The 72,089-nt window shown below is 41.0% G+C and overlaps 1 protein-coding gene across 1 annotated transcript; it reads right to left on the reverse strand.

Annotated features, from left to right (window-relative positions):
* Positions 1-29,781: 29,781 nt before the first annotated feature.
* LOC133606338 (caspase activity and apoptosis inhibitor 1) lies at positions 29,782-43,621 on the reverse strand. The gene is made up of 6 exons (XM_061960166.2): positions 43,434-43,621; positions 43,081-43,272; positions 42,217-42,301; positions 42,096-42,135; positions 41,963-42,021; positions 29,782-31,451 (listed from the first exon to the last, which is right to left on the reverse strand). The coding sequence occupies exons 1-6, from the start codon at positions 43,536-43,538 to the stop codon at positions 31,087-31,089; spliced, it is 846 nt and encodes a 281-aa protein (XP_061816150.2). The 5' UTR covers positions 43,539-43,621; the 3' UTR covers positions 29,782-31,086.
* Positions 43,622-72,089: the final 28,468 nt, after the last annotated feature.

Raw genomic sequence — 72,089 nt, forward strand, 5'->3', positions numbered from 1 at the left:
AGGATTAATACTACATTGCAAGTGAAGCTAAAGTGAGCATTTCAATTTTTAAAGTACATTTTTAAAAGCATAGTTAACCAGGGGAAGAGCAGTTTAAAAAAATGTGTTCTTTATTTTTGTCTTGTTATCACGCTACACATGAAGTCTACTACTGGCTAGAGTAATTTTAAAAAAGTTTTCTTTATCTTTCTCAAGCTCCACCGGCCACCTATGAAGTCCATTGGTTCCCCCCAGTGGTTTAAAATGTTTTTATTTTATTTTCCTCATTCTGTTTTGCTTCTGGTGAAGTTCACTGGGAGTTTAAAATAGTTTTTCAAGCTGCTGTGCGTCTCCTGAAATACTATGATGCTCTCCATAGTTTAAAATAGTCTTCTATGTTTTAATGTATTTTAAAATGTCTATTTTTTTATTAGTATTTCAGCCTTTCTACTCTGTCCTATCCATTGCGGTTTCTAAATAACACTGACTTGTTAACTAAAGCCAATATTTTATATGTAAAATGAGTTTCACCTCAACAAATACCATGACAAAAACAGCATGTACGGCGAGGCTGCACATGCTGCACACTCATCTCAATTGTCCCCGCTTAATTATTATTTATCTCCCGTCAAGTGAGGCTAATTAGCATAGCAGACAGGCAGTAATTGCTTCCAAACAACACAGTTCTGTGTTTGTTTACCCCAAAAGGTTTCATTATCAGCGTCACCATTCCCAACCATCTAAAAATCTAACTAAAGTTGTTTTTTTAATCATGCATTGCTGTTTTTAGGCTGCAATTAAAAAATAAACAGGCATTTTTTTTTAAACGTAGAAGAAAACTTGTACATTAAAGTGAGCTGTTTGAGAGCTCAGGCGTTTGGCATCAAGAAATTTTAGGTCTATTTTAGGTCTATCGCCGGATAATCTAGTTTTCTTTTTTCTATTTTAACTCCCCATCAATCATTTACTTTTCTTTTTTTTTTTACTTTTGATTGCCACCCGCTCCAAAGGATACATTTGAAAGGAAATAGCCAGCATAACGACTTCTGCCATCTCCCATAATCTCCTCATCCATCAATTAAATGCTTTCCAGTAAGTAGGCGATGAATATGGCAGAATAAGGCAAGACCTTTGGCTCACCTTGGCAGGAGGGAGAGAAGGGATGTATGGCCTCCATTGTATAAACATTTTTTTTTCAAAACATGCGAAGCTTCGCTTTGGGTAAAAGTGATGCAAAATTTCTGAGGACAGCATTAATATTAAATTTGGTCAAATTATAATATTTTGTTTAACTTCAATGTATATTTAAATGAATAAACACACATAAATTCAACATTTAATCCCTATTCAATAACCCTAAACCCGTGAAGCCAAATACCGCTGGGATTGTGTACAATCAGAAAAATACGGCGGAAATTTTTGGGGAAAATATGCCTCTCAAGTTGCACAAAATTTCAGTGGTTAAAGGTAATGCAAAATGGGACGGCGTGGCGCAGTGGAAGAATGGCCGTGCGCGACCCGAGGGTCCCTGGTTCAATCCCCGCCTAGTACCAACCTCGTCATGTCCGTTGTGTCCTGAGCAAGACACTTCACCCTTGCTCCTGATGGGTGCTGGTTAGCGCCTTGCATGGCAGCTCCCTCCATCAGTGTGTGAATGTGTGTGTGAATGGGTAAATGTGGAAGTAGTGTCAAAGCGCTTTGAGTACCTTGAAGGTAGAAAAGCGCTATACAAGTACAACCCATTTATCATTTATTTAAAATCATGAACAATTAAAAGTGTAATTCTAACAGTGGAACCTCCAAAACTGGATTGCCTCTGATGTTGTATAATTCTTAGAATATGGATGGGAATTTGGGAAAATAAATGAAGTTGTGCCATATTTCAGAGGATGGCAGTTCAATTGCGATATTGTTGTGTGTATTTAAGTTGCACAAAATTCGATCCAATTAGGATATTTTGTTGAAATACTCATTCCAGGCCTTCTTCAAGTCAGGACTTCAGAGCATATCAGGACTGTGAGGGATGTCAGTCTGGGCCCAGCCTTTTATTATGAAATACAAAATGCTTTTAAAGATTTTTTTGTTACCGTTTAAAAAAAAAAATCAATAGTTTGTGGTTTTAAATTCATATTTCGAATAAATTATTTTTTTGGCAAAATGCTTTTTTCTTTGCTTAACCACTTTTTGTTTGATTGCAAAAAAAATGCAGTGCATATACAGTATGAACGACAGAAAAAGAGGCCTATCAGTACACCAGTTTTGGCAAAACTTGTCAGACAAGATAAGAGGATGACGCTGTCAAAAAGTCTTGAAAGAAAAGAAAAATTGATCAAGGAAAAAAAAAAACTCAAAAACGAATGAACAGAAAATGTGTTTTCAGTTTGCCCCAATTAGCACAAAACCAAAGTGTTTGATTTATATTAAAAAGATTGTGTTGAGTAACAAAGCATGACACTGCAACATCAGTATCGACACAACACACTGTTGATGGCAACGCAACTTCAACATTTGAGTCTTTCTTTAAACAAAACACGAGCCACGTGTACATGGACAACATTTATTTAATCTGATCATCATTTGGATTAGAATGTTACTGTGTACATGGACCTTGAAAAAATGATCTGATTATGGCATGCATTTTCATGCGTTGCACCTGAAATCGTAATACTTTACTTGGACATGCGCAGAACCTAACAAATGGAAAGGTGTGTTGTTGTTTGGCGCCATCTTTTAGACGAGCTCACTCACTGCAGATGCTGAAGAAGCATTAGACTTCCATTGTTATAAACACGGCTTTGTGCATTTGTGCTTGTCCAACGTTATCACGTATTTATTTAGAATGGTTTCCTTCTGTTCACTACTTTTGTTTTACCTCTCATTTTGAAATGTAGTTGTTCTGTGCCATTTATGTTGGGATATGTATAACTTGCCACACATCTTCATATTAAGACATTCTGTGTATGTGTCTGAGGTTAGCAGTTAGCATTTGGAGTAGCTGTAATGTCGTAAATAAAACAGATCGATAAGACGACAACCCTTCTTTTATTGTTACATTGACACCTGACACTCCATACCTTACTTTTGTTTTTGCTAGTCTCGTTTAAAAGTAACAAACTCAACATCATATAACACTACCGCAGCAAGAAAATTGCTTCATTCCGAGACTATTACATTTAGTTCCACCAGAATATAGCTGCTATCAGAGACATGAATAATAAGGATAATTCCAACCGGAATTTCAGAAGATGCGTTTTCATGCGCTACAATCCGGATGACTATTGGCATAAACCACCCGTCTCGATCAGAATTAAATTTTGATCCGAACATGTGTGATCGGGTCAGATTATTCCGAACGGCGTGTTTCCATGAAGCATTTTTATTCCGGTTAGGTTTTTAATACATTTAAATGTGTCCATGTGCATATAGCTAATGACACACTAAGAATAAAGTGAAGTGACATGAAAGCTTAAACAATATGAAGATGTATTTCCTAAATTGGACTCCTTCTAAGTTAATTTAAATTTGTTCATTGTTATTATTGATATTGTCATATTTCTGTATGCTGGGAAAAACAGTTACTGTGGAAAAGCCCGATAAATGTTATGCCATTACAAATTATTCCGGACCTCCGACCTTCAACAGAAAGTAAATATGAACCTTTGACGACAAAGTTTAAAAAGATTTATACAGTGGAACCCCAAAAGCTGACACACTTGAGGCTGTGCAATTTAAAAAATATGGACAACATTTTTTTAGAAAAATATGCCTCTAGGTCATACAAAACACAGGGGTTTTGGTACCATTGTGACATTATTATGAGTAAATAATCTCATAATATTTTTTACAATACAGCATCTCAAGTCGGAGAGACCCAGAGGTCATACAATTAGGAAAATACAGTCAAAATCTTAGCAAAAAAAGATGCCTTGAAAGTCATACAATTTTTCTGGGATTAGCGTTGCGATATTGTTGTGAACAAATAAACACGCAATTCTTATACAGTGGAAGCTCTCGCACCAGAACGTCGGCGACAGAAAATATTGCCGAACATTTTGAAAAATATGCAATAACGGTTATGAAAAATGTGTTCCAATTGCAATATCTGATTTAATTGCAATATAAAAATAAGCAAATAAACGTGTAATTGGTATGCAGAGGAAATCGTTAAGCCAGAGCACAACCGCACACAATTCAGAAAATATGGATAACATTTAGGAACATTTGCTATAAAGTAGCACAACATTTGCTCCCAGGGCAAAATTGTATTTTATTTACAACTGGGAATACAGTTTGGATAAAATATGCCTCTAAATTAGCAGAAAACTTGAGACTTGAAAATATCAGAATTTTGTATTAATTAATAAAGTATTTAAGATTCTGACATTAAAGTTACCATATTTAGCTTGAAGCGTTTGTTTTGGTTTTATGTAGTGTTCTTTAAAAAACTCATTACAAACATACTTCTGAGATTGTAGGCTCACGTTCAATACTACAATACAGTATTTCAATGTTTGTACGTTTTACGATTAGAAGTAGATAACGTCTTAACCCCAACATTATTTCAAAATCCATAATTCAATCTTGGGATATTGTGCCTAATGATGTAATTAACTGAGATATACTGTTTAACGTAGTCCAAATAACTTCAGTACCATAATACAATACATTTTATGAGTTGGTTTGATATGTTGGTTTGATTATCAAAGTTGCGACAAAACAGGACTAATACCATTGGACGATGTTGATTGGAACAATTACTGAATAAGCATGTACGATGCAAATGTTTTGGTATAACAGTAAAATTATCAAATAACATCAGTAGGGAATCAGCAATTAACCCGAGAAAAAAATAAATAAACTGGAGGCCAGTGATTCTCAAACTGTGGTGGTGTGCAGGCTCAATCGAGTTGTACGCCAAAGAATCACTTACATATTCAAACACAGTGTTACTGTTCAAACTGTGTGTAATGTTGCAGTGGCCAAAAATATTAAATATACTTGTTAAATAAAACCTCTGCCTTCTTTTTAATGAATATTCAGGCCTAGTACGCTCCTGTATTTTAATGTAGGTCATTATGGTGGTACTTGCAAAGCCAAGTGTTTTCTGAGGTAGTTCTTGGAGAAAACAATATGAGAACCACTGCTGAAGACGAATAAGCACTATTCCATCAGGGATTTTGCGCATAATTTTTCTTCTACTGAAAGCTTAAATAGAGCTCTATAAAGCTCTATACTCTCGACAGGGTCCTTGAGGGTGCACGTTTTTTTCCACCCAAACAGTCTAGATGTGTTTTGTGGTCTTGGAAAAGGCATTCAACCATGTCCCTCAGAAAGTCCTGTGGGTAGTTCTCAAAACGTAACTGGTATGGGGCCACCTGATTGTCGCGGTTCGTTCCCTGTATGATCAGTGTCAGATGTTGGTCGGCATTGCTGGCAGTAAGTCGGACCCGTTTACAGTGAGGGTTGGACTCCAGGGTTGCCCTTTGTCACCAATTCTGTTCGTAACAAAATTTGTAGGTGCAGTCAGGGCGTTGAGGGGATCTGGTTTGGTGGCTGCAGGATTAGGTCTCTGCTTTTCATGGATAATGTGGTCCTGTTGGCTTCATCTGGCCAGGATCTTCAGCTCTCACTGGAACGGTTCGCAGCGACTAGGATGAGAATCAGTACTGCCAAGTCTGAGTCCATGGTTCTCGACCAAAAAAGGATAAGGTGCCATCTGTGGTTTGGGGAGGAGATCTTGCCCTAAGTGGAGGAGTTCAAGTACCTCGGAGTCTTGTTCACGAGTGAGGGAAGAGTGGATCGTGAGATCTACAGACAGATCGGTGCAGCGTCTGCAGTGATGCGGACCCTGTATTGACCCATCGTGGTGAACAAGGAGCTGAGCCGGAAGGCAAAGCTCTCAATATTCCGGTTGAGCTACGTTCCTATCCTCACCTTTGGTCATGAGCTTTGTGTTATGACCGAACGGAAATTAGTTTCCTCTGTTGGGTGGCGAGGGTCTCCCTTAGAGATAGGGTGAGAAGCTCTGTCATTTGGGAGGAGCTCAGAGTAAAGACACTGCTCCTAAACACGCCTGCCTGGGGGCGTGTTTAGGGCACGTCCGACCGGTAGGAGGCCATGGGGAAGACCAAAGATACTTTGGGGTGACTATTTCTCCCTGGTGGCCTGGGAAAGCCTCGGGATCCCCCCGGAAGAGCCAGACAAAGTGGCTGGGGAGAGGGAAGTCTGGGCTTCTTTGCTTAGGCTGCTGCCCCCGCGACCCTACCTCGAATAAGCGGAAGAAGATGGATGGATGGATAGATGAAAGCTTAAATACTCTTTCCATCCATCCATCCATTTTCTACCGCTTGTTCCTTTCGGGGTCGCTGGAGCCTATCAGCTGCATTCGGGCGGTAGGCGGGGTACACCCTGGACAAGTCGCCACCTCATCACATTCAACCTTATTTGTAGTTATTTTTGTTGTTGTTATTATTATTATTAGTAGTAGTACTACATAAAAGCGTTTTAAGGTCGGCCAACTCCAAAGTACCACTAGCCTGCAGCCATCCTGATGTTTGGACATAAAAACGATGCTGTCACATTGGATTGAGGCTCAGCAACACCTGAGCGCGAGTACTCGTCTGTGTAATGTGGTGAAAGACCCTCGAGGAAGTCTTCAACTGTACTGTGGCCTTTTTATCGGAGAAAATAGAGTAATATAGAAAGAGTAGTACTTTTGGGTATATTCTACGCTAATTGTAATTGGTTTTGGTGTAAACATGCCAACAGAACTGGCAACTTATCAGCAATGTATCACAAACACATAACTACAGGAAGTAAACATCATATATTTAGTACGTGGTTAGCAGGTCATCTGATTGGCAGATATATGGTTTTAAGTGTTTACTAGTTTCCTGTGCTCATCCTAAATAAAAAAATATTACGGTTGATTTTCTTGCGAACAGTAAGAGAAGAAAACATTACATACTAGCATGGTTTGTTGAGATGCATTTAGATACACCTGTGAACACAGATCAAGTTTATTATTATATTATTATTATTATTTGTCTATTACCTGAACGCTTCTATGTTTGCTCCCTCTCTTTGTTTATAATGTATATTTTCTGCTGGATCTACTCTTTATTTTATGCTGCCCCTTTTTTTGCTACAGCTGTTACATATACTGTAATATTGTACATGGTAATTGGGATTTGTTATACATTGCATATATTATATGATAATATAATATATCAGCATATATTTATATACTGTATATATACTATGTAAGTATCACATATATGTTATATTTATATTGCTACTATGGTACATTTTTAGTCTACTTTATAACTTTTGTTTTCACCCTCTTTTTGTGCCCTTGTGTGCATTATCGTTTCCATCCTTATCCTTTCCATTCTTTGTAACTGAGCTACTGTGTGGAACAATTTCCCTTGTGGATCATTAAAGTTTGTCTAAGTCTAAGTCTAATTTAGGAAATGTAAACATTTTAAAATGAACATACGTTGAGCCATGGTTGCAATGGAGAAAATACAGAATTCAAGCATAATTTTCACGGTACACTCTAGTGTACGTTAGACATACTTTTTCTTATAACAGTTTATATACAAACGCTCCCTTCAACGGCAAATTGTGATCTGAATAATTCAGATTTTACAATTTCTACAAAATTATTATGTCCATTAATCCATCAATTCTGTAATGAAAAAATATAAGACCCGTACATTTAGTATCGATATGTTTATACTGTACATCACTGGCATAACTTAATACTGTACCAAGTGATTTACATAAAAAAATACAAAAACATAAACTAAGTGATTGCTGTATGCAAAGCTTTATAGCCTGGAATTTACACTGAGCCATGAATTAACGTCGTCGATTCATCGAAAGGGAACGACATTGATCATATGCCATCATTTAACGTGGTTAAATTCATGGGTGGGCATAATTCCCCCCTTGAGTCTGTCCAGCAACCTCGGCGACTCGTATAAATCAAAATGTCGGCTGTGGTTTTCAGGATGAATCAGCAGTTGGGATTGATTAAATTCCATCTTGATTTCATAAAACATTTAGACATAGCAATTAAACAGGTGTCTGACTTCATCAATCATGCTGTCACTGGGAGAGGGGATAACGTGCATATCTTGGCGACTGCTCTCCATGTGTTGGTTTGTTGGCAACCTGCTAGCATACAGCACAATAAAATTTAAATGGACTTTGATGTTGGAGCTGCAACACTATTAGGCGATTTATAGTTATACTGAAGGAAACATTTATCAAATGTTGATGTGTCAGTACCGTAGCGTGATGCGTTAAAGTCCTGGTACTTTGTTTTGAGACAAAGTATATACATGTATGTTATACTCTTAATAAAAAGGTTGATTTTGTCTTTTCTCTTCTACTTTTCAGAGTTGTCTTAGCATAGCTGACGAGTCTGTTTCGACTATCAATCTCGCAGTCGACTGAAGTTAGAAATCTCCTGGTTTATTATATTTTTTTGTGTATAAAAATGTTGTAATGTTTTCCCGAATATTGAAAGGATGACAAGGAGGTGGTAGATCAACAATCACTTTATTAAACCAACTACAGCCCTCTCTCTGAAAGGGGAACGGCACTTATTTTTTGGAATGTTGCCTATCATTCACAATCGTTATGAAAAACATGAAAAGGGATGTTTTTTTTTCTTTTTTCTTTCTAAACATAAAATAAATGCAATCAAAAATCTGCTTACAATTCTGCCTATAAAGCCCTTAAAAAAACATCTAAATACCTCAATTGAGGTTTACTGTATATACATATTGTAAGTATATATGTAATGTAGTAACGGGCACGTTTATAATAATATATAATATTTACATATTTTGATCATTTTAAGCATATTCGGTGCATTAATTTCAAAAACGCATCCATTCATCCATCCATTTTCTACCGCTTATTCCCTTTGGGGTTGCGAGGGGCGCTTGAGCCTATCTCAGCTACAGCTACAATCGGGCGGAAGGCGGGGTACACCTTGGACAAGTCGCCACCTCATCGCAGGGCCAACACAGATAGACAGACAACATTCACACTCACATCCACACACTAGGGCCAATTTAGTGTTGCCAATCAACCTATCCCCAGGTGCATGTCTTTGGAGGTGGGAGGAAGCCGGAGTACCCGGAGGGAACCCACGCAGTCACGGGGAGAACATGCAAACTCCACACAGAAAGATCCCGAGCCCGGGATTGCTTTTTTTTTTTTCTTCATTACTGATTATTACTCACTACACCAAGCGTCTTTTCGTGTCGTTCTCGCCATTTCTGGGTCCTAAATGGCTGTCAAAGTGTATCAACTTGTTGGAATACCTAATCTGACTTCTTCTGTCCAGGTGAGATGCATGATTTATGATCTAAAATAAACTTCTAAGAAGCGAGGAAGCACCTTGTCGACCATGTCGAAATTGTTCACCGGATTGTGATCAAGGCGCCACTATAAATAGTTTGTCTGTGCACAATATCACTAATACTTGGTTAATATGCAAGTCACAAAATGTAAATGGAGTATTGTTGGCACTTTTTGAATAGTTATTTATTGGATTTAATGGGCGAAATAGACAGGGTTCGTACACCTTTTCCATGGCCAAATTCAAGCACTTTTTAAGGACTTTCAAGATAAATTTTCCAGCTTTTCCAGTACCCTTCAAAAGGCGAAAACCAGTGTGAATCAATCCATAGCCTTGTTGTTTGAGGTCACCAAATGCTGTCTGTAGGAAAAATATGGAAAATCTGCTAAAACCTAATTCTAACATTGAACCAGCAGTTATCATTAACTGAATGGGGCATAGAAAATGAAGCAGTGTTTCTGTAGACTATTCAATGTCATTGGTGTTTGCAAACGTGTCTCCATTTGTGTTGATTTTCAAATGTCTTGTTCTTTTTCTTACTTGCAGCTAGGGTTGCAAAGGGGTGGAAAGTTTCCAGTAAATTTCCGGAAATTTACCACGGGATGTTAAGCTCGGTAAGTTTGGAAATATTGACAATGTTTTGATTATTCAAAGTCCATGGGAATTAATGGGAATATATGGGAATTAATGGGGAATTACAATAATTGCATATTATTGGGTACTTGTCTATATACTGCTGCATCTTTGTGGCATTTTTGACATAGCTCTTTGCACAGCATTTGCAAATGTACACAGCCTTTCCGCCTACATTGGTTGGGGTGAAATGTCTCCACACATCAGATGGTGTACGTGGCATTATTCTGTTTGTATTTATTTATTCTTGTAAAACACTAATGCAATGCCACACACAGATATACTGTAAATAGTCAGCTAAACAATTGGAGTAGTCTTTAAAAATATTTTACTGATGAACAAATGAATAGAAATGGCCTAGATGAATAAATGAACACTCAATCAGCATGCTGAATCAAACTATAACCTACATTCTTGGATGACAACAGAATGGCTAGCAGAACAGAAGGCAGAGGAAACTACATGTTTTGATTTAGTATTTGCTAGTTGAACTTTACAGATCACAAAAAAGGTAAATTCGGATCGCTAACGTTAGCATAAATGAATGAGATTTAACATAGAGAAAATTAGCATCACAGCTAACGAAGAAATATTTTCGGTTCATTATGAGACTGTGGTGGTACATAAACCTAGCTAGCTAGAGATATTGGCCCCAAAATCATTTAACAAGTACAGGAACAGCTAGCCAGCTTGAGTGGAAGTATGCTGGAGTAGTCTACAGTCATACAGTAACAAGCAATTACACCTCTATTAAACTTAAAATATATTTACCCCAGTAATATCATCAAAACTTACCTGACTGGATGAAGTCCTTGGGCTCAAATACTAGTGTGGCCTCAATAGCCCTGCTGTAGTGTGTAGCATATTGGGAATTATCTGTGCATGTGATGGAAGAATGCACTGCACATGTGATGGAGGAATGCACAGTGCAGGGTTGAAATTCTACTGAATTTGCATTAAATCAGGTTGTTTTAGCTAATAATCATGCTGCAAGATCTAGCATGTTGCATTCAATGTTTATTCCCATTATTTTTCCATTAATTCCCGTTAATTTCCATACATTCCCGTTAATTCCCATGGAAAGTTTCCAACTTTGAATATTCCCGGAATTTTGCAACCCTACTTGCAGCACTCGATGACATCAAACAGCACGGATTGATTCACACTGTATTTGTGCTTGTAAACTGCATAATGTGATATAAATACACGCACCCTCAAAATGTCAATTTCACTCATTTATTAACAAAACTATTTCACATTAATATAAGGATAATAAATTAAAGAAAAATATTTTGTTTGTTTTACAACACCTCAGTCACTTTTCATTAAGCATATCTAGCCTTATAACTGTGGCTATGATAACAAATCGATTTTTAGTCAATAATTTATCATTGGCAAAAGCTCGCTTTTTTCCTTTTATAGCTCGTAATAACTGTCTGTAATTAACATGTAATCTAGCGCGGATCTCACAGTTTAGGTCTAGCATGTACCAAAAGGTTAGAAAACAAAACTTTAGTTAACTTGTAGGGCTAGTAATCTCTGTGGCTTACCTTTCATATGACTCGAGAGAGCCGACTCTCCTATTGCGAAAAGCTGGATTTCCTTTTTGCATATGTTGCAGCAGGCTACACTTGGGTTTGGTCCACGTTTTATCCAAAGTTTGTATTTGTCATTTTCCATCCAATGTTCATTAAAACGACAAATTCCCGGCATGATGGACCGATGCACCACTGTCCTCTTGGGGGCGACACAGAGCCACATGACAACAACCTAATGTAAGGGCTCATGCAGAGCCAACAGATCAAGCGTGTAGCTTTCATTTTTAAGAAAACGTATTTTATTTTTTTCCATTTTATAATTAGCCTATTGAGTCAGACTGCCGAGAAATATGATGAACATTTCCAAGCATTTACAAGCACTTCACCCAAAATTCAAGCATTTTTCAAACCTTGAAAACACAACATTAAAATCCAAGCATTTTCAAGGTTTTCAAGCATCCGTACGAACCCTGAATAAAGGACCTCCTATAGGCTCCGCTGTAAGCGGGGTTTTATTTACAAGTTAGAATGCATTGTCATGTCTTTCATCATGATTGAGAACAATAGGCAAAATTCCAAAAAAAGTGAAGTTCCCCTTTAAGGCCTCTCTCACTTGACTTGACTTGCAGACCCCTCCGGCCACACCCTCACGCTTTTCCTTGTTCCCCGCGCTCACCCAAAAAACAGTCATGAGACAATAACAGACCCTCAGACTGTCAGAAAATTGAGTCTTCAAGCAGTAACACGCACACGGATATTTAAAAAATTCACATTTCTGACACACTAATGTAAAAAAAAAAAAAAAAGTAAATTTACGCAAGTGGAATTAAAAAAAAAAAGGTCAGCCCATATGAAAAACCCATTCACCAGCTTTAATGCACATTTTGTCCAAGCTAAAAAAATAATAGATTCGATGTTATGTTTTTAATACATGAACAGTCTTGCAGAAGATGTGAGACAGGCCTCAACCTTGACAATGTTCAAAATAAGGCTGAAAACACTTCTTTTTAACTCTGCATCCATCCATCCATCCATTCATTTTCTACCGCTTGTCCCTCTCGGGGTCAGGAGCCTATCCCAGCTGCATTCAGATGATAACTATAAGTATTTTATCTGGATTTTTTGAAATTCAAAATGTTTATTTATGATTTTATTTTATTTCTATGCAACTGTAAAGCACTTTGAATTGCCTTGTGTACGATTTGTACTCTATAACTATGAAATTGATTAACTAAAGAGTTTAAACAATGCACTTGTATGTGCATATGGTGTATACCAGGGGTCCTTAACTAAAATTCAAATAGGTCCAGATTTAGATTTAGGCTTCCAGGAATACATTAAAAAGAGACATGATTACAATGTTTAAAATCTCACACAATAGTGAATGATGGAATGCTAAAATGGTATTGAAGACTACTTAAAAGAACAGAATGGTTTTTACTAAATGCATGGTTTTTACTAAACAAGACACCCAAACTGTACATGAACTAAGGATGTGGAATTTACAATAAGGGTTAGGGTTAATCATTATGAACGTTAAAACATTGAATATTAAAAGTATGTGAATGTCCGTCGTTTACTTCCCAGACAAGAAGACCATCACCATATCTTAGCAATCAAGAAATAACGGGACCACCACGGAAAAATATGAACGCAAAGGGTAAAAAAAAACATGAAATGCCTGATAAAATATCCCTTCTCTGCAGAACTCTGTTGCAAAAAGCTTGCTTCTGTGTCTCTACAGTCCACACATACAAGAGCGCTTGCGGCCTGCTCTGGAAAAAACTACTGACCCCAACTCTCGTCTGCCTGGAGCTGCTGTGACGCGGTCCCTGTGACAACCATAATGACACATATATCATAGAAAGCGTGCATTTTCTTGCTCCAGAAACCACTGGAATAATTTCGAGAGTCCAAGCCTCACGGTTATTTGGAAATAGTAATGTAAATCACATTGCTTCGATGTTACATGTTTAAAAAATAATTCAGAAATGTCCATTGGGACATAGTTTGTTCTATTGGCATTTATATGTATATTCCGATGCTTTGTTTTAAGACAATACCGTGTACTGTATCTTGGTATCGATATATTGTTTAGAGATGATACTTCATACAACGATGTCTAAGCATATTCTCACTCATCCATGTCATTTTATTCTCAGGGCATTCCATCGATTGCAACTGGAATGTTTAGTTTGTCTAAGAAGACGTTTCGCCTCTCATCCTCTGACCAATCTAAGTCTATAAGCATGAACTGATGGAGCCTTCCTGGGTGAGAGGCAAAACATCTTCTTAGACAAACTGAACAGCCCAGTTGCAATCACTCGAATGCCCTGAGAATCTATATAGAACGGTATTGATACTTTGTTTTGAGACAGTGATGAAAAATATCACAATAGTTATCAATATCCATCACTAACAAAATATAAATGCACTAAAAAGATGATAAAATACAAATCTGCAGCTAGCTAAATGCCCCTAATGTTAATCACGGGGTGAACTTCAAATTAGGATTTAATGGCTTTAATTGCAGCTAAATGGCTTGTTTTGAACGATGTATTCAAACAAGATTTATTTCTTAATAAGAGCTAATTCGGCATAAAACTAAGCATTGAACTGATAGTTTTTCATTTACTTTGCATGCTACCGTGCATGGATTTTTTTTAAAAGGTGCTATTAGACCATTTCCTACGACCCTCTTACTTTTCAGCCATTTGACTGTCACTGACACGGAGCACTTCCCGTCCTGCTGCGTGATCATTCTCTTTGACACCGATATCAATTCATTGGTAATGGCGCTAATATTTCCTGTCAGGAAAAAAGGTATCAAGGACAATGATAGTGAAAGAGAAGGACGAATAGTGAGAGGATGGCCAGATAACCTCTATGGCATATATCACAGGATAGCAGAAGCACTACTGATTGGTAAGGGTTTTATTTTGTTTTTGTTTTATAGCATTATTACAGAGTTTACGCTTGTAAGTATGTTACATTAAATTGTGTACAAAAAATCAAAAGTGAGTTAGTTTAGATGCAAATAAAAATGTGTATGTTTTGCTTTGCCTGCACTATACTACTGTGACTGCACACAAAACAGCGAGACAGCAGTGCTACACTGACAATAAATAATAAATAAATGATAAATGGGTTGTACTTGTATAGCGCTTTTCTACCTTCAAGGTACTCAAAGCGCTTTGACACTACTTCCACATTTACCCATTCACACACACATTCACACACACATTCACACACTGATGGAGGGAGCTGCCATGCAAGGCGCTACCAGCACCCATCAGGAGCAAGGGTGAAGTGTCTTGCTCAGGACACAACGGACATGACGAGGTTGGTACTAGGTGGGGATTGAACCAGGGACCCTCGGGTCGCGCACGGCCACTCTTCCACTGCGCCACGCCGTCCCGACAATAATACTGCATCTGCTAATATAAGCATGCTAACACGTCAGGTACAGTCTGAGGTAAGGTAAACATTACGGGCCAGTTATTTCATTAGCCTTCACAATGGAAACGGTAAAAAATGTGTAGAAATATATTTAGTACTAACTGCAATGTACTTCTGCGACAACTAACAAAACATTCTTAACAGTGTGTAGCATGGGTTCAATAGTTCAGGACTTTTCTTGATTGAAATAGCAAAACCGTTTATAGTGTTGCCAATTCTTCAGTAAGGAAAGTCGCTATTGACTGTCCAAAACGGAATAAAGTTGTTGGAGAAAAAAAAAAAGAGTTTAAATAAAATGCTAAAACTTTAAGTTAAACTTTCTTACCTGGATTCGTAGCTAGTTTTTGTTTTTGTTTTTATGTAAATAAATAAAAATATTAGAGAATCAAACTGTGACATTATTCTCATCTCTTGAATGGCTCATTAACATGAACAATGAAATTCGGACATTGCAGTGAGTTATTTTAGCGTGACATAACAGTGAAGAAGCATTTACATTTATATCTTACTCTAGAAACCAAGGCGAAAACAGCAGCAGCTTTGCACTCTGACCGCCTGTGAGTGATTTGGAACGAGGGAGGGGCTCATAGCAGCACCCGCTGCTGCATGTTGAAGACAGTAACTGCAACTTGCTTGGCACAAGAAAAGTCTCCAAAAACACCTGAAAAAGTCGCTACATTTGTCGCTAGTAGCTGTTTACAAAACAAATCGGCATATGAATTTGGAAAGTTGCCAGATTTTGCCAAAAAGTCACCAAGTTGGCAACACTGCATGTTTAGCCCAATTTGCACTGTCACCCTACTGCAACCGTTCATGAACACACACTGAAAGTAGGATAGGGCTGCTCAGACATGCGTTAGCTTATAAAGCAACAAATGCATAGCAGCATGTCAAGCGCTACCAGCACCATACTACAGCGGCCTCCAACAAAACACGCACAATTCTAAATTAACGTTCATGGCACCAATTAATATAGAAATGGACACCCTACAATGGAAAATGTGCATCATGTGTCACAGCGTGTTTCGCGCTACTTGCATTGTACAACTGTAACCGCTAACAAAGACATGCTGAATAAATGGCACGATACTGTTCAGATGTATTGTGACATTTTGCGATGGAAAATGCAAAAAATGCATAGAAGCATACAGTATTTCAAACTGCTAACAAAGTCAGGGTCAACAGTGGGAGGCACGGGTCAGAACACTTTTCAATGGAAACAGCAAAGAATGCGTAATAGCATGTAGAGCTACTACTATGAGTGCCAACAAAATCATACAGTACTAGTTTGCAATGTTTACCATCATTTATCATTAAATATGAGTATTTTTAGATCAAATGTATTATAACAGTTTTTTCTAGGTTTTTAGAATTGCATTTGGAATTGCCCCCAGTTTGCCCACTCCATAGCTCTAACACCATCATTACACCGCCGCCCACATCCCCATTAACATGTCACTACGGAAATTGCCTTGATAATATAGTATTTACTCCAGGAAGCCTTTTTTGAGTACAAAGAAATACAGACACCTCAGTTAATTGCGTAGTTTATGTATCGTAATAATAACAGGACTGGCTTTTAAGGTCAAACATGCGTCTGTCCTTTGAATATTTCATGCACTCAAAATTAAAAAAAAACATCCAATTTTAATGTAGCTGGAAGTCATTCAAATATCCTTTGCAATGTGAGCACTTTGGTGAAAATAACCAAAGGTTATAACAGTGACTCCATCTCCCTTATGTTATTGAACACAACTATATTTTCCTCAGTTTGTGATGTTTATTTACATCGTAAATGTTTTTCCAACAAAAGATAAAATGGTAAAATGATCAAAATTACGCTAAAGGTTATCTTTTTAAATGTACAGAAATTATCTTAACATGTTTTCTGCTGTATTACATTCAGCGCTAGTTGTTTTCCTCCCGTAAAGAAATGTATAAAGACAATGCATGTTATGGTGTTACTGTAAATATTTTACTTGGATATACCGAAACAAGATAGTTATCGTATCATTCTGAATTGTAATTATCAATGCTAGTGTGTTTATATCGTATATAGCGCCAGAGAATCGCAATGCACAATCAAAAGTTGTTAGCCAAAAGCACAACAAATGTAATGAGTCAGTGTTATAAAACGCTATGTCATTTATTTTGCTATAAGAGAATATGGTGGTTATCGTGCGGTAGTAGGTATACTATGTAGTTATAGCGTGTTTAGGATCTGAGAGTCCAATCCAAAATTGTTCACCAACTGTTCAACAAATATTAAGTGTCTTTAAGGGCTACAGCATTTATAAATACAATTAATTAAACTCAATAAATGGCAATAAATTCAAGGAGCACACAATATAAAACACTTTAATCTACAAGACAAAAATTCATCCTTTTTTTTTTTTGTAGTGCACAACTTTTCGAAGTAGGGTTAGAAGTATGAAACTGATAAAGCATGTTCACATGCGCCCCACCGGCATCACACAAAGCCCCTCCACCCCGACTATTTGAGAAATACTGCGTTAATTTAAGCGATCGAGTAATAGCCTCTGATTAATCATAATTATTACAAATTCTAAAATGTGATTCATCTGATATAAAAGAATAATCATTTGACAGCCCTAGTAATAACGTAATTTATTTTAAAACATGGCACTGGTTGTAGCCCTTTTTTATATTTTATCATATTTTTACTACTGTTACTACTACTAATGATGGTAACAGTAATTATATCGCAGTCTGTAATCAACTGTTTTTGCAATCCATGACCACCTTTGTTGTAATTAAAAGTCCAAAGAGGTACTTGTTTGCACGCTACATTTGTTGACTTCCCCCACTAGCTAACTATCTAACTTCTGAAAGCGCTACATCGGCTGACACGATGATGGATGGGTTCTTCCATATCGGCTTGTTGATCTATCGTCACGCCTTGCTTTGTCCTTGCTGTCAGAGTGGATATTGGCATTTGCCACTCAAGGGGTGCTCCCAGTCCCATAACTGCTGATTAGTCAAATGAAGCCTTGGCTTGTGGAATAATTAATGCAGACGGTTGGACAGCAGCGGGGGCTTTGACACCCTGTGAGGAGGGAGGTCGCAGCCTGATCAATGTTAATGTTAGCCTGGGTTAACCTCGCATTTACATCTGACATTACGGGTGAAGTATTTAATTGTTTTTTAATTTGTTTATTTATAGCTTGTTGGAACAAGGTAGCCTACGCTTTGTTTTGTCCATAGAGACAAAAGGTGTGGCCTTGCATTTTGTAACACTGAGGCTAACTAAAAGACGCAATGCAGTCCTTTGATTTGTCAACAAACGTCTATGTGAATAAGAAACGGTTTAAACAAACAAAACCAAAACGCAAAATCTAAAGAAGTAAGCTGGATCAACCAACCAGGTTTTGTGAAAATAAAGGCTAGTGCGTATATTGGTGTAGTTCTACTAATGGCCTCACCAACCAACCAAAACAAAACAAACACTTAATACAAAATATGGAAGTTAGTTGTGTTCTCTATAGTTTTCGCACAACTAAAAAACAAATCAACCGACCAAAAAAGTAGATATTCTGACATACCTTTTTACCCCACATTGGCACCACTGGTGGGGGCTTCAGCTAATGCTATGCACAGACTAAATAAATAATCATTATATAATTAGTTTGTATGGTAGAAAATACAAGCAGTAGAAAATTGATGTATGGATGGAATATTAAGGCAATCATTGTGCTAATACAAACCTTTTAACCCTAAACATTTGCTGAAATTGAATTTGAATACAATTGTTAGCGTTTCACAAACGCCCCAGGCCAGATATTCAAAGCTAAACCGTGATTGTAAGCACAGGCATCAAAAATAGTGATACTTTGTATAGTAAAGTCTTCTTGAAGGCTGCAAAAAACAACCATTTGACATGCAGAATGCAGTGTAACCTTCAGAGTCTATGTTTAAGCGTGGCTCCTCGTAACAAATTAAATCAGCGATACAAGCTCAATATATATGATTTATCGACTTTGACAAATGAAATCACTGTCACATCTTTCTTGCCTAAAAACCTTACGATGCTTGAGAGCAAATGCAATTTCCAATTCATTCATTTCCAATCCTACTCAAAAAATGTTTCCCCAATACTCTGCTTGACCCTAATCACATACACTTGCCAGACTTCTGTGTGTTATGTTGTACTAGTTAGCGCCGACGGCAGTGGAAGCTAAAAATACGCTGACAGAAACAACATTAGGGGTATTTAAGTTTCCTAAATGATGCAACTGTCGGTGTACGTGCAAGGAACCTAAAACCTTCTTGGATGTAGTCTGCGCCGGCTTTTAAAAAAAAGAAAGAAAAAAAAGGGACCGACACAATCCTGCAGATGACCAAAAAACACTTTCTTCACTGCAATAAAAGTCAGTTTGAGGATCTTTGACGAGTAGTACCTGCTTAAAAGCCGAAGAGCACTCATTCATTGACTAAATACAGCATCTAGTGTTATTAGGAAGAAGCTAGACAAACATTATCCAGTATTGCTCCGATCACTGAATATTTTATGAGGCCCTCTGCCAGTAAATGCCTCAAGGTTTTGTAGAAAAGACATCTACAGTAATCCCAATTAAGGCTTGTGTGCCAGAGATTGATCTCCCTGTAAGATAGCTGTGTTTCTTCCCTCCATGGCATCATATCTGTTGACTTTTCAACAGGAATCAATATGAAATAAATTTGATGGCTTTTCAAGTCAGTGTGACCTTGGTTTCAAGTCTATCAAATTGCAAAATTTAGTTATTTGTCCCTCTAAAATAGGCAAACAATGAATGTGATGCTCTTTTTAAATGACACGATATGCAATTGTTGGTCACTGGTATCAGTAGATTAGGTTCTGACCATTTGTATACACCTTGTATTGTCGATTATGCTGTAAATAGTCTCTTCGTTTGCTCGTTCATTTTTGGAATATTGCTGAGCTTGGTCAAAGGATTTCAAACAAAAAAACTTAGTGATGGACAATGTGTATTGTTTCAATTGTTGTTGAAATCAAGTTCTAGTTGTGTTGTTTCTTCCTTTGTTTATAGAATAACATATATTAGATGCCAAAGCATTGAAATGTTGGTCAATATACTATACTATAAGCTATATAAGCTTTGTGGTGTGCGGTGACAAAGCACACCACAAAAAACATTAGATGACAACCGAACTACATCAGCACATTGTTTTCGCTCTATCAACTTGCATTTAGCCATTTACATATTTCAAAGGGAGGCAAAGTGTTCAAAAACAAGAGACTCACAACAGAAGACACTCCTCAGCTCTGGATTGTCCTGGGCACTATCACTAGTCATGACTGCCGCTCCCTAAAGCCTGGTGCACGTCTGCCAAGATCACCACTTTCATGCCAAATGTCTTACCCTTTTGTCCACTTTTAGGAACAATACCCAGGCTTGTGCAGCTATACTGCAATGCCTAATGTACACTTCTTGTTCCTCACTTGTGTACCGTGTGGGAAAATTAGTACATAGCTGTATTGAACTGTTGCGGGTTCAGTCAAAATATGTATAATAAGGCAACCAATGATGGCTCAGTTGTACAAGTGAAAGCATTGCACAAATATATACAGTGCAAAAACGAGTGACAAAAGTAAACCAAAAAAAAAAGTATTTACAAAAGGCAGGAATGACAAAAATCACAAATCACTTTTGGAATACCGACAAGACATTTTCGAAACCCGTATGTTTGGTAGCGCCTGCAAAGTTTGTATTAAAAGTATTAGAAGGACATGTGTGTTGCTGGCCTTGCTTTTTCTTTTTCTATTCCAGCTCTCCACAACCCACCAGTTTAACTACCCCGACTGAATGAAAAGCCTCCCTTAAAAAGTCCAAGACCCCCCTCGAGCACACCACTGACAGGACAAAAAGGGTGATCAAACCAAACTTGTACCCTTCAATGTACATATCTACGTAACAATTCACAATATCTCATAAACATAAACCAGTATATAAAGTTAATGTGTTAATTTAACGACAGTCTTTTTTTTTATGGGCGATTATTGCACAGGCGTCCTTTGACCCTCAGGCTGTTTCGTAGCGATGAAGCAACTTTCTAATTGTGTGGCACAGTCAATCGTCACAATGTGCGCATTTGGGGAACAAGTCACCCACATGAAACAATTGAACATCAAAGAGATTCCCCTAAAATGACCGTCTTCTGTGCTGTGTCTCAAAACAGGGTTTATGGTCTCTTTTTTCTTTAAAGACAACACAGTTACAGGACAAACCTCTCTCGAAATGCTCCGAAAAACTTCAAGCTTCACTTCAAGCAAATTCAAATGACTTAGTTTTTCAACAAAATGGCATCTCGAGGTTCGAAATTATCTGAATGAAAGCGTGCCTCAGCGGTGGATTGGTAGAAGAAGTGCTAAAGAACTCGCTCTCTGTGCTTGGCCTTGCAGATCCCCGGACCTAACCGTGTGACTTTTTTCTGTAGGTGTAAGTTAAAGACAAAGCTTGTGTTCCACCGTTGCCAGCAAATATCGATGACTGAAAGATCGACTAACAGCAGCAATCAACACGGTGGATCACGACATCCTGGGGCGCGTTTGGGAGGAATTCTCATATCGTCTTGATGTTGTCCGCGCTGCCGGTGGTGGCCATATTGAGCAGTTGTAAAGCATGAAATAAATACTCAAAGTTATGTACAACACATGTGTTGTTATTGTTTTTCATTTTTTAAATATCAAGTGATAATTTTGCTGTATTATTTTTGATAAAGCAACCTAATAACGAGTCCAAATTAAGACCACTTGGTCTGGTACATTGGTCACATGACTTCCGAAAAGCTCGTCACAATGCTCACACTGCGTCATCAAGACATGCCACGTCCTTTTGGCTGGACTCCATGTGACGCGATGATGACAGCACACTGCTTATTGAGTCTATTGTGTGTGCGCTTGTGTATGTGTGTGATTTTTGTGTGCACCAGACTACACTACATTAGAAAGTTAGAATGCCCAAATAACCAATGGGGGAGATCGTGTTTTTGACAGCACACTTGCTCCTGCTGTCAGCGTGCCATGTTGTCGGTGTTCTGAAAAATGTGCTGCTTCAATAAAATTGCAACTAGTTGCGTAATCTAATAAAAATTAACATAAGTAATGGACGGATTTTGATGAGATTTTCAGAAAATGTCCGAAACAGGTCCTGGAACAGGTGCTTTAGTAGTTATTATTATTCATGTATGAGCTTGTCAAACACTTATTGTTGACATTCATTCTGTCACCATAAAGTATAGACAAACAACCCGCCATGCATTTTAGGTTGATCAAGGTTTATACCGTTTTTGTTTCTTTCTCGGTATGTAAGAAAAATGCAAAAAATAATCACAATATGTCAACGTTTTTTTTACCTTAATTGCTATGGTTATTTTGTTCAAGGAAACCTTTAGTGTTGATGCGCATGCTCAGTAGCGCTGGGTAGCAAATGTTAACGGGGAGCACGTTGTCTCAGAACACTGGTGTGTCCTCGCTCTCCTTGCCAGAGAGAGAGAGAGAGGGGCATGGCGTTTTTCAGGTGACAACGCGAGAAGAGCGCACCATGACACGAACCAAAGTATGTTTACTGAAAAATCACAATAAGAATACCATGTAAGGTTAGACCTTTACTATTGTCATTTAGTTAGTGAGTTGGTTACATATTTGCATGTTAATGTTTTTATTTATTGCGTTAATTTCGTTTAAGTGTTTGTAATTTTGTGCAAGACGAGAGTTATTGTTTCTATTGTCGAATATTTAGTGAGTTAGTTCATGCGTTTGTCGTTTTTAGAAGTACGCCCAACCTACACAATTCATTTCCAAGAAAATTGTAAAGGACAAGGGGTAATGTTTATATTATCAGTGAATTACTGATACAGTTCGTCCGATGGTGAATTTGTGTGTTCGTTTTTATAATGATGCTCTGCCGACACAGAGCATTTGCATGAAACTTAGTGGAGGATGAGATGTATTACCATTAATACTATTGTCAGTTAGTGAGTTTGTTCGCATGCTCTTTATTTCATTTGGTTGTTCTTCATTAGCTAGTGAATATTTTTGTTTGTTTGCAGGTACAGTAGTATTTTTTTCACAGTAATGCAAATAGGACAAGTAAGTTCCATGCAATTTAGTAGAAGTTTTTGACATAGGTTAGTAAGTCCTTTTGTACAGTCATACTTTAGGCTTGTTGTTAGCTAGTGTTGCTGCCTTCTAAAATAATGGCAGTTTATTGCCATCTACTGCCTTATGTTATGTTCAAAGTCTTTAAAAACATTTTAATATCCATGGCTTATTCATCTACGGAGATCCTCAACTGTTACTATGCTCATACTTGGCAACATCTCCCAGGTTTTGCATCAATATTTCAGAGCACAATGGCAAGTTTGTCCTTAAACAAAAAAATAAAGTAGACAATTTGTCCCCATTCATAGCCCATTAAGGGATTTTAATGAGGGGTGGAAGCAGGGACACCAACACCTACTTGCCTTTGATGCGTTGTACTGCTGCCCCATTAATTCCTGATGAGCAGTATTCCGGGACACTTTGTGTGGGTGTGTGTGTGTGTGTGTGTGTGTGTTTGTGTGAGACCCTTGTGGTCATCTATAGCGTGGAGTCACCATGGGGGCACTGCTCGAGGGGGGCAGGGGCACGGGCCAGGTACCAGCTGCAGCCCAAGACGACCATAATGGCCTTCCATCACATGCTTTGTCAGTTTAAGTTGTTCTGTAATTGCCTTCAATGCCCAAAGTTTCAGAGAGAATTGCTGTTTGAGTTGACTTGTTTGGAGACATTCGGTGCTAAAAAAAAATAGGTTTCAGGGATTTTTAAGTCACCACCACTTCAAGTCAATCAAATTGTAAAATTGATGTTATAATGTCATAAATGAATACAGGCCTTAGGCCAGGCCAAGTGAGAACAGGAGAATGTTGCTTTAAAAGAGCAATAAGAAGTACATTTTCTATAATCCAAAGGGGTGGATATCAACAACATTGATAGATGCATTCTCATGTCATCATCATCATCATCATAAGGTGGCTTTATTGAAACATAGAGGCAAGCTGAAAGGCACAAGTGTCAACATCAATGAACACAACACAATGCAGACATCGCCAAGAAAGCTTGTGACTTAAAAATGACCTACTAAGCAAAACCAACTTTTCTCTCCTATTGGTACCTGCTTTTATGTATTTAGGATCTGCGTAAGTCCCAAAAATTTGAAATCAAACCATGGAGGCATGGCGGAGATTTTTATAAAACAATCTCGTTCTGCATACTTCCTCCAAACATGATGTTTGGAATTTTCCTCATTTGCAATGTTTTTCCCTTTGTTGACATCAGCAGCAATCCCCACATATGGTAAAATATTTTACCCGAAGAGCTTTGCGCAAATCCGCCATTGTAGTCAGTAAGTTATTTTACTCAATCCCCTTGTTGGTGGGTAGACTGGCTCGTACATGCAAATGCATCCTCCCCTGTTGCCATTTCTAATACAAAGTAGTGTATAGTTCAAACTTATATCCGCCAGTAGACTTCCTATGGAAGCACAAAAAACTACAACATGGTTGACGGGGAGCAGACACACTCAAATTTTTGTGGAAATAGATTAACCATATCATTGATAGAAAACAAGCCAAGCTTAAAGGGGAACTGCATTCTTTTTAGGAATTTTGTCTATCCTTCACTACCATTATGAAAGACATGACAGATGTATTTTTTTTTATGCATTCTAAATATTAAAAGTGATCAATAGTCGGCTGGCGCTGGACATTGAGTCAGATTGGACCATCTTACGTGCCTCTATTGTCGAAGCAGCCGATCGGAGGTGTGGCCGTAAGGTGGTTGGTGCCTGTCGTGGCAGTAATACCAGAACTCGCTGGTGGACAATAGCAGTGAGGGATGCCGTCAAGCTGAATAAGGAGTCCTATCGGGTCTTTTTGACCCATGGGGCTCAGTGGTCAGGTACCGTCTGGCTAAGCGACTTGTGGCTTTGGCGCTCGCAGAGGCAGAAATTCAGATATGGGAGGAGTTTGGGGAAGTCATGAAAAACGTCTTCCAGGCAGCTTCGATGCGATTCTGGACCACAATCCGTCGCCTCAGGAGGGGGAAGAAGTGCACTGTCAACGCCGTGTATGGTGGGGATAGTGTGCTGCTGACCTCGACTCGGGATGTTGTGGATCGGTGGAGGGAATACTTCGAAGATCTCCTCAATCCCACCTACAAATCTTCTTATGAGGAAGCAGTGCCTGAGGAATCGCTGGGGGGCCTCCCATTTCTGGATCTGACGTTGCCGAGGTAGTTGGAAAAACCCATCGGTGGCAGGGGACCGGGGGTGGATGAGATCGACCTGGAATCCTAAAGGCTCTGGATGCTGTGGGGCTATCTTGGTTGATGAGACCCTGCAGCATGGCATGGACATTGGGGGCGGTGCCTCTGGATTGGCAGAACGGGGTGGTGGTTCCTCTCTTTAAGGAGGGGAATCGGAGGGTGTGCTCCAACTATCGTGGGGTCACAATTCAGCCTTCCTGGAAAGGTCTATTCAGAAGTACTGGAAAGGCTGGCAGGTGCTATTACTCCAATAAAACTAACCTTTTTTTCATGAGGCTATTCAATTACAACTCAGTGATTCAGTCAATGGTCACTCATCACACTTGAACATTTGAGAATACACAGCTTGAAGTGTGCATGGTACAATCATCTTCGGCTGCCATTACTCCACAGTCCCCACTTTGCCGTACCGCTCCATTTTCCCACTGCCCACAGTTGGATAAATCGCAAGGAAGTAATAACAGGAGCCGGGAAAAGATAAACAATATTAAAATTAGCTCAAACAGTCACATTATCTTTGTGCAAAAAGGGCATTTACCTTTTAAAATTGCCAAAATCTACACCTCTAAGCGATCAACGTGAAGTGACCCTTTCTTGCCATACAGTATGAATAAAAACAAGCTCTCTTTTTGTGTGCTCTCCCCCCTGCAAGGCATACAGTTCTCAACTCAATTTCATGCTTCAACGCCCTCCCAGACAATTTAGGAGAGGCTGATGCCGACAGCAGAAAGTCAACAGACAATGCTTTTATTTATTTCTTTTTGGGCTTGACTATGTGCGACAGAGTGCTCTACACGTGCGGCTACGAAGCGCTGTCGAAAGTGGGGTCAGGAGAATGTGGGAGGTTTTCACAGCAGATTATATACAAAATGGCGAAAACAACATGAAATCGTTCACTAAGTTTTACAGAAATCTGTTATGTAAAACTAATAAACCAAACTAGGCTATTGAAATAAATCGTTTTATTTGCATAATCGTTACAAAAAAAAAAAAAAAAACATTTTTCAAAACAAAACTTCTTGCCCTAAACATAATTTAAAGTAAACAGTTTGTAGTACAACAGAGCTATTCAACTGGCAGCCCGGAGGCCAAATCCGGCTCGAGAGTGATACCAAACCGGCCCCCGAATTCAGTTCAAAACATGGGGGACTTTTTTGCAGTAAATTCCTAAAAACACTAGAAAGCTTCACTTGTATAGAGAAGCTTGTAGCAGTCTAAGCACATTGACAGATCCTTGCATTGACATTTTAACCATCTAAAGGCCAGCGTCCCTTCCATTTAACATAACAGGTCCCCCCTGGCTCTCACTCCCGGACACCTGCCGGACACTTCATGCCCCATCCAGGGGGGCACACCCTACAGTTTGAGAAACTCTGAACTAACTAATTTAACAACAATCAAAAAAAAACTTCTTCTCCATAAGGCACTTAATTTATGTAAAACTAACTAAACAACCAAATGAACAAAACCTAGAGAGAAAAAAACACACATGCTATCTAAACAACAAAGGTAATCATTTGTCTAGTTTTTCTACAAATTCTAAAATGGGTTACAAGGGGACAGGCTAGCACCTGATGCTAAATGAAGACGGGAAATTACCCAGAGGGGTGGTTCAGGTCACTTATCAAGCCCTTTGGGTAATTGTCTCAGACATATCAAATACACCAAATTGACACATTAGCAGCTATGACAGTCCATTACATTTGGCAGGTGGTAATGTGATGGGAATGAAGCTGGCATTTCTGACTCCAAAGGTTGTACTTAATGCAAAAAAGACTTTGATGGGTCACGGTCAACGCAGAGGTTGCAGCTTCTGTGAATAGCAAAAAGGTTCTATGCTATGCTAAAGAAGAAAGGTGATAGTTGAGTTTTATCCAACACCTTAAGGTCTTTTTTTATTATAATTTCCCAGGCATAGAATCTCTATGGATGCTCCCCCAGAGAGTGGCATCAAGCCATCATTGCATTACCATGAAAACGCTCCATTGGGGTAGCCCATTTGGCAGAAAGATACCCATTCCAATGAGATTCCACCAGAGTCCATCCTTTGTGGAGATATTCCTTAATTTACATTCATAGGATCAATACAATTAACTTTGGACCTCGGAGGTTACACAAGACCTTTTATTTAAAAAGTTGACTGAAAATTAGCACTTTGTAGCCCCTTTAGAGTCTGTGTGGGAAAATCCTTGAGTATATATTGGATGACTTATTGTCTGAGCACAGAGGCATCTGATGAGTGATCTCGGTCCAGAAGTCACCCAAACAATGTAACCAAATACTGGCCTGGACTGTCACTATGGAGCATTGAGGCACCAAGTCGACATAAAAGAAAAAAAAAACATTATAAATCTTAACTATTCCTTCGTATAACAGGTGGTCACCACCCAGAGGGCACCCGCAGAACACTCGCATGAGACCAAATAATTCCTCAATATTTAGGCACATATTTATAAAGATCCAAAGTACTGACATAACGGAACCAGTGACATTACACCAAGACCAAAATTCAAACAAATTTGGGTTAATTGTATCTTTTGACAACTAAATTTGACAGAGAGTGATAAAACTCTTCACTTGGACACCTCACGACCCAGAGGATGTCCAAGAAACACACGGATGTGACCAGATTACTGTCTGGAAAGGCACTAGGGATCATGCTCTGGCATGTACAGTATGTGCATATTTGGCGACGCAAAGAACTTGGTATTCCTACGGAAAATCCTCAGGTCCTCAATGGACCACTTTGTTTGAATATTTTCCTTTGCCAATCAAGCTTTCCGTAGAGTGATACAAATCATAGTTAGCTCTCCGCGAGAAAGGGTGGCGGGTTGCAGGTGCTTCCAACTCAGATGACCTCTACAACACATTTGGATATGACCAGATTCCAACCTGCGTTGTCTCTTGGGATCTTCCCCTGGCATTTAAACATACTCGGCGTGGAAATGTGCTTCTTTTGCACAAGGTGGTGCATCTTGACTTTTGAAAAATATAAAAAACTTACCATCCTTCACACATCTGATTGCTCTTTATGACAGGTCGTTAGTTCTCAGCTCTGACTTGGTTAATTTATCAACACTGGACCACTCGACACATGATGTATCTTTTACGTTTGTAAGTGACTTATTACTTTCCTGTGACCTTTAATTGTGCAAGGTGGAACAAAACTGTAATTGTTGAGGCTTACAGGGGAATGTTCTGATTAATACTTGAGTCCCTTCAACATATCATGCTTAATCGCTCAGAAATACATTTATTAGTGTGCAAAACCGTTTAGCCCACACCTGACAAATAGTTAATTTCCTAAGATCATTAACGCCACTTGCGACGGTGATTCATTCACTATGCAAACATCATTTCACAAGTTTGGTGTAAAGTATGCAAATTACCTCCACTGGCCACCCAAAGAATGGATTGTGTAGACACAGAGGCAAATCTGGAAGTACCATTATGGCATACATAATGGGAACAAGGGTTTCAAATGGTTTGCCCATTATAAAATCAAACACATAGTCACCATAATTACATATAGTATGACTAGAACTAAAACCGGTGGTTTCGGTAAACCACTTGATGGTGTTCACAGATGAGAGGAAACAACAAAAGAAAAAAAGATTCCAAATTGCATGACTTATACCTACATTTGCACAAAAAAAAAGACATGAACAGCAATAAACCTTGTTGCAAAATTGGCTATTTAATAGAAAATCAAATCTCTTTGGTATATAAAAACAAAACTGATAAGAAAACGTTGCTGCCAGAAAATAAATGTCGCTTAGTCGCTGCTATTTATTGCCTGTCAGCAAATTGTTAGTTCCATTCAATTTCCTGATGGACAAAAACGACATTTCTTAGAGCAAATAAAAAGGGACTCAATTAATATATTTTAGGATTGTAGTTTTATATTACTGTATTTAAAGTGTTGATCTTAAATAAGTAATATATATATTTGAAGATTGGTATTAATGTATTATGTTTATATATTGTTTACTTATTCTATTATTCCTTTGTTGAGAGAATTCATCTAAAAAATACAAATTAATAGAGCTGGCTGTTAAAGTTAAAAAATTAAATAAAAACGAAATGAGCTAAAAGGTAAAATAAACTACACTTCTTTAAAGTTGAATTTGAGCAATTCACCACAAAAAAGTATAGTAATAGTGTCGAATGTATGATGTATTGTATAGAGCTATGCGTCATGCTTCTATTTCGTCATAATAGCAGTAAAATGACAAAAACTGCACATACAGTAGAACTATTTTGCATCCATCCCCCAGAAATCAATTAACTGCATATATAATAACACATTTAACCCTACAGGGACCTGGAATACGCCTTTTAAATGCAAATCCCCTCCAGGGAAAAATGCATCTGCACGCAATTGCTTCAAAGTTATTGCAGAACACAGAGAAACGCTGCAATGTTTTAAGGCAGAGTAACAACGCCACCTCGTGGAGAGAGAAAAACACACTATTTGCACTAGATGGCGTTTAGTTTTTTATTTACAACATCTCATTTAAAAAAAAACATCCATTCATCCATTTTCTAACGCTTGTCCCTTTTTGGAGCCTATCCCAGCTGCACTCGGATGGGAGGAAACTAAAAAACATGAAGGTGTAAACCTGAGGGCCAAGAGCTTACAATGGTCCATTTTTGGGTGATTAGATATGAAACATTTAGATAAGATATCAAAACAAATACAGTGCATATGGAAAGTATTCGCAGCCCTTCACCTTTTCCACATTTTGATATGTTACAGCCTCATTCCAACATGGTATAATGTGAAAAAAAAAGTTTGCAAATGTATTAAAACTAAGAAGTCTCATGTACGTAAGCATTGACAGCCTTTGCTCAATACTTTGTTGATGGACCTTTGGCAGCAATTTAAGCCTCAAGTCTTTTTGAATACGATGCCACAAGCTTGGCACAACCTTCTTTGAGCAGTTTTGCACATTCCTCTATGCAGCACCTTTAAAGCTCCATCAGGTTTTCATCCAGGATGTCTCTGTACATTGCTGCATTCTCATTTCCCTTTATCCAGCTCCTGCTTCTGAAAACCATCCCCACAGCATGATGCTGCCACCACCTTACTTTACTGTAGGGATGGTATTGGCCTGTTGATGAGCGGTGCCTGGTTTCCTCCAAACATGACGCCTGGCATTCACGCCAAAGAGTTCAATCTTTGTCTCATCAGACCACAGCATTTTCTTTCTCATGGCCGGAGTCTTTCGGGATCATTTTGGCAACGGTTTTACTAAGAAATGGTGTCTGTCTGGCCACTATATCATAAAGGCCTGATTGGTGAATTGCTGCAGAGATGGTTGTCCTTCTGGAAGGTTCTCCTCTCTCCACAGAGGAATGTTGTAGCTCTGACAGAGTGACCATAGGGTTCTTGGTCACCTCCGTGACTAGACTAACATGAATGCAGCAATGTACAGAGACATCCTGGATGAAAACCTACATTTCCCATCCAACCTGATGGAGCTTGAGAGGAATGTGCGAAACTGCCCAAGAATAGGTGTGCCAAGCTTGTGGCATCGTATTAAAAAAAACTTGAAACTGTAATTGCTGCCAAATGTGCTTCAATAAAGTATTGAGCAAAGGCTGTCAATATTTATGTAAATTAGATTTCTCAGTTAAAAAAAAAAAAAAAAACGTTTCACTTTGTCTGTAGAACTTTTCGGACAAAAAATAATTTATTCCATTTTGGAAATGTGGAAAAAGTGAAGCGCTATGAATACTTTCCGTATGTACTGTACTATAGCATTTTATCCCTAGCTAGCTGCTTTCCCATTGCTTGCTTTCATCAATGCCTTTATAGCGCGCGCCCTCATCTCCAATTCAAGAAGTTCCAGCTGCCGAAGTGATGGCGTACATGTCGCAGCGCTAACAGAGGCGGCAGCACGGTCCGGAGCGTCATGGACGGACAAAGCTGGGCTCGCCTTTTTAGCTTCTTTGTCCTTGGACGCTAATATCTCACTGACGCTTCGGTCGATGTCGCTTTGAATGGCCTCAGCTTTCGGCACACACTGCTCTTCGACATTTTTGTCCCCGGGCTGCTCATCTTTGGGGGCATCGATGTCACTAGTGTCGGCATTGATGCTTAGGACGTCGCTGTCCTCACTGGAGGCAACAGCCTCTGAAAAAAAAAATATTCTGGGTAATGCTCAATACAAACATGCAGCATTACAGTATTTTAATACAGTTTAATAAAGATTTTCTAACTGATTTTCCCATTAAAATTAATGGAAATGTTCTGTTTCAGGTTTAAAATCGCGACCATCATGCAACATTAACAGACAATTGTTAACAGTAATTAGTAAGTGTAAAAAGATGTTAACCACAACAACTATTTACATACAAAACATGAACATATGAAACATTTTTGGAATGACAAAAACATTACACAAATGTAAAAATGACTGGCAAAACAATTAAACACATACAACTCAGCCTCTTTTTACGACTAACAAATAAGGAGTTGCATTGCTAGTCAGAAATTGTCAGAAAATGTAAAAAGTTAAAAATTGCTATAAGTATAAAGAAAAACAATACAAAATGTACGCATACTACATAGCGTTTTATGATGACTAACAGATAATGGGTTGTGTTGCTACATGGCAGCGCTCATTTTGTTGATTAATAACTGACATCATAGTGTTTGTCAAAAACCTGTTTACTACCTGACAACAAAGGAGAAAACTAATAAAACCAATTTCACCTTGACAACGAATTTGATGAAAGGAACTGACCGTTTCATCAACAAATAAAAACGAGACGAAAATATTGACAAAGGAAATCCAATCGGTTTTAATGTAGAAATGTATCAAATATGAGGGATGTCGCGTCTTTGTGAAGTAGGGCTGTTGGATTTTCCACTGCAAAAACAATACCCCATGTTGCAATATTTTAACAGGTTACACCTTGCAATGTCTATGCCTGGAGAAAGAGAAGCGTAGACATATGGACACATTTCATATATGGCGATATAAAAAACAAGACACTGTTATTATATTCATATGTTATGTTTACTGTCATTTTTATTGCTGAGAAACAGTAGAGTTGCATTGATCCCAAGTGCAGTGCAGATTTGATTTGTTACTTTATTCTGTTGTTGTACTGTGTCATATTAAACATATATATTATTATTGTGAAATTGACTTGATATTTTCATTGAGAGCAGGTCTACTTTTATCTTCTTTATTATTGAGATGCTTTGCAGGTCGTGTAAAAAAAGGTGGTTTTAAGGAAACTTAAAAAATGCCTTATACTTTATACTTTAGTTGACAAAATCTCCTGTCATTTTAGTTAAAAGGAGCCATATGTAAACAATTCATGTCAAGTCATCATTAAATGGCCCTGATACGAAAAAGGCATTAATAAATCATGTTCTTTTCGAATACCTCTATAACTGATAACAGTATTTCAGCCTGGATATGCTCATTTCAAAATTAGATTTACAGCCCCGAAGTCTTGTTATTGTTGTCATTTCGATGCCCTGCCCTCCACCGTTTGACCAATTACAAAGTCCATGAGTGTATCACATCCAGGTTGCCAGTTACGCACCGCCATCTTCGTTTGGCTACTGCCACTGGTAGAGTTACTAAACATGTCAGACCTAAATAAATCTAAAAGGGGTCGGTACGATTCTCAACTTAGCCAGGAACAAAACGAGGATTTGTATCGGGGATGCATTTGAAAGATGGAGACGATTGAAGGCGAGAAGATTTTTTTAATCTGACGCCAAACTTGCTAATTTCCTCCTTGATAGGTAAGTCAGGCATTTACGTTTTTGTATTACTTGTAATAAATGGAAATTTCCTATGTAAACTATATTGTCCAATACAGTCTATGATCTTATCTAACAAAGCTAGTATGTTCGTGCAAGGAATGCTTAGGAGCGAAGCACCATCATATTAGTGTAATGCTTACTTAGCATGCTTGTCCGGTCAATGACACATCGACATATAGGCTAACGGGGGGAATATATGCCCGTTAGCCTGTATGTCGATGTGTCATCCAACTGACTGGTGGCAAAATCTCTATTCAACAAATAAAACCTATGTGGATATGGGTAGCATCAGTGCCTATTTCGTTCTCAATATGCTGATACGCTGAGGAAATAGGTTCCAACATTAGCACGGCTAAATGCGGTTTCTGGTACTGTATGTGCATCAGGCACAAATGGGGTGGTATTTGCTTGGCACAATATCATGCTTTACATGTAATGATTTTCTACTTTGTGTATTGACATGGTAGTAGGCTATATGATTTATGCGTAACCTGGTTTATGCGTAAGGTGGGTTAGCTCAGTGGTCCCCAACCTTTTTGTAGCTGCGGACCGGTCAACGCTTGAAAATTTGTCCCACGGACCGGGGAGGGGGGTGGGGGGGTTTGTGTTATGGTATTTTTAAAATGTATTTATTTATTTTTTTGTCATAAATAAATACAATCATGTGTGCTTACGGACTGTATCCTTGCAGACTGTATTGATCTATATTGATATATAATGTATACATTGTGTTTTTTATGTTGATTTAATAAAATAAAAAATAAAAAAACATTTTATTTTTTTTATTTCTTGTGCGGCCCGGTACCAATCGGTCCGCGCCAGGTTGGATGCAACACGGAGTTATGCTGAACCAAATGTGGCGGTAACTTTACTGTTGGCCTTGGCTTGCCATCAAAGTAGGCCTATGCGATATATAATATATTATATATTATTATCCATCCATCCATCCATTTTCTACTGCTTGTCCGGATACAATATATTTCGATGGTGGTCCGTGCGGTCAAACTAGACATTTCAGCAGGGTGATGCAAACAATCTGTCCCAACTAAAATATTGCTGCGTAATTTTACAAATACATTTGGCTAATCAACATCAGTAAAATGTGACATAATTACTTAGTAAACCATCTTGCAAGAAGCATAAACAAAAGAAACCTACAGCATAGGACTTGTCGATTGCCATTTGAATTTCCTTGGAGTAGGAGTCGGATTAAGCTGCGTATCTGGCAACCTCAGTCATGGAGAGTGGGAGGGCACTACAGAATTTCGACCGTGATTGCAGTCAGGCCACATTACTACTTATGGCTCCTTAAAGTAAAATATTGTGAAATGTAGTTGATTAAAACCAGAATAAAACTAAAATGCATTTGAGTGAAAAACTAAATAAAAAATGGTTACACTGCCACAGTGCAAGGTTATTTGTCACAAGTGTAAAAGGAAGTTAACCAATATTGGCAAACAAAAACAAAACGAACCCAACCTAACGACAAACATGCAATAAATTGTGTTGTTTTAGTGCAATGTTAAAGTGTAAAGGTTGCAAAAACTAGGGGTAAATGATAATTATTGGGCTGATATTAGGAATTAAGACGTCACACTGATACAACAAATAACATAAAAAAATAGCTCAGATAAAAAAAAATCCTCTAATGATGCTAGTTTAGCCATACTTTGCTGTGTGTAAGGGGAACAAATCAAGTACTCCAACTCGGTAGGAGGTCCTAAAATTGCCCTGAGCTCGCAGTGTTAACAAACATGGCATCGATTGTGCGGGACTTATTTATTACTTCAGAGGAAGACAGCCCATGTGTTGCTAAGGGATGAAACATCCATCCATCCATCCATTTTCTACCGCTTATTCCCTTTGGGGTCACGGGGGCGCTGGAGCCTATCTCAGCTACAATCGGGCGGAAGGCGGGGTACACCCTGGACAAGTCGCCACCTCATCACAGGGCCAACACAGATAGACAGACAACATTCACACTCACATTCACACACTAGGGCCAATTTAGTGTTACCAATCAACCTATCCCCAGGTGCATGTCTTTGGAGGTGGGAGGAAGCCGGAGTACCCGGAGAGAACCCACGCAGTCACGGGGAGAACATGCAAACTCCACACAGAAAGATCCCGAGCCCGGGATTGAACCTAGGACTACTCAGGACCTTCGTATTGTGAGGCAGACGCACTAACCCCTCTTCCACCGTGATGTCCAGGGATGAAACAGTACTCGGTAAAATACCAAACAGTTTGGTCCACCCTGCACGGGGACAATACGGCATATGGACCATGGATGGTGTTGTGTGTATGTGTATGTGTGCGCGCGCGTGCCTGTCCAGGGTTGTGAAAAGCCCTCCTCAGGAAATAATGCCCAGTTTCCTCCCCCAAATGCCAAAATCTCCTCACATAGTTACAAGTGTTGCCCAGAAAAAAATATATACAATACTGTACAACATTTTGAAGTTGCAACTTAATTCAAATGCATATCGGGAAAGAAGAACAACTTCTCACTGCTGAAGCTCACCTTATGTTGCTTGGGAAAATTCTGCCCTCAATGAGGACTTGCAGGCACAGAATGTCTATATGATCGAAAGGGGCTGTTTGCAACAGTTACACAGATGCCTCGAGGGCGCTAACTTTTTAATGTATTTTAAGCGTTATACCCCGCCCTCTTACAGCTTCTAGGGCTTAATGACATAACTACGTATGTATGTAACACATGCACGCGTATTAGCTTTAGGTGTTGTTAGCCAATAATACCTATTTGGATAGTTGGCATTAGCGGTCATTGAATATATATCTACCATAACAACAACATGACTGCAAATTGTTTGTTGCTTTTTTTAGACTGTTTTTGCATGTGTGCACAAGCTCCCTGCACGTACGTGTTGACGACACAGAATGAGTACCTAGGCGCCGTAAACACAAATCATCTTTTGACTGGTAAAAAATGTTTACATGTTTGCTTTCACTGTTACATGTTAACTGTTTCCCTGTTATGCTGACAACACCCAACTCAACATGCCCCTAAAGCTGATCAACACGCCGGATTGTAGTCAACTGGAGGCGTGTTTTAATGAAATTAGTCCGCTAACTTTTTGCAACTCAACGCTAAGAAAACTGAAATGCTGATTATCGGTCCTGCTAGACACCGTCTTTTTTGCTCTGCCCCCCTCTCCTTCGTGGAGAGGGGGGGCACAGATTCGGTGACCACAGATGACACGCTAGCTGTCCAACGTCGGGACCCAGGGTGGACCACTCATCTGTGCATCAATTGGGGACGACTCTGCGCTGCTGACCTGTCTCCACTAGAGATGCGCGGTTTGCGGACACAACCGCGTAGTCCGCGGATTATCCGCGGATCGGGCGGATGAAATTAAAAAAAACTAAGATTTTATCCGCTCGCGGGTCGGGTCGGGCGGATTAATTTTATTTATTTTTTTTTTTTTTGCGGGTGGCAGTTAAACCAATTCGGTACATAGTTAAATGTTGTTACCCACATACGAAAAACGAGCAGGCACCTGCTGCATATGCCACAACAGAAGAAAAAAAAAGAAAAGAGATGGACACTTTTACGGAGCGGAGAAGGGACGCCTCGCCGGGGTCCGGGACCGAGGCCCCTTCCCCCGAGAGGGCCCCACCGGGAGCCGTAGCTGAGGCGATCCGCGAGAAGGGCCCGACGCACGTCCAGGGTCACTACCGCGCCCACCGCACCGACACCCCGCCTCGTCCGCTTTCGCCGCGGCCGGCGTCACGCGCAGCAGGTAAGCAGCTTACCTGCCCGCCACCCCCGTGGCCGGGGGCTCGTAACATGGGTCACTCCGCGCGCTCCGCCCGCGCAGCTTACCTGCTTGCCACCCCTGTTGCCGGGGGCGCGTAACAGGGGTCACTCCGCGCGTAGTGCGCTCATGAAAGGGGTGGGGCTCACCCTGGTTGATATAGAGAGCAGGACGGTGGCCATGGAAGTTGGAACCCGCTAAGGAGTGTGTAACAACCCACCTGCCGAATCAACTAGCCCTGAAAATGGATGGCGCTGGAGCGTGGGCCCATATCTGGCCGTCGCCGGCAGCGAGACGCGCTTGGAGGTGCGCTCAGCGCGGCTCCCATATGATTGCGCACTGGTGTGCGTCTGGGTCGTGACAGCGTGGCACGCGAATGTCTGTGCATTGGATCAGTCTCCTTTCTTTAACAGGCAAAAGCTTTATAACCTCACCATACCTGCCAACTTTTAAATCAGAAAAACCTAGTAGCCAGGGTCCAAGGGCCGCAGGCCCCGGTAGGTCCAGGACAAAGTCCTGGTGGAGGGTTCAGGGCTTCGCCCCCCGACGCAAAATGACTATTAGCATTCAGACAGGTTAAAATGTTGCTAAAACCATCACTTTTCTATCAGTCACAGTGACTTTTCAAAACAAAAATATTACAGCAAAAATCATATGGGTTGATTGACATGTTTATTCTGTAAGCTAACTTCAATAGTTTGAAATTATTTTGACAGTTAATGCCAGTTATCCTGTCAACCTTTCACAAGACTTCAATTTGTTAATTGAAAGTATAAATAGTATAAACACTTTTTACAGTATGTCGTGCTGTGAAAGACAGCCGACAGGATTGTGCATGCATGGTGCAGGAGAACAAAGGACTTCTTTCATTTAAGGTTTGTGATAAACCATCAAACTCATTCGTTAAAAGGACTCTATAGTAATATAAAGCGAATTTTTCTGGACATTATCATGCAAGAAAAGTTTATTTTTGGGATCGCGATCACCGCGTAATGATTTTTAAAGGTTGCATTACATTATTAACTGTCCCATGTGATCAGCCAGTGCGATTGGAAGTCCATGCTCAATTATTGCCTCCGTAAATAAAACTTCGGCATTTATCACATCCAAAGAATCTGTTTGGGCGACGAAAAACGTGGAAAGTTTTCCACTTGTATCGCTAGCAACGGCATTAGACTTGTGTTTTTTTGTCCCAACGTGGTCTTTAACATCGCTAATTCCTCCGTGTCCGATCGAAAAATCTTGTCTGCACAAGGTGCAATTCGCGTAGTTTTCACCCTTTTTTTAAATTTTTTTATTAATATTAGATATATAACAACGGGCGGATTGTGGGCGGATGCAGTTCTGATCAAACGTTACATCGGGTGGATGGCGGATGGTTGACGACTTTCTGACGCGGTTGCGGATGAAATAATTGCCTATCCGCGCATCTCTAGTCTCCACTCAAGAAGATCTCCTGCTGACCCCACTATGGACTGGACTCTTACACTATTATGTTAGATCCACTATGGACTGGACTCTCACACTATTATGTTAGATCCACTATGGACTGGACTCACACTATTATGTTAGATCCACTATGGACTGGACTCTCACACTATTATGTTAGATCCACTATGGACTGGACTCTCACACTATTATGCTAGATCCACTATGGACTGGACTCTTACACTATTATGTTAGATCCACTATGGACTGGACTCTCACACTATTATGTTAGATCCACTATGGACTGGACTCACACTATTATGTTAGATCCACTATGGACTGGACTCTCACACTATTATGTTAGATCCACTATGGACTGGACTCTCACACTATTATGCTAGATCCACTATGGACTGGACTCTTACACTATCATATTAGATCCACTATGGACTGGACTCTCACACTATTATGTTAGATCCACTATGGACTGGACTCTCACACTATTATGTTAGATCCACTATGGACTGGACTCTCACACTATTATGTTAGATCCACTTTGGACTGGACTCTCACACTATTATGTTAGATCCACTATGGACTGGACTCTCACACTATTATGTTAGATCCACTATGGACTGGACTCTCACACTATTGTGTTAGATCCACTATGGACTGGACTCTTACACTATTATATTAGATCCACTATGGACTGGACTCTCATACTATTATGTTAGATGCACTATGGACTGGACTCTCACACTATTATGTTAGATCCAGTATGGACTGGACTCTCACACTATTATGTTAGATCCACTATGGACTGGACTCTCACACTATTATGCTAGATCCACTATGGACTGGACTCTTACACTATCATATTAGATCCACTATGGACTGGACTCTCACACTATTATGTTAGATCCACTATGGACTGGACTCTCACACTATTATGTTAGATCCACTTTGGACTGGACTCTCACACTATTATGTTAGATCCACTATGGACTGGACTCTCACACTATTATGTTAGATCCACTATGGACTGGACTCTCACACTATTGTGTTAGATCCACTATGGACTGGACTCTTACACTATTATATTAGATCCACTATGGACTGGACTCTCATACTATTATGTTAGATGCACTATGGACTGGACTCTCACACTATTATGTTAGATCCACAATGGACTGGACTCTCACACTATTATGTTAGATCCACTATGGACTGGACGCTCACACTATTATGTTAGATCCACTATGGACTGGACTCTCACACTATTATGTTAGATCTACTATGGACTGGACTCTCACTATTATGCTAGATCCACTCGACGTCCATTGCACCGGTCGCCCAGGGGGGGTCCCCACATCTGCGGTCCCCTCCAAAGTTTCTCATTGTCATCCAATTGGGTTGAGTTTTTTCTTGCCCTGATGTGGGATCTGAACCGAGGATGTCGTTGTGGCTTGTGCAGCCCTTTAAGACATTTGTGATTTAGGGCTGCACTTTGATTGATTGATAAATTTAATAATTGTGAAAAATATAGACAATGTGTTCTGTTAAATGGGAACTTCACTTTTCTTGGAATGTTTTCTAACATCCACAATCCCTATGTACAGCAAAAAAACACGTCTTCTTTTCATGCATTGTATTTCTTTAAAAAAATGATCAAATCCACCTTTGAGTCTTTCTTACCTCCATGTGTGCACAAACTACAGTGAAATTCAAATGTTTTAAAATGACATATATATGGTTGGTATCAATCTTAAGAAACAGGAAGTTATTGGTATGGGTTTAAAAGAAGTAATATTGTGCATTACAAGCTAAAAAAATATGCATGTCTTGCGGTCTTTCGTGACAAAGTGTTACACAACTGTAAAAAAAATGTTTGCACACAAAAACACGACATAAGGGATCGCATGCTACTTTATAAAATGTTTAGAAGCCATATATATATATATATATATATATATATATATATATATATATATATATATGTATATATATATATATATATATATTAGAGATGCGCGGTTTGCGGGCACAACCGCGGAGTCCGCGGATTATCCGCGGATCGGGCGGATGAAATTAAAAAAAATTAGATTTTATCCGCGGGTCGGTCGGGTGGTTGAAATAAAAAACAATTTGATTTTAAATAGATTCAGGCGGGTGGCAGTTAAACCAATTCGGAAATATATATACATAGTTAAATGTTGTTACCCACATACGAAAAACGAGCAGGCACCTGCTGCATATGCCACAACAGAAAAAAAAAGAAAAAGAGATGGACACTTTTACGGAGCGGAGAAGGCACCACCGCGCCGACACCCCGCCTCGTCCGCCTTCGCTGCGGCCAGTGTCACGCGCAGTAGGTAAGCAGCTTACCTGCCCGCCACCCCCGTGGCCGGGGGCTCGTAACAGGGGTCACTCCGCGCGCTCGGCCCGCGCAGCTTACCTGCCCGCCACCCCTGTTGCCGGGGGCGCGTAACAGGGGTCACTCCGCGCGCAGTGCGCTCACGAAAGGGGTGGGGCTCACCCTGGTTGATATAGACAGCAGCTAGGACGGTGGCCATGGAAGTCGGAACCCGCTAAGGAGTGTGTAACAACCCACCTGCCGAATCAACTAGCCCTGAAAATGGATGGCGCTGGAGCGTCGGGCCCATATACCCGGCCGTCGCTGGCAGCGAGACGCGCTTGGAGGTGCGCTCAGCGCGGCTCCCATATGATTGCGCACTGGTGTGCGTCTGGGTCGTGACAGCGTGGCACGCGAATGTCTGTGCTGCATTGGATCAGTCTCCTTTCTTTAACAGGCAAAAGCTTTATAAACTCACTAATGCCTTGCATCGTCTATATTAGATATATAACAACGGGCGGGTGCGGGCGGATGCGGTTCTGATCAAATGTTAGATCGGGTGGATTGCGGATGGTTGACGACTTTCTGATGCGGTTGCGGATGAAATAATTGCCTATCCGCGCATCTCTAATATATATGTATATATATATATATATATATATATATACACACACATACACACACACACATACATACATACATACATACATACAAAGTATATATATAAAGTTAACCACTATTTGGTCTACAATGTTAAAATATGACGTAGTCACATTGGCACATGAACATTTTTAACGGTTACAAACTATTCGGAAAATAGGATTTTAATGACGAAAGTGCAACGTAACTCGTCGCTCACTTCTATTAGCAATGAAAACAGTTTGTGTAAAACCAAATCACATTGTTGCTTTACAACATTCTTCAAGTGTAAAAAGAAGTCAAGTACTGCAGGCATAAAACGCAAAAAACACTAGGTTAACATAACAAATCGCATTGTGAGTTTACAACATGTCATTAAGTGTAAAAAGAAGTAAGCCACTCTACCTTATGAACTTTGACAAAGAGTAGCGACGCGTACTCCAACTTCCTGCTTTGAACGCGATAACATCCAACGTATATTCTTCTTCTTCCTTTCTCGTGCTTGTCTTCTCTGTTGTCGAGGCTGCTTCTCAAGTGCCGCGGAAAAAAATCCAACGAAAACGCAAACCGCGCGCAAAATAAAAAGTACATTTCCGGTCATTTTGCTGTGAATTACTTTTAGTACAATTACTTACAAGTTTATTTGACATGCGTAAACTTACCTTGTTTGGTGATGTCACATTTTGTCGAGTCTTTCACGCACGACGCAATGTCTTCTTGTCTGAACAAAACAAAACTATCATTTAAAATTGTTGCCATAAAAAAAAAAAGCTAACCTTTGTTTAAGGAACTTACTGGCTTTCTGAGGGTTGATTTTCTTTAGTCAATTGCTCCGCTGAATACAACAAAAATGTAAAGCTATTAGTGTAAAGCATGTGAAAAGCTTAAAAACAAACAAACATTGAAATAGTCATACCAGATAGGATCTGCATGATGTTTCGCTCCGAAATTCTTTCAAGTTGATCCCAACACAGTTTTCGGATTTCCTCTAAGTTACAATCCTGCGGGTCAAAGTAACAAATGCAGAGAAGCTAATGGGATAGTTTTTTTTTTAAATGTCCTTAATTTGTCCAAAATAAATGAAGCTTGAATATGATATTAACTATTAAATCTATTCATAAAATAAAACAAAGTTATGATCAGATATTTTAGTTAAAAAGATATATAACTTCTTAATATTAACTCATACACAAACATATATTGCAAAACATATAGTTATTTTGTAAAATTATTAATTTAATTTACAAGTCCATTAGAACTGATTATATATTTAAACTAAAAACAGAAATGTAATTTTAAATTTAAAAAACGGTGACATGATAGTGTTTCTTGATTTTATACAAAGTTTCAGCAAATTTCCGCAAAAGTACAATCATACATTAAATGATAATATTCAAAATTAACTAATTCAAATTGAATAAAAATTAGATAAAAGCATGTTGTTGTTTTTTTAGTTTTGATTATTGCCACTTAAAGAGCCTTGATTAGGCGAAAATCATGGCATGAAAGTGGAACAACATTTACATAATGAAGGTCAAAACTGAAAGTCGATTATTTCACATTTACATAACATAATAGCATTTACATTTTTATACAAACGATTTTACTTCAATATTATACCTCATCATAAATACTGATATACATTCAAGTACAGTACAGAGCTAGCAAGCGCAGCATATGCAGCGTTCAGTGTCCCTCGTATTTTAGACAGCTCTTCATCGAAGCCCTTTCCTTTGCCTCTTTACACAACATTTTACAATAATATCATTGTTAATTTCACCTTGAATTCCTCAGGAATCATCCTGCGTAGTTTCTTCTCCCCTAACACGCGGAAGCATTGCTCCAACATCTCCTTTTTGTCGCTCGTATAAGCGGTGATGGGCTGAAATGGCACCGTGAGATCCAGTCCCCCTTCCTCGATGTCACTGCCGACCCTGTCCAGCTCTGATTCGGCGAGCTCCTCCTTCGAGTCCTGGGTGAACAAACGTGTCCTGCCATGAATTTTACATGTCAAACTAAAACTGCTTTCTAAGAGTTTTAAGGCAAACCTAAATAACTTCTGAGACGTAAGCTACAGATGGTCCCCAAACGCAACACGACACTAAGCTTCTATGAACGCTTCAGAAATCTCACCTCTACGTTACATTCAGCGCTTCTACGTTTACTCCCACGATGCCGTTCAACGGACGAAGCGTGTTTCCGCTTCTTTTCGCCGCTACTTGACTTCTTTTTAAGCATTTTAGGGCGACAGAGAACTCACAATACATCGGTCACGCTGGGGTGAGCGTCGCGGAATGGTAACGTCATCAGGCAGCGGCTGTTTCTCCTTCGTCAATAAATAAAATGCTGCCCTCTAACTACGATATGGTGGTACTTCTACTAGGTGTTTTTTTTCCCCAGTTGTTGAAGTAATATAACTTATAAATTGTTGAAGTAATATAACTTATAAATATTTGAAATAGTATTTTTCAGAAAAATATTGGAAATTGACGCATTTAATGATGTGAAATCTATTTTAAAAATAAATAATAATATTGATAATAATCAAGTGGAGCTCTTTTGACATCCGTTTAAGCTTCCTAATCCTTTAAGATCTTACTTTTTTACCACCCAGACATCATATACTGTGTGTGGTTCTCATCACCAAGTACCACCTGAGGAAACACTTGGCTCTCCATGTACCACCATATTGACCAACAGTAAAATACAGTAGCGTAGTAGGCCTAAGTATTAACTAAAAACAAGCCAGCGTTCTATTTGACAATTATATTTAATATTTTTTGCCATTGTAACATTACACACAGTGAACAGTAACACTGTTTGAATATAGGCAAATGAAATACTGCACTTAAATAATGAATCAAATACAATTTATTGCAAATAAAAGTTAAATAAACATTGTACTAAAATATCAAAATGCTGTTTTTAGTAATTTAAAATATACTTAAAATTTAAATTAAGTACAAGCAGTAGAAAATGGATGGGATGGATGTGTCTTAATTGTATATTTTGGCGTCGACTACAGCCTACAGTAGTCAGATTGTAACGACTTCCATTGAAGGCTGATTAACCTTTGATAATGGCTCAAGTCACATCATTACAATATTTAATTAAGTGATTCTTTGAGATACCACTAGATGGAGCCCACGTCCCACAGTTTGAAGGTCACTGCTGTATTGCATATTTTTTTTATCTGGCAGCAAGGCTCTCGCCCGCCTTGCAAGAGGGACAAGCGGTAAAAAGTGGATGGATGGATAGAGAAGATGAAACTTTCAAGGTGGTTTCGGCATACGCCAGTCATAAATCACTCTTATTGCCGTTCCCGCCTTTGTCTGAAATAAGGCCCAGAAGCCTCGGCGATATAGTCCGGCCCGGGCGCCATGGCGACAGCTGTCTCCACATAATGCAGGTTGTTACCCTGATGGCATCCATAGCATTATGTGCTGCATCGGGTGGGCGGTTGCGCATCGATCACCATCACAACAGTCTGTTTTCTTTTGCAACATCTGCTCTCCTGTGCACCCTGTTAAGAAGGCAATGATGGAGCTGGCACTGCTGTTGTATCAGAGAGGAATGCAGAACACACAAACTGTAATGTTGTCTTTTATTGAAGCGGAGGAATTGTAGTGCATAGGCCACATTCAAGGCAAAAAATGGTAGGTAGAAGTGAAACACGGCAGGAAACAGCCAACTACAGAAAGGAAAATACCAAATTTTGCAATATTTTGCCACAATAGTATTACTGGTGGCTAACCAACAATATTTTGTATCACCTAATTGCTATACTAGACTCAAAAACAATATTTTACCAACAAAATACGACAATATTTCCCCCTAATAACACACTCTATTAGCTTCCGGTATTTTGTTTCATTTCCTCTCCAGCTGTCCATCCACTATTTTAGTTTTTTTCATTAAATACATTTGTACCTGCACTTTGCCCGCCGCCTCTGCATCCTGGGGTCCAGACCAACAACACCCACATCGAAACATAACACAAAAATGCATTTTATGGCTACGGAAACGTAAATGTGTGCTATTTTTTGGCACAGTGGAGTGATTGGTGATGAAAAAAACAGTATTTTACTACCAAAGTATCAACTGTACTTGTTTCACTGACACTGTAGTTTGTAATTTTGGCATTAAATCAAATAACTCCTAAACAAAATACGTTTTAGCATACACAGATGTTGATGACATTTAACAGTAAAAGTATGCAATATGCAGTTGACAAAATATGGCATTTTTCCAAATATCAAGTCGACAGGCAGCCGCTAAGCATGACTGACACGGCCCCGTCTGACATATTACTGTCATTCTAAACTGTCACACATGTTATTTAAAGTCCCATAAGCCCCTTGATTTAACCGTGACTAATATTCCGACTGCTTCTTCCGTCCCTTCCCATCACTGAAAGACTCCCCGAGACCAAATCGGCTCCTATGGGCGGCAAATGAAAAGAACGAGGTCACTAGTAACTTAAGAGTTTTGATTGACGCCCTCAGAGAGGTGTTTATTCTCAGGGCGCTCAGAAAAGTGATTGTGGTTTTCAATTGTTATGCATTATTCTGAGAGGTGTGCCTAATATCCCGGCAACACAGTAGAAGTGCACCGCGTGCTCCAAAGATGGCGCTGTTTTCATGCTTTAACTGGTTTTATAGCATCAAAAGAAAGGTGATGGTGTAATGTTGGCATGTAAGGCTAGTGCTAACATAACTTAAGCTGGTACCTGGCTTGTCCAACGCTCCTATATTGATTATTAACGGTTTCATACTTGTCATTAATCATTACCATCAAAATGATAAATAAACTGCCTTTTGAAGTAGAAGTGTTACATACTATTGCTTTAATTATAAAAGCTTAAAATTGCTCCTGGCTGGTCCAACGCTCAAACAAACTCCAACATGGCAACAAAGGTGTTTTTAATCATTATTACTGCCAAAAGAATGAGGAAACTGCTTTGTAGAATAGAATTGTTACAAATATTGCTGTAATTATATCATCTTTGTATAACCTTAAGATTTGTCCTGGCTGGTCCAAGACTCATACAAACTCTAAATTAGAGATGTTCATGGCAACATGCATTGTTCTCCTCTAACATTATATATAACAGTATTTTAGAGTGGAATTTTTTTTACATATAATGCTTTATTTATATATATTTGTTTAACTTTAAGATTGGCTCCGGATGGTCCAACACTCATACAATGTCCAAATTAGGGATTTCCATGGCAACAAACATGTTATTCTACTATATCATATTATTTAGAAGTATATTAAGGTAGAATTGTTACAGTACGTACAATTGCTTTAATTGTATAATTTTTGTATAACCTTAGGGTTGGTCTTGGCTGGTCCAACACTCATTCAAACTCCAATTTAGGGATTTCCATGGCAACAAAGTTATTATATTATACAACAGGATTTTAGAGTGGAATTTTTTTTACATATAATGCTTTATTTATATATATTTGTTTAACTTTAAGATTGGCCCCGGATGGTCCATCACTCATACAAACTCCAAATTAGGGATTTCCACGGCAACAAACATGTTATTCTACTATATCATATTAAATAGAAGTGTATTAAGGTAGTGAAGTGAAGTGAATTATATTTATATAGCGCTTTTCTCTAGTGACTCAAAGCGCTTTACATAGTGAAAACCCAATATCTAAGTTACATTTAAACCAGTGTGGGTGGCACTGGGAGCAGGTGGGTAAAGTGTCTTGCCCAAGGACACAACGGCAGTGACTAGGATGGCGGAAGCGGGGATCGAACCTGCAACCCTCAAGTTGATGGCACGGCCACTCTACCAACCGAGCTATGTAGAATTGTTACAGTACATACAAATACTTTAACTGTATAATGTTTTATTAACCTTAGGGTTGGTCTTGGCTGGTCCAACACTCATTCAAACTCCAATTTAGGGATTTCCATGGCAACAAACGTATCATATTATATAACAGTATTTTAGAGTGGAATTTTTTACATATACTGCTTTATTTATATATATTTGTTTAACTTGAAGATTGGCCTTGGCTGGTTGGTCTTAGTCTTGGCTGGTCCAACACTCATTCAAACTCCAATTTAGAGATTTCCATGGCAACAAAGATATCATATTATGTAGCAGTATTGCTACATACTATTGCTTTAATTGTATAATTTTTGTATAACCTTAAGATTGGTCTTGGCTGGTCCAACACTCATACAAACTCCAAATTAGGGTTTTCAAATGTTATTATCCTATATCATCATATACTGTAGCAGAGCTTTAAAGTGGAATTGTTGCATATCTTTGCTTTAACCAAGTGTACAGTATATATGTATCCAAGACCAAAAGTATGGATGAAAGGTTTCCAAGGCCAAGGTGAGCGACCCGGGCCATGCCCCAGTGTCCTACAACACTTGGCACGTTTCGCTCATTAGCCAGTCCAAGGGTCCAGACCTGCCATCTGTCCTGAGGCCGAAGGTCACGCAGCGCCCACAGCATGCTCTTTACGTAGCGAGGCAGCAGAAGGTGACATTGCCAACGTTGGTTTTGTTGGCACGTCTCTCCTAACAACTCAATTCTATTGTATTCTGAAGAAGCCCGTTCTAAAAGAACAATGAAGTTCATCCTGCAATGACATGTGATCTACACAAATATTGATAGTTAAACAACAGTCAGCAATTTACTTTGACAAAAGGAAACCCAATAAAAAACTCACCAACTCCAGATTTGCTCATTATATTTTGTTACAAAAATGCCTTGCGTTGACATAAAAACTTACGTTTTGCCTAAAAATTATACTACCTGCACAAAAGCACTTGTTGAAATGTGTTTTCTTTAAAATGGTCAAAGTGGTACATCACTGATTTCAGGTATTTGTTTCTGTGCAATGTTTAAAAACACAAAAGTTTACCACAAAATTGCTAAGTTTTTCCATTGAAAACCACATTTTGTTATACCTACTGTGCCACAAAAACACTACACGTACTCAAAAAAACATTTTGTCCATAAAATTTATATTTTTGTAACATTTTGCTATATTTTACCACATTAAAACTACAAAACCCAAAACCAGTGAAGTTGGCACGTTGTGTAAATCGTAAATAATAACAGAATATAATGATTTGCAAATCCTTTTTAATCTATATTCAATTGAATAGACCGCAAAGACAAGATTCTTAACGTTCAAACTGGTAAACGTTGTTATTGTTTGCAAATATTAGCTCATTTGGAATTTGATGCCTGCAGCATGTTTAAAAAAAAGCTGGCACAAGTGGCAAAAAAGACTGAGAATGTTGAGGAATGCTCATCAAATAAATATTTGGACCATCCCACAGGTGAACAGGCTAATTGGGAACAGGTGGGTGCCATGATTTGGGTATAAAAGCAGCTTCCATGAAATGCTCAGTCATTCACAAAAAAGGATGGGGCGAGGGTCACCACTTTGTCAACAAATGCCTGGGCAAATTGTTTGAGAACAACATTTCTCAACCATCTAAAATCCATAATATCATCAAAAGGTTCAGAGAATCTGGAGAAATCACTGCACGTTAGCAGCAAGGCTGAAAACCAACATTGAATGCCTGTGACCTTCGATCCCTCAGGCGGTACTGCATCAAAAACCCACATCAGTGTGTAAAGGATATCACCACATGGGCTCAGTAACACTTCAGAAAACCACTGTCAGTAACTACAGTTCATTGCTACATCTGTAAGTGCAAGTTAAAACTCTACTATGCGAAGCAAAAGCCATTTATCAACAACACCCAGAAATGCCGCCGGCTTCGCTGGGCCCGACCTCATCTATGATGGACTGATGCAATGTGGAAAAGTGTTCCGTGGTCTGACGAGTCCACTTTTCAAATTGTTTTTGGATACTGTGGACAGTGTGTCCTCTGGACCAAAGAGGAAAAGAACCATCCGGATTGTTCTAAGCGCAAAGTTCAAAAGCCAGCGTCTGTGATGGTATGGGGGTGTATTAGTGCCCAATGCATGGGTAACTTACACATCTGTGAAGGCACCATTAATGCTGAAATGTACATACAGGTTTTGGAGCAACATATGTTGCCATCCAAGCAACGTTATCATGGACGCCCCTGCTTATTTCAGCAAGACAACGCCAAGCCACGTGTTAAAACAGCGTGGCTTCATAGTAAAAGAGTGCGGGTACTAGACTGGCCTGCCTGTAGTCCAGACCTGTCTCCCATTGAAAATGTGTGGCGCATTATGAAGCCTAAAATACCACAACGGAGACCCCGGACTGTTGAACAACTTAAGCTGTACATCAAGCAAGAATGGGAAAGAATTCCACCTGAAAAGATTCAAAAATTGGTCTCCTCAGTTCCCAAACGTTTACTGAGTGTTGTTAAAAGGAAAGGCCATGTAACACAATGGTAAAAATGCCCCTGTGCCAACTTTGTTGCAATGTGTTGCTGACATAAAATTCTAAGTTAATGATTATTTGCAAAAAAAAATAAAGTTTCTCAGTTCGAACATTAAATATTTTGTCTTTACAGTCTATTCAATTGAATATAGGTTGAAAAGGATTTGCAAATCATTGTATTCTGTTTTTATTTACAAATTACACAACGTGCCAACTTCACTGGTTTTGGGTTTTGTATATGTGGCTCTAAAACCCTGCCAAAGAAAACCCAATAGGTTTCCTGGCTGGTCTAACACTCTTGTGATTAGGGTATCCATGGCAACAAACAGCAAAAGACCGACCAAAGTATGCAATAAAGATATTTTTAGCATCAACACTCACATTAATTAAGACAGCTTAAGAAAATGAAATGGAAAAAAAAAAGTACTCTGGCTTGTCCAAAAACTCTTATAGACTACCAATGTCGGTAATTAGGGGTCTCCATGGCAACATACAGCATGTTATTAAAAATGATTACCTTCAAAATGAATAATAAACTGTATTTGAAGGTGGAACTACTACATACATATTTACTTACATACGCCTAGCGCCCAACTTTGGGAACAGGCAAGACCTCTCCAGTCATCCCGGTCCAGCTGTGCCCATGTAAGGCCAGACCTCTTCACATCTGCATCCAGGTCACGGCGCCAGCTGTTCCTTGGTGTGCGCTGCCTCCTTTAATTTTGTTTTTGCTGTGTTGGATGCAGGCTTGCAAAGGGTATGGCCAACCCAACTCCAGCGTCTTCTGAGGATCTTTACCTGCACAGGCTGCTGCCACAGCTCTAAATTACCGATGGTGTTCGGACAGCGTACTCTTAGGATTCGTCTGAGACAGGTGTTGACTGGATTTTCTTCGTGAAGATGACCGCTGTTCTCCAGGTCTTTACGCCGTAGAGAAGCACAGGCTTTATTTAATTCTGCCTTCTTCGTTTTCCTCTCATGGATCCTTTCTCAGGTTCATAATAATGTGTGAATTGAATTGTGTGTATGTACAGTAGGAAGGGGATTCATATGGTGGCATTCATTGCCGTTTACCTGACACATGAAAAGTGACGAATTGGGGGGTTGCACTATCCACTTTAGCCTCCAGAGGGCAGTAGATGTTGAATATCTTAAAATGTGTTTTGTGGCAATTCCAACTTTAACCACAACGGCAGTTGCTATGTAGAGTGGCGCTTTCCATCATTTTCAGAAGACTGCATTGCAAAATGATTAATCCGCCCTCTTCCTCTCACGGGAGAACCACCCAGGAATGGGTCATTATAAATCCCTTTTCTACTGTGTAGTCTGTCCAGGCTGGTCCAACAAGTGACCCTTACCCAAAAAAAGACAATATAGTTGTCAACGCATGCCGCTGCGCATTCCTCAGGAACACCGTGGAGCATGCCTCGAGACCCACCCAAGGGCGCTCTTCTCCTGCAATCTACACAACTGACGCTGATGAGGCTCCACGCTTCTTAAGCCAGCGCAACCTGCGTTCCGGGGCCAGAACGTAGCTACCTGTGCCTGTACAGTAAGCTTACACGTCTCTAGCTCTATGTGCATTAACTCGCTCTCTGTGTTTCCCCTCCTTTGTGCTCATCGTCTTGTGTCCTGTGTCACCATCTAGCAGCGTTCCTCCGTTTCCTGGTTTCAAGATGTGTGTCTCGTCTCCCCGAATTCGCTCTGGTTCCCTGGCTGCCTTCCTGGATGTTGACGCCTCGCTCCTGCCCCTGACCTCCTGCCTGTCCCTGGACCGCTGAGGTTGCCTTGTCCTCCCTGGACTTCCGCATCTGGTGACGCTCAGATAATCGCTACACACATAGTCACACCGTATACATTTTGGTTTAACCGCGCACTTCATAAATAAATGATAAATGGGTTATACTTGTATAGCGCTTTTCTACCTTCAAGGTACTCAAAGCGCTTTGACACTATTTCCACATTCACCCATTCACACACACATTCACACACTGATGGCGGTAGCTGCCATGCAAGGCGCTAACCAGCAGCCATCAGGAGCAAGGGGTGAAGTGTCTTTCCCAAGGACACAACGGATGTGACTAGGATGGTAGAAGGTGGGGATTGAACCCCAGTAACCAGCAACCCTCCGATTGCTGGCACGGCCACTCTACCAACTTCGTCACGCCGTCCCCATATACTGTATATATATATATATATATATATATATGTATATATATACTGTGCCGTCTCCTTCTCCACCGTACCGTAACAGTACGTTCTGGCCAGACGGCACAATAGACCTTAGTCCCTGCCCCTTTCTTAACCCCCACGGTTCCCTACCTTTCGGCCATGCGCCCTAAACGCAATGAATTGACCTGGCCAGGCGGAGTAGCTCTCTCCAAACGTGACAAACAGAAAATTTTTCAACAGTTGAGGGCAGTTCCGCTGCCACTGTGGTATTCCTCAGAGGACGAAGAGTATGAAGGCATACCATGCGGCCGAGGGATTGGATGCATGCACCCCCTGGTGTCCAATCCTCACGACGCAGACTGCGGGTATGTACCCGGTACGTCGCGTGCGTTAGACGCGACGGTAGCGTAGATCCTCCGCTATTTGTTCGATGAGCTGGAGAGTATGATGTGGGGTCCCGAGGGTTCCCTGGTCCCCATCGACTCCGTCTGGCCCGGGGGACATGCCGCACCACCGTGCCGGTCGCGTCGGCAAGGACGAAGACAATTCAGAAAGGCTTCGAGTCACTGCCAGGACGCTCCGCCCCAGTGACTCAAGCTCCACCCCCAGTGACTCTTGCTCCGCCCCCAGGGACTCTTGCTCCGCCCCCAGGGACCTTTGCTCGACAGTCTCCCGTGGGAAGGAGAGAAAGACTGTTTAAACAATCTAGAGAGGAGGAGGAATCTACCCGCCTCCTGGCCTCCAGCCTCCCACCCTTTGTGACTGTTCCGCATTTGGCAGGAAGCGTCTGGCATCTGCTTTCTGAGGGGGGGATGGTGTTGACGGCTGTGCTGGTGGGGTGGCACAGCTGCGACCAGCAAAACGACTACCTCTTGCTAGACCACCACTACCTGGTCTTTGGCAGGCCAAGCCGCAACCTGCAGCCAGACCACCACCACCTGCTCCAAGACTGCTTCCCGTACTCGCTCCAAGGCTGGTCCCCTCGCCAGCACCCACTCCAAGGTGGGTCCCCGTGCCAGCACCCAATCCAAGGCGGGTCCCCGCGCCAGCACCCGCTCCAAGGCGGGTTCCCTGCGCCAGCAACCAGGCGGGTCCTCGTGCCAGCACCCAGGCGGGTTCCCGTGCCAGCACCTCGGCCAGCTCCTGCTTCAGCACCTCGGCCACCTCCTTAGCCTGCTGCTCCGTCTCTGGCGCCGACGACATCATCCTCCTCGTCTCTTGCTCCGACGACATCGTCTTTCTCGTCTCTTGCTCCGACAACATAGTCTTCCTCGTCTCTGGCTCCGACGACATCGTCCTCCTCATCTTTGGCAGGCCTTTCCACGGCACCGTCATCCTCCTCGTCTTCGGCGGATCGTCCCACGGCGCCGCCCTTGCGACCTCCGGCTGGCCGGCCGCACAGGCGGACATCAGCACACTCTGTGGCCAGTGCATGGACGCTTTTTGCACCAACAGCAGCGATGCCCAGGACGTAGGCGTGGAACTCTTAGGCTTCTGTGGTTCTGGCGCCACTCGCGTCTGCCTTCCCGACGGCCAGGGAGGTGGCCGTTCCATGGTCGCCCGCCTTGCCTGCTGCAGCGGCATTCTACTCGCCGTCCCCACCAGACTCGTCCCCGGTGGATACGGGGACACTTGGGTTGGCGACCCACCACCAGTTCCCGCCCTCCCTTGACTCTTGATCTTGGTCTCTGTTTTTTGTTGTTGTTTCGTTTCTTAAGACATCTGGATTATATCCATAAGGAAGCGGGTACTGTCACGGCGCAAGTGCATGCCGCTGTGCATTCTTTAGTGTGCGCCGCTAAGCGCATCTCTGGGCACGCCCATGTGCATGCCTCTCCTGCCGCCTCACACTCTGCTATCAAAAAAAGCTGAATTTACCAGCAAGCCACAAGAAGAAAATCGTCATTGCTCCCTTTTTCTTAAATTGTTTTTTTTTTTATCATTGCCATCAACAATTTGGTAAAAAAAATAATTAAAAAAAATTGTAATGACCAGTTGGCGAAAATGCCACATTTTAATATATTTTCACAAAGCAATTCAATAATTAACAACAACAATTCCTGTACTTTGCCACAGAAGTGTCTTTTGTTTCCATGGATATGTCACATTTTGCAGTTGTTTTTTAAAAATCACAAAATACTAGCAATTGTTTGATATTTATTTAGCCACAAAATGCACTAAATATCAGAAAACATTACATCAGTTTACTATTTTCTGCCACCAAATACATTTGCCTCGAACAACACAATGATACATTGCTCTAAAAATATCATATTTGACACTATTAATTGAATAATTTACCACATAGATAGATGCCTTCTAAGTCACCTTCTCCTACTTCACCATTGATTGATTGATTGATTGAGACTTTTATTAGTAGGTTGCACAGTGAAGTATATATTCCGTACAATTGACCACTAAATGGTAACACCCGAATAAATTTTTCAACGGTTTAAGTCGGGGTCCACTTAAATTGATTCATGACACAGATATATACTATCAGATATATACTATCATCATAATACATTTGTCTGTGTACTGTAAATACATACTTTATGTATTCATTGATTGATCAGTAAGTAATACTGTTACTTAGATGAATAGAGTTTGCATTACAAACTGTTCAATATAAAAACAAAGTGTAATTTTGTCTTTTGAACAAGAACAGTAGGTGATGCACAAAGTCGCCACTAGAGAGCAGTAAAGCAACAGGGGATCAATCATATGAATAGAGTTTGCATTACAAACTGTTCAATATAAAAACAAAGTGTAATTTTGTCTTTTGAACAAGAACAGTAGGTGATGCACAAAGTCGCCACTAGAGAGCAGTAAAGCAACAGGGGATCAATCATCACAATTACAAGAACGTGTATGGCAGATTGCTATAGCAACCAGAATCAGCATCATTCTCCACATATATCTTTGTGACATTACAAGAAATGCAGATTTTGCCTCCCTGAAATGTAAATCTTGTTCAAGATACACAGTATTTTGCTACAAACATTGCTTATAAACACAATATTTTTGTTTGTATTAATACAATACGACAAATGTTTCAAAAACACCACAGTTTGCCTCCAAAATAACTTGTTTTACTTTAAAATAATTCCACATTTACAGTAGCTATTCTGTAAAATAAAGACACCTATAGTAGGCCCATAAACACTATAGTGTATTGCCACAAACAATTCTGTACACTATTCTGCCAACAAATATGTATTAACCTAAAAAACAAATAAATACCTGCATATACAAAATGATTTACAGTACCTGGTAAAAAACAACAACAACGACATTATCTTGAATTGGTTCATTCAAAGGTCAAATATATTTAGGGTAATTTTCCCTTGTGTGTAAACAAAATGAGACGTTAAGCACCGAGCTAAGTGAAAAAATGGCTGAGCTACAAGAGGAGGTAATCTTGTCGTTTTGGCGTTTGTCTCAGAACAATCGTCCATTAAAAGGGTTTTTTTTTTTTGTTTGTGAATAGAATCAACATAGTAACACGAAATGTTCCCAACTTAAAGTACCGCCGTCAGCGCAAACGAGATCTTTCCGATTGTATAACATATGTGGGGGTTTGCTGGCCGGTTCATCTCGTATTATTTGCGGCAGAATAAGATAGATAAACTATAATAATAAAGTTTAAAGTATGAGGAATAATAATATGGGCTGCTTGTTTAACCTATACGTGCTACAAATCAATGTAATATATATGGGGTGTTATGGGCTAGGATCAGATGACTAGAGTTTCGACTCGGAGAGAGAAGGCAGAGACAGAATTGCAGTTTGGTTGGCATTAAACAATTAGTGATGGACAGCATATATAAACAACAATGAGTTGAATGGCCATTCAACCTGAAAGCAATTTGAAGGAAACACAATTACTATATACATATATACAATATCAGTTCAATGATTCAGTGTCTCTAGATCTTGTTTAAACCTCAGCTCAGATATTAAAGTTCTTGGAGAAAGGTTTTGGAGACAGTATAGCAGTACAGTTCATGTGCTGCGGTCAAGGGTGAAAGTGTGTCGAGGGTGGCTCGAGAGCCTCCTACCAGCCCAGACAGAACAGGTGGTGGGGTTCCTGGCTGGAATCTCCCAAGAACGGTCCTTGGACTAGATGCTTTTTTTCCTTAGCTGGCCATCGTAAAGAGAAGCTTGGCCTGTGTAAGAACCAGGACCATCCTTGTAAATCAATGTGTACGCAAATCAAACGTCTTCACTAAATAACACTAATTGCATAATAAGTATTCAGAACGGGTTGTAGTTTTTTCCTCAATATTGCACAATATAAATCAACATACATGTCAGAATCACAATATGCAATAACGTGCTAAAATAACCATTAGCACAGTGGTTCTTAACCTGGGTTCGATCGAACCCTAGGGGTTCGGTGAGTCGGCCTCAGGGGTTCGGCGGAGGTCAAGACACACCTGACTCATCGTGTAAATACAAACTTCTCCCTATCGGCGACAGCAGAAGTCACACTGATTTGCAGGTGTGTAATTTGTTGTGAGTTTATGCACTGTGTTGGTTTTGTTCTTTGAACAAGGTGATGTTCATGCACGGTTCATTTTGTGCACCAGTAAATAAACATGGTAACACTTTAGTATGGGGAACATCCATCCATTCTCTACCGCTTATTCCCTTTGGGGTCGCGGGGGGCGCTGGAGCCTATCTCAGCTACAATCGGGCGGAAGGCGGGGTACACCCTGGACAAGTCGCCACCTCATCGCAGGGCCAACACAGATAGACAGACAACATTCACACTCACATCCACACACTAGGGCCAATTTATGGGGAACATATTCACCATTAATTACTTGCTTATTAACATGCGAATTAGTAACATATTGGCTCTTAACTATTCGATATTAAGTACTTATTAATGCCTTATTCGGCTTGGCCTTATTGTAACCCTAACCCTCTAACCCTGGCCCTAACCCTAACCCTAACCAAATAACTCTAAATTAAGTATTTGTTACTTAGAATATGTTCCCCATACTAAAGTGTTACCAAAAACATATAACTTTGTCTTGAATTTGAAAAAAAACAACATTTTATTTTTCACTAAAAAACGGTTCGGTGAATGCGCATATGAAACTGGTGGGGTTCGATACCTCCAACAAGGTTAAGAACCACTGCACGAGCAGCATAAATATGACCTTTACAAAGCGGCCAGTGCACTAAACGTGCTTATTATCAAACACATTCAAAAGTACATTCAATTCAAAGTAATTTAAAGCTCATAGCTTCAGTAATAAAGTGCATTCTGTACGTGTCAAATAATGCAAGGCTAAAAACGCCATAAGTGCACAATAGTTATCATTGGTTGAAGTCATAAACATTGTATATGGACGAAATATGTTGCAATGAAACAATCGGAGAGCGACTAATGCTAGAGGTGCTAATTTCATAAACATGGACTCACCAACTCCGCTTCTACAGTCATACACAGCTCCATGACAAAACATCCGGTTAACAAATAAGCATTTAGTTTAGAATCCCGTCAGCACAATATTTCGGGTGAAGACAAGGATAAAAACCTACCCCGAGCAGAAAAACAACCTGCCTCCCCTCGCGTCCTGTCTACTGGCCACTTCCTGCTATCTGCTATGAATTGATTAACGTGGACCCCGACTTAAACAAGTTGAAAAATGTATTCGGGTGTTACCATTTAGTGGTCAATTGTACGGAATATGTACTGTACTGTGCAATCTACTAATAAAAGTTTCAATCAATTAATCAATCGGCTTATAAGCACAGCCGTCACGTGACTGGGAAGAGCGCGCAGAGCTCAAAGAGCAATATAGAGCAAGAGCGTAATAGTCTCCGCAAAAAGTATAAAAGTATGGATTTGACAGCTGTGTGACACTTGCATTGCAGCAGGCCCATAATAATTAATTTAATTTGGAACACACTTCATATTTCTAAGGAGAACAAGCAAAAAATGTACTTCACTTTTTTCACATTTTTGTTGTTACAGCCTTATTCCAAAAATTAATGAATTAATTTTTGTTCCCAGATTTCTACACACGATACCCCATAAGGAAAATGGGAAACATACTTTTATTTTTATTTTATTTTGCTAATTTGTAAAACAAACAAACAAAAAAACCCAAAGGAATCACATGCACATAAGTATTCACTTCCAATGCTCAATACTCTGTTGATGCACCCTTAGCAGCAATTACAGCCTCTAGTCTTTTTGAATACGATGCCACAAGCTTGGCACACTTATACTTCCAGCACCTCTCAACCTCCATTAGTTTGAATGAGAAGCATTGCTTTTCACCCAGGACTTCTCTGTACATATATAATACAGCTACATCAAAGGTTAAAAGGGGAACCTATATATATATATTTTTTTTTTTTCTCTCTCTAAGATAATATTTTATTTGGAAACACTAAACAAGTAAAGTAATACATCAAACAAACCTTTAATGAAGTGGTCACTGCAAACTGGTGCGTTCTCCCCACTCTGCTCCCCATGTTCCAGCCACTTTTGTCGTCGTCTTTTCCTATTAAATCTTGCACTCCTCTGCCCTTCTTCGTTACCCTCTCCAGGAACTTTGAAGAAAACATCTATCCTTTTCGCGGTTATGGATCGACAAGGGGGAAGGAGACGGCACGACAACAGAGGATCTAGCTCAACGGGTTTTATTGAGCACTTGATGATTACGTGGGGTGTGTATGCTACTATGTGTGTGAATGGAATACTATGTGTGGAAATTAACCGTATGTAAATACCGGAGGGTTTGTTTGAGTGCGTGTTGGATGTGGCAGCGACCAAGTCCAGACGGGAAGAAGCAAAGAGGTCCGTGGTCTGAGCGGGGTCGTGAGGCAGGAGAGAGGCGTCCAGAAGTCCGAACATGGGGTCGAGGATCGGGGAAGCCAATCAAAGTCCGGGGGGAAGAGCAGCAGCAGAAGCGCACAGCTTCTTCTTTTCGTGTCTTTGAAGCATGTGGTTATATGACAGTTTCCCATTTCTTTACACAGTCTTTTGCATTGTTGTTGAACTCTGCGAGATCTTTTAAGCTGCACTGGTTGAGTAGCAGCGGACAGACAAGGCAGTGCTGCATCGTGTGGTCCTCTTCTCTGCATTCGCAGGTGGTTGGGCCGGTTTTGTAGCCCCATCTGGCCATAGCAGCTTTTGATCGCCCTGTTCCTGTTCTCAGGCGGTTTAGTGTCTTCCACTGGACCCATGGTGTTTCTGACCCGGGGGGCAGGTCTTCAAAAGGGGGGATTCCCATGTCAATAGGAGGGGGGTCTTTCTCTAATTTTTGTGTCCATAGCTGGAGTCTGGTTTCTTCCCGAGATGTTGTTAGGGGCTGGACATTGCTGAGGAAGCTTCTCCTTGACTTCAGACGTTGGGCTGAGGGTTCACGTCCATAGAGGAGGTGGCGTTCCTCACTGGTAGCTTTTGTGAACTCTACTCGGCTGGCAACTTCCCGTCTCACGTCTGCAGGGGCGATACCAGCGAGGAGATGTAGGTTAAAGCTAAAGCTGAGACACGGAGGACTATGGGGACTGTGGGGACAAGAGACGACAAGGATAAATCAGGACAAGGCACGAGGGAGACAAGCGAGCGAGAGAGAGAACAGGAGAGGAGTCAGAGACGAGAAGCTTACTGTACACAGGGCTACGTTCCGACGAGGAGTAGTCAGCGGAGAGACTCTTTATACTGTCGCTTCTCATTAGGTCCAGGTGCGTAGATTACAGATTGCCTCCAGCGTGGGCGCGGTCTGCGCAGTGAGCACGGGTGCGTGTCTAGCGGCGCTCTCAGTGGAGCTTCTAGGTGCTCCCGCAGAAGAGGGAATAAGCAGACTGCGCGTGCGCCGTAACATCGTACAGCCGAAAACAACGCGAGCATAGGGCACTTTTTCTTCGAGAAAGACTCAATGGCGCCTAGTACCCATTGAGAACAGATGCTATTTAATGAGCCGGACGTGACGTCATGTAAATCCAATTAACAGTCGGGCGTGTGAACAATTAGTCAATTAAGGAGAGTACATGCTGATACTGCTGTGAGTGAAGATAGATGTTTGTGGTGCCATACTCTTTGTTATTATATTCCGTCCCTTTCTGTTTGTCATCATATTTCTTGTCAACTTCTTACGTCAAGATGCTAACTTCATATGCAAAAGCGCAACATTCAGGAGACGTAGACCCATTCTTATCACTCCAGCCCCCAATAGATATGTTTTTAAGTTTTGTTTAAAAGCAGTTGTAGTCTGTTTAGGATATACTTGCTTCGAATTAATTGTTTTGTGTTTTCTTCCAAAAATGTTCAATGTGTGAGTTTGTCATGTCAACCTGTCTATAGTGGCCACTTTTGCTGTTTCCCTTGAGTTGTTGCCATAGACAGGTTTGACCACACTATATAATACTGTAATAGATTTAAAGGGGAACATTATCACCAGACCTATGTAAGCGTCAATATATACCTTGATGTTGCAGAAAAAAGACCATATATTTTTTTAACCGATTTCCGAACTCTAAATGGGTGAATTTTGGCGAATTAAACGCCTTTCTATTATTCGCTCTCGGAGCGATGACTTCACGTTGTGACGTCACATCGGGAAGCAATCCGCCATTTTCTCACTTTCGTCGGTGTGTTGTCGGAGGGTGTAACAACACGAACAGGGACGGATTCAAGTTGCACCAGTGGCCCAAGGATGCGAAAGTGGCAAGAAATTGGACGAAATTTGTTCAAAATACGAGGCTGTGGGGAAAGCCGATGAAATGGTCAGTCGTTTGTTCCGCACACTTTATCGATGAAAGCTATGCTACGACAGAGATGGCAAGAATGTGTGGATATCCTGCGACACTCAAAGCAGATGCTGACATCAACTCCAAAACTGGACAGATCAGCTTTCAGGAAAAGAGAGCGGATGAGGGTATGTCTACAGAATATATTAATTGATGAAAACTTTATTCATTACTCGCGGTTTTACGTAAATGATTATACATAAACTGTGTTTACCAATAATTTAGCTTAAAAACATTTATTTTTTTCAATCATTCGAGTCTTGTGTAATGCAGTATTTTGTGTCTATTTAGGTATGGTTAACCTGAGTGCTGAAATCGTGGAAAAATATATGTTCTGAGCGCCTGAAATGGGCTGTCTGCACTCTCAAAGTGCATGTTGTTGCCAAATGTATTTCATTTGCTGTAAACCTAGTTCATAGTTGTTAGTTTCCTTTAATGCCAAACAAACACATACCAATCGTTGGTTAGAAGGCGATCGCCGAATTCATCCTCGCTTTCTCCCGTGTCGCTGGCTGTCGTGTCGTTTTCGTCGGTTTCGCTAAAATACGGTTCAAACCGATATGGCTCAATAGCTTCAGTTTCTTCTTCAATTTCGTTTTCGCTACCTGCCTCCACACTACAACCATCCGTTTCAATACATGCGTAATCTGTTGAATCGCTTAAGCCGCTGAAATCCGAGTCTGAATCTGAGCTAACGTCGCTATATCTTGCTGTTCTATTCGCCATGTTTGTTTGTATTGGCATCACTGTGTGACGTCACAGGAAAATGGGTTGTACTTGTATAGATGGGTTGTACTTGTATAGCGCTTTTCTACCTTCAAGGTACTCAAAGCGCTTTGACACTACTTCCACATTTACCCATTCACACACATTCACACACTGATGGAGGGAGCTGCCATGCAAGGCGCTAACCAGCAGCCATCAGGAGCAAGGGTGAAGTGTCTTGCTCAGGACACAACGGACATGACGAGGTTGGTACTAGGTGGGGATTGAACCAGGGACCCTTGGGTCGCGCCCGGCCACTCTTCCACTGCGCCACGCCGTCCCTAATGGACGGGTGTATATAACGATGGTTAAAATCAGGCACTTTGAATCTTTTTTTCAGGGATATTGCGTGATGGGTAAAATTTTGAAAAAAACTTCGAAAAATAAAATAAGCCACTGGGACCTGATTTTTAATGGTTTTAACCCTTCTGAAATTGTGATAATGTTCCCCTTTAAAACTACCATTGTTGGCCTAAATCTGCCTTCTGGTGCTGTATAAAATGGCATCTTTGGCTATGTCCAGACTCAATGATACTATGTCCTTGATTTAAAATACGGTGTATTTTGCTGACATTAAAAACAGTAAATACTGCAGCAAAAATGCAATCTTTTAAAATCAAAATGACATATTTGGTCTAAAAACGCTGTTGTGTGCCAACAAAATAAACAAATAAAAACACTATATCTGGTCTGAAAAATACAGTACTACATTAACCTCAGAAATACTATATTTTGCCTAGAAATGTCTATACTTGGCAAAAACACTGTATTGCCACCATAATACTTAAATAGGTTTATAAACAACATATTTTACCACAAAAATAACATACATGGTAAATTAAAAAAATCGCCCCTTTTAAGGAGGATGGTTGATGCTATGTTTAGACGCACACTTCCTATTATCATTATCAACAACAATAATAATAATAATATATTATTCTTGAATTCAATTACTACAAATTCTTTATTCTATTTTAGATATTTTTTTTTACATTTACGTAGCTAAAAAAATACTCCATCTTCTAAGCGCTCATCAGAGCACAGACCTCATATGGAGTTTGACAAGCCATGCGTCCAAAATAGTCTGCTCTTGGCCCGACTTGCAAGCGCTGCAGAAGAGTTAGCCGACGTTTGCCAACACGGATCTCATCGCTCGGGGCTCTCATGCAAACATTTGGTCTAGGTTTTGACGACGGACTGCACAAGAGAAGATTCTAGTCCTCTGGGAACGGCTTTTGAGTTTCTACTGTTTCGAGGTCTAAAAATATAATAACTGACACAAAGAAGACACAGACAGTGACCATGTTCCCCATAGGGCTGTTTGCAGGACTACCAAGTAAAGTTTATTACCCTTTACGACCTTAAAAAGGTGAACCAACTTTTTCACTACAGGACTCCAGAACCCACTCAAATATTAACACTGAATTAGTCATCTTATTCTTGATTTTAATCATATTCAATAATTATATCTAACCTACTTACAGTTTACAACCTTGACATATGATATGAAACCATGTGTTGGACACAAAGATGATCTATTTTACACATAAACCTCAGACTTAGGTCAGGCTGATTAGAAAAATAAGTACTAACCAAATATAATTCATAAAAAGGGACTTCTATATATCCATCCATTTTCTACTGCGTCCTCAACTGCACAGCTGCTACTCCTAGCCCCCCCCCCCCTACCCCTCTCCGGAAGCGGATACCAGAAGCTCCCGGAGATTGCAGGAGCAGACGTCAAGGGTTGAAGGGGGGAGGTTGGGAGGTGGGTTACATGTTCCTCCTATGTAGGTTCCCCACAATGTTCATGTAACATCCCAACAGGCGGTTGTCGTGGAAACAAGGAGGGAAAAGCCAGTGAAGTGGGCCCAGCTTGTCTCTTGGAGGCGGAGCTTGAGTCTTTAGGGACGGCTGGGAATGACTTGCTGCTCTTGTCTTTAAAAAAAAATGTTCTGGTAATAATCTATTGTCAATTTAAAGTCTTTAGCAGGAAACTGACAGAATGAATGAGAAAAAAAACCTTGCTGAGTGACGTCAACCTCGCTAACAGCCCAAGCGGTGAAGTGTTTGGCAAAATGCTCGAAGGGGGTACCAAACATCGGCGGCGAGGAAGACGAGGCTGTTTGCGGCGTGCTTTGAAAGCTTAGCAAAAAACTAGCCAAAACAGGAACAAGAAGCAAGTATAAAGTAAATCGTCGCGTGATGTGAATAAAACTGCCAGGCAGAGTATGGTGAGAGGCAGGAAAAAATAGCTCTCTGATTAGCAGTGTTGGGTTAGTTATTGAAAACCAGTAACTAGTTACAGTTACTAGTTACTTCATTTCAAAAGTAACTCAGTTACTAACTCAGTTACTTACACCGAAAAGTAATGCGTTACTGTGAAAAGTAACTATTTAGTTACTTCTTTTTTTCTTCTTTTTTTTTTAAAGCTCCCATTAATGCCCTTTTAGCCTTCATTTCAGTACTGTTATTGCACTGGAGAATAATACAATCTCTTGATCAACTTGACATGCATTTGCATCACTGAACTCTGCCAAGCAATGTGGTCTACATACAACACACAAACAATGTGGTCTACATACAATACACAAAGACAAAGATATGTTTCAAAGGGCCAATTTATTTCAGGCCAGAACAAATTGACAAAGCTATTTTAAATAGCTGCAACATAACATACATAAGTAACAAACAGCATAATAACAACAAAGCTGTAAAGCAAGGAAGGCACACACTACATACACAAAGCCTAACCAGGCGTTTTTTTCTCAAGGAATTCTGAAACAAAATCATGTCTGAAGCCCAGAACACTCTACACATTTCCCCAGTTTTAGTTTAGAGATAAGGAAAGATTAGCCTGGCCCACTAGCATCCCTCTTTATGTTTGTGAACTTTATAGTCTATACATTTAGAGTGATGTGATAATCAAACACTCTAGAAGTCTAGAATGAAAGAGTATATAAGAGAGTTGACAGTGTGTGTACCTTCAGTGCTGAATGATGAGCAGAGGCAGAGTTAATCCTCAAGTGGTGGTGGTCGAGGGGAAGTTGCATCGGAGTCTGTGTCTCTCTTTACTAGCTTCGTCGAAGCATGTTGCTTTTGTAGCTGTTTCAGCAGATTTGAATTGCTGTTTTGGGCAGTAGGTGGGATCTTTGATCCAAGACACAACAATACATTTAACTAAAATGTTCTTTTAATTGTGCTCGACAAAAGAAAAGTAGTGAGAATATCTACATATTCGACAAACTCGACGCAGCTCCGCCATGATCAGATACCCCCCTCCCTCCCCACACCCAGACACACACAGAGCGCGCGTCTCTCTTCTCCGGCTTGTGACACAAGAAGATTCAGAAGGACGACACTGCAGCGCTCCAATAAAACACACTCAGCTCTTCTGTTTCTAGCGGATACTACATAAAAAATAACGTAAAATAACGCAGTAACGCATCATGTAGTAACGGTAACTGAGTTACTGAATATAACAAATAACGCGTTAGATTACTAGTTACCGCCGAAACTAACGGCGTTACAGTAACGCATTACTTTGTAACCAACACTGCTGATTAGTGACCGGGAGCAGGTGAGCGTCCCGACCACTAAACAGAGGCAGGTGACCACAATCAGCACCCATGGCAACGAAGAAAACAAACCCAAGGGCTGACACAGAACTAAATCAACAACTAAGGAAAATACTAAACTTAAGCAAAACATGATCCGTGCAAGACGATTGGATTGAGGTGTTTCCATGTGTTGTAGGAGGCTTATTTAGAGCCGGACTATTTGAGAAATCGGACTAATTTAGTGCATGGACACGTACTGATTAATTGGAATGTATGAAAGAAATGTGCTTGGATTAATGCGTGCGCACACTTTAATACCTCTGAATTTGTGCATATGTTTTCTGGATTAGACCGTACACCGTTCTCTAGAAGAAAATCCACACCAGTCTTTTTACAAGGCCCCTGATTCAGGGTTCTGCAACCAGGACAAAAACCGCATCATACCTTTTTTAGCAGAGGTTCGACTCACTGTCAGTTCTCTCATGCACTCTGGAATAGACTTTACCAGAGAGGTTGAGGAGTGTGATCGCTGTCACGCCAAATTTCTTCCCCCTACAAAAACCTCCCCCCCCCCCCCATTTACTTCCGGGGTCATTTCCTCTTACGTCATTTCCTCTTACTTACGTCATTTCCTCTTACGTCATTGACAGCGATCGATAGAATCCAAATCTCCTGAAAATGGTGGTGTCACTGAATGACATTTGTCTTTATCTTTCCCAGGGGAATTATGTCAAACACCAGCAGGCTTCGAAAAATTCCAGGCGGAGTGTTAGGGAAAATTTCAGGCGGAGTGTTAGGGCCGCTGCTGGGAACTTCTGTCTTCGTGGTAACGTGCAAAAAATATTAATTAATATACAATAAAAAATCATTTTACATTGCAGTTTTTTGCCTCATTTTAAAGTCTTGAAGAAATACCAAAGGTTTTTCTTTATTTTTATGTTCTTATTCTAAATATTGTCGTTTGTCTGCCCACGGGTCATCTGACTTCACTGAGGTACATATGTGCAGTGCTATTTACATTATGGAAAACAATTGGGCATATACTTATTATTAGGCAGCTTCAATTATACCTCAACTGATAATTGTCTCATTACGGAAAGTGACTTGACACGGAGGGCAAAGTTTATAATTGTAGAGAATTCAAAGTCATGTCAGGGTTATTATCGGGGTTGTTGGCAATTATTTTTATTATTTGCTAAAAACTGCTCCTACTCACGTCTCAATATTGGGCTACCACGGACCAGCCGCATACAGTAAAGGTATGTTCTTACTCGAAGTTTGCCAACAATATCAACCTAAAACCCATCCGTCTGAAAGAAAAATTAACCCTGAATTAGTGTTGACCCGTGGAAAACGAATCAAAAATCGTTTAATTCTCCGTCAAATGTGCAGTCAGGAATATCCTCAAGTTAATTTGTCCGATTAATACAGACGTTTTGTTAACGCTGTAGTATAAAAAATTTAAAAAATAAAAAAAAATTCAAAAAAACAAGAATCCTTCCAGCGACGTAAATGACTTAAGTAAGAGGAAATAACGTAAGAGGAAATGACCCCGGAAGTAAATGGGGGGGGGGGGGGAAGAAATTTGGCGTGACATCGCCCTCGAGTTGGAACACACTCCCAATCGCCTTTCTTAAACACCACGCTGGTCTGCCAATCCAGAGGCATATTGTTCCTTCTTCTTCTTCGTTTGGATAAAGATGTTGATTAGAGGTGTAACCACTATACAGCTGGGCAAGTGTTTAACAGCCAACTGACCAAGCTCTCGTCCACAGCTGCCAGACCACGATTCCCGTTAGCATGGCTGTATATGGGACAGGATGTTATGATGTGGTCTGCAGTCTGCTCCTCTGCACCACACTCACATGCCACAGATGAAGCCATACCCCATTTGCACATATTTGAGCGGAAGAGACCGACGCCAGTACAGAGACGATTAAGCCCGACCCAGGCAGGCCTGGGAAAGCATATTCCTGGTGGTGATGTACTGGCCTCAGGGATGTAATCATGAAGTCTGGAAGAGTTTTCCCGCCATTCCATGTTCCATTTGTAGTCCGCCCAGTTTGCTACACTGCTGTTTGACTGGTTAAAGTCATTTAGCAATTCCAATGCAGCAGGGACAAATGGGTGTCTTGATTTAATCAGCCGGTGTCCTCAAAGAGGAGGAGACAGAAGCCGGTCATGAAGAAGGTGCCCAGGCTCCAGTGCTCGGCGTGCAAGAGACAGTGTGGCTCTCTTTGTCACAATTCGTTTAGATGTGGAACAGAGGAACCCAAAGATGCAGATGGATTTGTGAGTAAAGAGTTCTTTACTTAACAAAAGGAGCGATCATAACAATGATCCAAAAATAGAATATAACAAAAAGCGACGGTGCGAAAAAAGAGAACACAAAAAGAGCACCGTGACAAAAAGAACAAAAGCTAATATACAAACTAACTAAACTTTGGGTCGAAGTTGCAAGACGTGCAAACTATCAACGTACATACCAAGCTGGATGGCACTGGAAATAGCCAAGATGGAACGTAGCAAAAATACAAGGAGCATAGGAGTCTTCATACGATCAGAGTCAAGAAGTGGAATAGCCGAGTGCCATCCAGCTGGCCAGGTGCTGCTTAAGTAGTGCTGGTAAGATTAGACACAGCTGTGCACGTCTTGCAGCTCCGCCCACAGGAAGACACAGGAACTCTGAGGAAGACAAAAAATAAGAGCCAGGTCTGCTGCACCAAGGGAAAACTGAGCATACAAACCACAAGGTGGCAGCAGGCGGTGACAGTATTCCCCCCCTAATCAACAGACGCCACCTGGCGGACCTCCTGGCTTACCGGGAAATCTATGATAAAAATCAGAAATTAGGGATTTATCAATTATAAGGGAACGTGAAATCCAGGAGCGATCCTCTGGGGGGTAACCCTCCCAGTCGATCAGAAACTGCACACCCCTGCCTCGCCTCCTAGCGTCCAGAATGGTGTTGACAGTGAAGGCTGGATGACCCTCCACCTGCTGAGGGGCAGGGGGAGACACGGATGGAGGACAAAGGTCGCTCGACTCGACGGGCTTTAGGCGGGAAACATGGTAAACAGGATATGACTTGAAGGACTTGGGTACCTTGAGTCGAGCTGTGACGGGAGTTATCATCCGCTCCACCTCATATGGTCCGATGAATTTAGGTGCCAGTTTCTTCGACTCTCCTGGTAGTGTAATGTCTTTTGATGATAGCCAAACCCTCTGGCCAGGTTTGTAGTCGGGAGATGGTCTGCGATGGCGATTAGCCATGGTCTGGTTCCGTTTGGCTGTCCGCGACAAGGCAGCACGGGTATCACGCCACACATGGAGCACACGGCGCAGGAAGGCAGTCACGGAGGGAACAGTGGACTCGATCTCTTGAGAGGAGAAGATAGGAGGTTGGAAGCCATGCACCACATGGAAAGGGGACAAGCCGGTAGATGAACAGATTAGGGTGTTACGGGCATACTCCACCCATGGGAGATAGGTAGACCACAATGATGGATGCTGGTGACACACACATCTCAGGGCCGCCCCTAGGTCCTGATTGGCTCTTTCCGATTGTCCATTCGACTGTGGGTGGTACCCTGATGACAAACTGACAGTGGCTCCTAACAAGTTGCAGAAAGCTTTCCATGTAGCGGATGAAAATTGGGGACCTCTGTCTGACACCACATCCATGGGGATCCCATGAAGTCAAACCACATGGTTTACCAGAAGCTTGGCGGTCTCCAGGGAGGAGGGAAGTCTACAGAGGGGGATAAAATGCGTGAATTTAGAAAATCTGTCGACTATGGTGAGGATGACAGAAAACCCCCTGGAGATGGGTAGACCTGTGACAAAGTCCAGAGCAATGTGCGACCATGGGCGAGAGGGGATGGGAAGGGGCTGCAGCAACCCCGCAGGAGCATGATGGGAAGCTTTGCTTCTGGCGCAGACGGGGCATGCCGCCACAAACTTCTTAGTATCCGTGTGAACGGTAGGCCACCAGAACCGCTGAGTGAGCAGGAACTCAGTGCGTCTGGCACCTGGGTGGCAAGCAATCTTGGAAGTGTGAGCCCACAACAAGACCTCTGGACGGAGGGTTCTCGGTACAAAAAGGCGACCAGGAGGACATCCAGCAGGGGATGGGGAGTCCTTGATAGCCTCCGACACCAGTCTCTCCACCTCCCACTGTACTGCGCCCAGAATCCGGGACTGAGGAAGGATCGTCTCTGGGGGAGTGTCTTCTGTAGGAGGAGAGAACATCCTCGACAAGGCGTCAGGTTTACCATTGAGTGAGCCCGGGCGAAAAGTCATACAAAAATCAAACCTTGTAAGGAACAGGGACCACCGAGCCTGGCGGGGATTGAGGCGTTGGGCAGAGCGGAGGTAGGCTAGGTTACGATGATCAGTATAAATGATAAAGGGGTGTTTGGCACCCTCAAGCCAGTGCCTCCATTCTTGAAGAGCGAGGACCACTGCAAGAAGCTCTCGGTTCCCGATGTCATAGTTCTTCTCTGCAGGCGAAAGGCGTTTGGAGAAAAAGGCGCAGGGGTGCAGCTTCTGATCAGAACTGGAGTGCTGGGACAAAACAGCCCCTACCCCAGTGTCAGATGCGTCCACCTCAACAAAAAATGGGAGATCAGGATTAGCGTGAACTAACACAGGAGCTGAGGTAAAGAGGCATTTAAGGCGTCGAAAAGCCTGGTCAGCCTCCGAAGACCACACGAAAAGAACCTTGGAGGACGTTAATTTATCTAAAGGTTGGGCTACTTTACTGAAATCTCTAATAAAACGTCGGTAAAAATTAGCAAACCCCAGAAACCTTTGCAGCAGCTTCCTGGAGGACGGCGTAGGCCAGTCTACAACCGCTTGGATCTTAGCTGGGTCTGGCTTAACCTGCCCCCTCTCCACAATCAACCCCAAAAATGACACTGTGGAAGAATGAAAGGTGCACTTTTGGGGTTTGACAAATAATCGGTTCTCCAAAAGTCTCTGCAAAACCAAACGGACATGCTGATGATGTAAATCAATGGAGCGTGAAAAAATAAGTATATCATCCAAGTAGACTACCACGAAACGGCCTATCATATCACGGAGCACATCATTAATTAAACACTGGAACACCCCGGGAGCATTAGTGAGGCCGAACGGCATGACGCAATACTCAAAGTGGCCAAGAGGGGTGTTAAAAGCAGTCTTCCATTCATCACCTTCACGAATTCGCACGAGGTGATACGCATTGCGTAGATCCAATTTAGTAAATACTACTGCCCCATGCAAAGGAGCAAACGAAGACTCCAGTAGTGGAAGAGGGTATTTATTTTTAATTGTAATTTTGTTCAGAGCTCGGTAGTCAATACAGGGTCGTAACCCACCATCCTTCTTTTTGACAAAGAAAAACCCCGCCGCCACAGGAGCGGAAGAGGGACGAATGTGTCCGGCGGTGAGAGAAGAGGAAATGTATTCCTCCATAGCCTGCTGTTCGGGACGCAAAATATTATACAGCCGCGAAGAAGGTAGTGGCGACCCTGGAAGAAGGTCAATGACACAGTCATACGGGCGGTGGGGGGGTAGCGTCGTAGCCCGATCTTTACAAAAAACCTCACTAAAGGAATGATATTCTTCAGGAATCAGCGCGAGATCAGGGGGCTGAAGAGTAGGAAGAGTGACAAGGTTAGCCGGAGACGAAGCGGAGCGCAAACAGTGGCTATGACAAAAAATACTCCAATTGGTAATTTTACAAGTGGTCCAATCAATGCTTGGACTGTGACGTCGCAACCATGGAAGTCCAAGAACTAAGGGCGCCGAACGAGAAGGCATTATAAACAATTTAACCTCCTCACGGTGATTACCAGAAATAAGGAGGGATGTGGCATGTGTCTGATGAGTAATATTAGCCAGGTGACGCCCGTCAAGTGAGCTAACATTCTTAATACGATCAATCCCCACAGTAGGAATCTTTAGAGATTCCACAAGACCACTGTCAATAATGTTTTCATCAGCCCCTGAGTCAATAAGTGCCTTAATAGGACAAGAACCCCCCGCCCATGACAGAGTACCTTCGACTTGAAGTCTTCCCACGAGTGAGGAAGCAGACGTCACCACAGGAGCAGGCAGCGAAGTTGGTAATCTTCCCTGCGGAAGGTCTCGGGTGGACGCGGAACGGCCCCCAGTAGGCCGCGCAGGACAGCGAACAACGACATGGTCCGCAGCTCCGCAGTACAGGCACAGCCGCAATCTCAGCCGACGACTCCTCTCTGCAGACGACAGGCGACTGCCACCCAGCTGCATAGGTATGGCCCCCTCTAGCCCCTCCTCCGGAGCACTGCAGTCAGAAGGCGGAAGCGACGAAACCTGAGGCTTGGATGTTGATCGTGTAGACCAGGTAGATGACTGCCATCTGGTGGACGGAGGATCCACACCCTTCTGGGCGTGTCGCTCTCGTAGGCGGTTGTCCAATCGGATGGCGAGTGAGATGAGCTCCTCGAGGGTCTGGGTCTCGTCGCGGGCAGCCAGCTCGTCTTGGATCTGGGAGCTAAGGCTAGCCAGGAATATTCCCCGCAAAGCTCTCTCCCCCCAGCCACTCTCCGCCCCCAGGATTCGGAAGGAGATTGAGTGGTCCGCGACAGAGGAGGACCCCTGGCGTGTAGCGAGGAGGCGGCTGCCTGCCTCCCGTTCCCTCACGAGGTGACCAAAGACGCTGCGCAATTCAGCGGAAAATAGGGGTAAGCTGGAACGAAGTCCGGGTTTACTCTCACACACCTCCATAGCCCAGCTAGCTGCTCTTCCAGCCAGTAAACTTAGTACATATGCCACACGGGCGGAGTCTGTTGTGTATGTGTGAGGCTGCTGTGCAAAAACTAAAGAGCATTGATATAAAAAAAAGTCTGCACTGTCCAAAGTCCCCCTCATACCTGGGCGGATGTGGTATGCTGGGCTCCCGGATAGGAAAACCCGATGTTGAGCGCATGGGGTAAGAAGAAGCTGCAGGTTGAGCAGCCTCAGAGTCTGGGAGCGGGTGAGGGACAAACAGGCGTGTATGCATCTCCTGCACAAGTGTGGTCAGGTTTAACAAAGCTTGTTCGTGATCACTTATTCGCTGGCCATGAGCCCTGAGGGCCAGCTGAATCTGATTCTCATCTGCGGGTTCCATA

Source organism: Nerophis lumbriciformis, linkage group LG05 (genome assembly GCF_033978685.3).
Source record: "Nerophis lumbriciformis linkage group LG05, RoL_Nlum_v2.1, whole genome shotgun sequence".
NCBI classification, from domain to species: Eukaryota; Metazoa; Chordata; class Actinopteri; order Syngnathiformes; family Syngnathidae; genus Nerophis; species Nerophis lumbriciformis.

What these genes read in the sequence shown, in the direction of transcription:
- LOC133606338 (XM_061960166.2), bottom strand. Translation starts at nt 43,538, where the DNA reads ATGCTTAAAAAGAAGTCAAGTAGCGGCGAAAAGAAGCGGAAACACGCT. An exon ending in CATCATGCAGATCCTATCTG is followed by an intron (nt 42,136 to 42,216) that starts GTATGACTATTT and finishes TGTTGTATTCAG; the next exon opens with CGGAGCAATTGACTAAAGAA. An exon ending in AATCAACCCTCAGAAAGCCA is followed by an intron (nt 42,022 to 42,095) that starts GTAAGTTCCTTA and finishes TGTTTTGTTCAG; the next exon opens with ACAAGAAGACATTGCGTCGT.